Raw genomic sequence first — 72,089 nt, 5'->3', positions numbered from 1 at the left:
ACTGTGAAGATATAAAAATGCAGTTAATTATAATTTAAAGAATGTTCTGCCAAGACTGGCTTGGTTGTGGAGACCCTAACCCAGCAGTGCTAGAGGAATTAAAGACACACACGGAGAAATATAATGTGTGGAGTGGGAAATCAGGGGAATGACAGCCTTCAGAGCTGAGAGCCATGAACAGAGATTTACCCATATATTTATTGACAGCAAGCCAGTGATAAACATTGTTTCTATAGATTATAGATTAACTAAAAGTATTCCTTATGGGAAACAAAGGGATGGGCCGAAACAAAGGGATAGGCTCTGGCTAGTTATCTGCAGCAGAAACATGTCCTTAAGGCACAGATCGCTCATGCTGTTGTTTGTGGTTCAGGAAGGCCTTTAAGCGGTTTTCCACCCTGGGTGGGCCAGGTATTCTTTGCCCTCATTCTGGTAAGCCCACAGCCTTCAGTGTGGGCATCATGGCCATCATGAACATGTCACAGTACTGCAGAGATTTTGTTTATGGCCAGTTTTGGGGGCCTATCCTCAGCAGTGTTCCACATAACTTCTTAATTTCTACATTCCCTCCCTTACTTTTGGGGGTTTCTTCTTAATAAACAACTTTTCCATGCTCTTAATGTATTCTTTTTAGTAGAAATCCAGAAATATCAGATTGAATGGAAAAGCGCTTGCCATTTCTGGGTTGAGGTGTCACAAATTGAAATGTCTCCTATATCACATATTATGGAGGTCACGTGTATCTGTGGAAAGAGTAAATAAGAGTTTCCTTATTCACTCTTCCTTTGCTGCTGTTGAAGTTGGCAGCTTTCCTTCCCAATAAAAATTCATTTACACTTCCTGCCTTTATAGTTCTGGTATCTACTTTACTGTGTAATAGAAGTAGCATGTTGCTGCCAGAACACCAGCATTTCTTTTGGCAAACTGAAGTACATGTCACTTCTTAACACACTAGAAAGGGGAAACAAAGTACACAAGTCCAAGTCTAAAACATTAGTACTTTTCCATGCAGATTTGTGTATATGTAAAAGGATGTCCTGTTTGTTTAGTGATTGTTATTTAGTTGGGCAACTATTGTGTGTTGCTCATCATTGACTATAGTCCCAAAAAAGCCTTGTGAAAATGTTATGCCCTATGTAACAGCAGAGTAACGTAAAATAAAATTACATTAAAAGTAATGGCAGAACCACAATTACTATTGCACCAACCGAATATAAACCATTTACTATGGCTTTGTAACAATTGCATATTCCTATATTAAGGGACAGGTGAATTTACTACTTTCTAAAGTTTATTGATAATTCCCTTTTGTGTAAAATGTAGTAGTGATACCTATATTTCTGCATCATGATACACTTGTCTAGTGATGCCTGGACATGTACAGGATTGGTTTGCATTTCTTGGAATGTTTTACTATGTATCAGTCTCCTGGGCCATCTCTTCCTCAGATATAAATGATAACTGGTTAAGTGTTATGTGAAATAAAGTGGACATTTTAAAACTTAAAAAAAGGTTATCTGAAAAGGAATTTGGAGGAAAGTAACTTTATTCCAGTAAACAATTTCCAAGCTGGGTAGACCCAGCCTTCAGCGTAAAATGAAGGTGCATTCCAGAGAGCAAAGAGAGGTTTTGGTTTTATAGCAAAAGTTCCTTTCCAGCTTGTCAGTCAGGTCTGTTTATGCAAATGAAAGATTGAAACTTCCTTAGTTCTGACTCATTGGGGTAGCTAAGCCCTGATTGGTTGATACAGCTGAACCCTGATTGGCAGTGGCAGGTTATTGCTGACTGGTTTATTTTCAAGCCCCAAACCAGAAGTCTCTGTCAGGTGTTTCTTTAAAATGGCCGATGGGGGTGGTTGCTGGCCCCAGTTTATCTTAACAGCAACAGGAACTGGTTTAGCTTGATTATAGAAATGGAGGTCCCATGATACTTTTACAACATCTTCTGAGAACAGAGTACATGACTTTTCCCAAATCCAGCCGTGGCCACTTGGCTCTGTTTTAAATTTGAGCACCTCAGTTACCATGGGGAGTTTATTTTGTCTGTGGGCCAATGGTGTGCTTTAAGGTGGATACCTTCAATGCCAATTCAACATCTCAGGGTTCATTCCAGTTTTCTCCTGTGATATTGTGAAATATATATTTGACTTTCATCCCCATCTCCTTAAATATAGCTCCTTAAATCCTTGGAATCTCTAGAGCGATAAGAGTGTCTTTTGTATGCTAATGAGATGACTGGTGGCTGGGACCCTAGTTTCAGATGGAGGCTGGTTGCCAGGGCAACCAACCATGTAGATTAGAGGATTGGAAATTTCAGTCCATCCCCCCACCCCCTCAACCTCTGGGGAGCAGAGAGTGGATGAAGGTTGAGTTGATAATCCAATGGCCAATGATTTAATTAATTATGTCTACATAATGAGGCTTCCATTAAAAACCCAAAGAACCCAAAAGGACTGAGTTCTGGAAGCTTTCAGATAACTGAATACATGGAGTTGCCTGGAGGGAGTTCTGGGGAGGGCATGAAAGCTTTGTGTCCTTCCTACTAGCCTCATTCCATGTGCCTCTCCCATCTGGCTGTTCATGTGTATCCTTTGTCATATCCTTAATGATAAATGGTAAATTAAGTGTTTCCCTGAGTTCTGGGAGCCATCCTAGTAACTTAATCAAACAGGAGGAGGGGAGAGCGGGAAGCCCAATTTATAGCTGATCTGTCAGAATTATATATAACAACCTATTACAATTGGTGTCTGAAGTGGGAATAATCTTATGGGACTGAGCCCTCAACCTATGGAATCTGACATTATTTCCAGGTAGATAGTATTAGAATTGAATTGAATTAGAAGACACTCAGCTGTATCCTTTGGAGACTCTGCTGGAGAATTGGTTGCTGGTGGTGTGAAAGGAAAATATCTTGGATCCCCAAAATCACTAAGCTAAAGGGAAGAGTCAAGCTGGGAACTGCTTAGGGCAAACCTGCCTCCCATTCTATTCAAAGTCATCCCTCTCCTCACTGAGATAAATGTATAGCTGATTGTTGCCTTTGGAGAGGCTAATCAGAAACTCCAAAGAATGCTACCATTTGTCTTTTATCTACCTATGACCTGGAAGTCCCCTCCTGACTTTGAGTTGTCCAATCTTTCCAGGCCAAACCAATGTTCATCTTACGTGTGTTGATTGATGTTTCATATCTCCTTAAAATGTATAAAGCCAAAGTATGCTCTGACCACCTTGGGCACATGTCATCAGGACCTCCTGAGGCTGTGTCATGGGCACATGTCCTCAACCTTGGCAAAATAAACTTTCTAAATTAACTGAAACCTGTCTCACATTTTCAGGGTTCACTGTGGGAAAAATCCTCACACATCTGTGGCCACAGAAGTATTCTGTGTTAATTAAGTAGTCAGAGAGAGTGGTTGTTTCCTCTCTATATTTTTACATTTATCTTTCCATATTTCTTAATCCCTTCCCAGTGGGCACTCTAGTTTGCATTGCCCTTAGTAGATTTACTTATTGTTCAAAACTCTTGCCATTGCCCCCCCCCGCCTTTTTTTTTAGATGGAGTCTCACTCTGTCACCCAGGCTGGAGTGCAGTGGTGCAATCTTGGCTCACTGAAACCTCTGCCTCCCACATTTAAACAATTCTCCTCCCAAGCAGCTGAGAGTACAGGTGTCTGCCACCATGCCTGGCTAATTTTTGCATTTTTAGTAGAGATGGGCTTTCACAATATTGGCCAGTCTGGTCTCAAACTCCTGACCTCAAGTGATACACTTGCCTTGGCCCTCCAAAGTGCAGGAATTACAGGCATGAGCCACCATGCCTGGCCCACCATTTCCCCTCTTGTGTACATATTTCCTTCATGCCCCACTTGGGCTCCAACACTTCATCCCAACAGCTTTCCTTCATGGACTCCCTCTTCAACCTTTTTGTACTCTGACTCTTCCTTCTGGCCATTGTGGTTCCTGTCATGCACTGCCACCTCCCTTCAACATGCATGCTTACCTTGTTTTTGAATGGAACTATTCAGGAATGGACTGGTAGAGGAGAAGAAAAGAGAATCTTGCTTTTTAGAAGTTTTTTTTTAAATCACTGACTTAAAAATCACAATATTTTAAACTTATGTTTAAAATTGGAATATTACAGATAAAACCAAGGGCTCTTTTGATCATTATCCCTAATTCTGCTCTCCTTACTGTTTCTCAGGAAGTAACTCACTGTTACTAGTTTGATGTGTATCCATCTAACCTTTAAAAATATAATTTTATATTTATATGTATGTTCCCAAAGAAAAGATATACAAATTAATCTTTTAAATTTTGTTCCCCAGTTTAGGAAGAGCCATTGAGGCTAGAACATTTAGAATATGATGCAAAGTCTCTTCCTTGAACAAGGCTTACTTGGAGCATTAGTCAGGATTCTTTTGGTTGCTGGTGATAGAAATCCAACTCAAAGTGGCTTAGGCAAAAAGAGACTATTGGCTAATATAATTGGGAAGTTCAAGGTATAGGAACACTAGGAAAACAGCAAGGACACAGACCACATACTTATGTGCATCTAGGTCAGCAGTCAGTGCACCTCCATCTAGAGCAGTAGGAGTGAAAATAGCAGAAGTAGCAAGATATCCACCTCCCAACATTATGTAATACATGAAAGTAGAATGAAAGAAACATCTGTCAAGGAGAGATTTTGTAAATTCTAGCTAGTATCCCACACAGCAAGTTTAATGAATTGCACGTTGTGCAATTCTAGTTGGCAATTCAATGGACAAATCCCAGCTTTGTTCTGGGACATTTTAATACAGACAGGATGAAGAACAGTGGATGAAACTCTAAAGGTTCAACATCTTAGTATGCAGTATTCTGTTTGAAGAAAACATTCACAGAAAAAACTAACCAGATAGATTCACAGCCTTAAACTGTGTCATTAGTACACTGTCCCTCTCCATCTCATGGTTCCATTCTCATTGTGTTGATGTCATTCTCAGTTAAGTTGTCTCCTTGACATGGTCAGGATGGCCAGTAGTCAAGACTGCATTCCATCAGCATTGCAAGTTTCATAATAATTTTAGCACAAATCCCAGGATTGACTCTCATTGGCCTGGCTTGGGTCATAATATTGCAGGAATTAGGAGGACAAGAGAGACCTTGGGGTGTATACAAGAGGATCTTTTTTGAGTACACTCAGACCCAGCAGACTTAACATCCAAAAACTTGGCCTAGAACAAAGACAGCACTTGACTTTTATACACTTCAAAATGGGGACAGGCTAGCTTGAAGCAGGCTTACCATGGCACAAAAGCAAGTATACAGAGGCAGAACAAAGACAGTTAATCAAATTGTGACAGGTTCATAACTCAGGATTACACATGATCATTGCTATGCAGCCCAGATGTTTGTTATCTGGGTTTGCCATAGTGCCTAGCATGGCCTATTCCGTGACCTTCACTATGGTGCCCAGGTGACTGTATCTCAGGCCTGCTTAGGCAGTTTATCACCTTCACTATACCACTTAGATAAAACAGAATACTTGAAGTTACTAGTTACAGAGAACAGGAATCTATAAACTCATGCCTTAAGAGAAAGGAAAATGTGTTTTTCTCCTCCCTATGTTGAGGGAGTGCTGGACAGTCTTCAGGGCACATTAGATAGTATTATCAAACTTTTCCTGTGTCTGAGCTGTGCCTGTTGCTGCCCCTGGAACAAGTCAGCCTAATACAGGAAAGCTTATTTCTCTTTTTAATTTTATTTATCTTTCTTTCTTTAATTTCCCACCTCAATAATCCATTCTCAATAATCAATCACTGTGCATGGGGGTAGAAATTAATACCCATTTTCTCCTTTTTATAGTAGTAAAAGGAATTTTCAGTATTGGGCATATTAGTGCTCAGTGAAAGAAATAATTTTCTAGCCTCTCTTCCATCTGGATGTAGACTTATGACTAAAATCTGGCTAATGGTATGCTGGCAAAAAATTGTGCAGCTTATAACTCACATCCCTGAAAGAAAGGAGTATGTGCTCCTTGTTCCTATTTTTGCTGTTCTCTTGGTTGGAATTAAAACTTGGTGATGGCCGGGCGCGGTGGCTCAAGCCTGTAATCCCAGCACTTTGGGAGGCCGAGACGGGCGGATCACGAGGTCAGGAGATCGAGACCATCCTGGCTGACACGGTGAAACCTCGTCTCTACTAAAAAAATACAAAAACTAGCCAGGCGAGGTGGCGGGCGCCTATAGTGCCAGCTACTTGGGAGGCTGAGGCAGGAGAATGGCATAAATCCGGGAGGCGGAGTTTGCAGTGAGCTGAGATCCGGCCACTGCACTCCAGCCCGGGCGACAGAGCGAGACTCCGCCTCAAAAAAAACAAAAAAACAAAAAAAAAAAAAAAAAAAAAAAAACTTGGTGATGAACCATATTGGAACATGTGAATAAGGACAACACTAAAGATGGTAAAGCATGGTATAAGGAGTCAGAGCTTTAGGCAGTGGGGAGCTACCATGCCACCTTGGCCTGCTTCTGCTCAAACTCCTGCAAGAGAGATAAATAACCACTATAATTAAGCTAAAAAGAATCAGCTAAAAGAATCCAAAGTGGTATCCTCTGTGGAGTGGGAAATGGAAGGAAATAGGAGCTCCCGTGGGTTTTCATAACTGCTCTTTTAACTATTTGGTTGTCTGTGTACCCATATAATGTTTGTAAAAATAAAAGCCACAATTTGAAAAGGAATGAGATAGAGAGAAGGGTTCTCTTTTTTCTCTAAGTAGTCTTCTGTTGAGAACACCTAAGGTTGTGGTTTAGAGGAAATATCAAAAGTATAAAGAAGAAAATAAAAACCACAGGCATCTCACTACCCAAAGATAATTGCTGTTAAGATTTCAGCTAAGACTCAGTATATTTCCTCCCAGTCAAATATTTAACCCAGCACATTTCTGTTGCATCTCAAGATTCAGTTGAATGAAATAAACCCAAGCTGGTCACTGGGTGCAAATAACATAGAGATAGGACACAGTTCCTGTCCTTTAATTCTGTTATGGGTTAGACTTACACTGTTAGAAGCAAAAGCAACATGGGGCTTTGATTGCCTCAAGAAATCACCTGCCTCATTTCTTTCTTATTAAGAAATAAACACCGTACTTACTGAGTTTAATCCTTGCAGCACAGAAGTTCTAAAAAGAGAAGAAACTTTACCAGGCCAATAATGTGCCTTCAAAATTATATGCATTCCAGGCTAGGTAGGAATTTACCAAATTTAATTCTTATTGTATACCTACTACAAGAGGTCACAGGCCTTCACTTTTGCTGACCTGACTGAGAGTGACCTAGTTATCCTTGGTGTAGCTTCAGTGTAAAGCCTGGGGCACTACAGTTGCCTGATAACCCTAAGTGGTTAATTTCTTTCAACTTCATTATCCCAATAAGATCACCTGGACTCGGGAAGGGGAACATCACACACTGGGGCCTATCATGGGGAGGGGGGAGGGGGGAGGGATTGCATTGGGGAGTTATACATGATATAAATGATGAATTGATGGGTGCTGACGAGTTGATGGGTGCAGCACACCAACATGGCATAAGTATACATATGTAACAAACCTGCACGTTATGCACATGTACCCTGGAACTTAAAGTATAATTAAAAAATTAAAAAAAATAAATAAATAAAAATAAAAACTACACTGAAAAAAAAAAGAAAAATTAAATTATGTGTACATTAAGCCCAATTCAGATCATGAAAACTGTAATTTCTTTTCTTATACCAATCTGATGAAGAAAAATATTTAAACTAGAGAAACAGGTGAAAAATTGCTTTGCATCACAGCTATTTGTTGAGCTCCAGGCTCTTGAATCCACTTGCTCTGCAGTTTCAATTCTGTGTGGAGGTGGGAGATGTCATTGTCACACAGTGTTTCAGCACATGTCACTGGAGCCTGACTGCCCAGCTTAGGACCTCAGGTTTTGTCTCACTTGGTTCCTCATCTGCAGAATCGACATGTTAATAATAGCAAATGATTGTTACAGAAGATTAAATGAGTTAGTATTTGCAATGCACATATTCCAGTGTCTGGCATTTAATATCGGTTATGTAAACATTTCTTGAATAATAAAAATACATCCTGTCTGAAAGAACTCAAATAAAAGCCTTGGCCATTGCTATTCATAAAAAATTATAGACTTAAGAACTAGCTAACAAATCCTTATCTATTTACTGTATTTTTTTAGACAAGGTTTCTTGCTCTGTCACCCAGGCTGGAGTTCAGTGATGCTATCATGGCTCACTGTAGCCTCCTCCTCTTGGGCTCAAGGGATTCTTCTGCTTCAGTCTCCTAAGTAGCTGGGACTACAAGTGTGTGCCACCACATCTATCGGGGGAACCGGCCCCCAATATTTCAATGTAGGTTCTTTTCTATTTTTCCTAAGTGTTGGCCGGTCTGAGAATAAAGAGAAAGAGTACAAAGAGGGAAATTTTACAGCTCGGCCTCTGGAGGTGCCATCACATATTGGCAGGACTGTGATGGTGACCTTGAGCCACAAAACCAGCAAGTTTTTTTTTTTTTTTCCCTAACTAAAGTTATTTTTAAAAACAAGCCCAGCATAAAACTGCAAAGACATTACATATTGCTTTTAAAAATATAAACTGTTATTTGTGAATTATAGATCTCAATTACCTCAAAATAACAGTCTTCAAACATACTACATCTGATCTCAGAATATCCACATAGTCTTCCAGCTCAGCTACACATATATTCCTCTAAAGTACAGATAAACCTGATAGCTACTTTTTACAACAGCAGAATAAAGATACTGGAGGGTCATCTTCTAATCTGTATTTTCCAGAGTTGGGTAGATTCTTGCACTCTGATATAAATGTATGAAGTTCAGTCTCTGGGAAGCCATCTTGTTGGTAATGCTTAATTGTTTCACATGTATCAGTGATCAGTGCAATGAAAATCATCTCCATTCATCAGAGAGAAAAGGCACTCAGAGACCATGTTCAGAGAATGAAACTTGTCATGATAAGACCCCAGCATGATCCATCCACAGAAGCAGTAGCCTAAGTAAATCATAGCTGCACAGCAGCAGAACCTGATGACATTGGGCAGCGCTGCCTGAAGGGTCAAAATGAGGAGACTGTGCTTTGCAAAGAAACCGAGGTATTGGATGACTCCAAGCCACACAAACATGGTAGAAGTCCCAAGAAGTATGCTACAGACATTATAACTAGTTACACTCTTAGCTTGGATTTCCATTTTTAGAATTGATCCAATGACTGTTAATATGTCACTAATAATAGTCATAATGTACCATCTGTTGACAAATTCCATTTGATCAGAAACAGAAAATTCCTTCTTATAATGGAGGAGGAAAAAAATTGGCAGACTCCAGCTGAACCTGAAGTCCTCTAATCACAGATCTAATGCAGAAGATTAATGAAACCAAGCAAGTCAGAATGATAAAGGCATCAAAGATCATCATGTAATGAGTGTTCTGAATTGATCTAGATACATGCCAGTCTTTACATTCTCTGATGGAAATGTCATTATCTAAACTTATTTTAATTCTTTCACTATGGGCCTTGTTGTCAAATGTTATAGTCAGAGTAAAGTCAAAACAGTTGGGGAGCTTTTGATGATGAACTGTCTGCAGATTAATGGCTTTCAGTTTAAACTGAAGCTCCACTGTTAGGAATCTGTGGAAGTCCAGTGTTAAGTTCAGTTTATTTTCTGCTGGTGTCCCAGTGTGAAAAGGTTCATTCGGCTCTACAAAGAAACACTCAGTTTCAATTTCTGGATCGATATCAAAGGTATCATTTCCAGGGCAGATGTTTCCTCGCTTGTAGAAGTGCTGACAGATTGCCATAGTAGACTGCTCAGTATCTTTATTCTCATAAGCATGATTCCCAATGAAGACATTGTATAGATGCAAGTACTGGTTCACTGTGAAGACTATCTGATCATACACATCACTTTGTGTGTACACTGCATATGTGTCATCCATTTGGTGCATATATCCTTTTAGGAAAAGGTGTTTGAATGCTATAGTATTCTCTTCCTTGAAAGCTACCACCATCTGGTTACTTAGCCCAAATAAGACCAGCTGGATAGTCACCACAGCAATTTTTAGAATTTGTATGGAAAGTTTCCATGGTTTTCTACCTTGAGCCCAGAACTTCTCACAAGAATTCATGAAAAAAAAATTGAGTTTTTGCCTCATCTGGTCTTCTAATAGAAGCCCTCAGATGAAGATGTATGCTGGTTAAAATTGCAGTGATTTTCCTCTTCATGAGAGCTGCAGCTACTTATAACTAACTCAGGATTTGCCATCTCTGGGGACAGCTCCAGTGTCTGCAGCAAGGGCGCAGGGTGAGTCAGCAAGTGGCTCCAGCAGCCTTGAGCCCTGCTCCACCCACTGTCAGATGGGAGGCCGAGCACCCTGTGTGCTGCCTGTACATCCTTCCCCAAACCAGTAAGTTTTTATTAGGGATTTTAGAAGGGGAAGGAGTGTACAAATAGGGAGTGGGTCACAGAGATCACATGCTTCAAAAGGCAATAAAAGATCACAAGGCAAATGGCAGAGCAAGATCACAAGGCCAGGGTGAAATTAGAATTACTGATGAGGTTCCATGTCCTGCTGGGCATGCATTGTCTTGATAAAGATTTTAATAGGAAACAGAGTTCAAGAGCAGACAATTGGTCTGACTAGAATTTACCAGGCTGAAATTTCCCAATCCTAGCAAGCCTGAGGGCACTGCAGGAGACCAGGGCATAGTTCATCCCTTATCTTCAACCACATAAGACAGACACTCCCAGAGCAGCCATTTATAGACCACCCCCACCCCCACCCCGGGAATGCATTTCTTCCCCAGGGTTATTCCTTGCTGGGAAAAGAATTCAGTGATATTTCTCCTGCTCACTTTCTGCAAGAAGAGAAATATGACTCTGTTCTACCTAGCCCCACAGGCAGTCAGACCTTATGGTTATCTCCCTTGTTCCCTGAAAATCACTGTTATGCTATTCTTTCTCAGGGTGCCCAGATTTCATATTGTTCAAACACAGATGTTTTACAAACAATTTGTACAGTTAACACAATCATCACAGGGTCCTGAGGTGACATACAATCTCAGCTTATGAATATGATGGGATTAAGAAATTTAAGTAAAGACAGGCATAGGAAATCGTAAGAGTATTGACTGGGGAAGTGATAAATGTCCATGAAATCTTCACAATTTATATTCTTCTGCCATGGCTTCAGCTGGTTCCTCCGTTTGGGGTCCCTGACTTCCTGCAATATATATCCAGCTAAGTTTTTATTATTTGTTGAGATGAAGTTTTGTGATGTTGCTCAGGTTTGTCTCAAACTCCTGGGCTCAAGTGATCCTCCTACCTCAGCATCCAAAGTGCTGGGATTACAGGCATGAGCCACTGCATTTGGCCCCTTACATTCTTTATATCAGCTCCTTAACAAGCTGGTTAGTTTTCTCTTTCTCATGTAATTCATGAAAAATAAGATATTCCACAATTATTATTAGACAATAGATATTCTATCACCTATTAATAATATAATAGCAAACACTTACGTCTCACTTTCTATATATCAGACACAGTTTTAATTATGTGCATCATCTCATTTAATCTTTAAAACAACCCATTTTACAGTTAAGGAAACTAAGGCATGCAGAAGTTAATTTACTTGCCCAAGGTTACGCAGTTGGTACGTGGTAGATCTTGGGTTCAGTCCTAGGCAAGCTGGCTCCAGAGTCCATATGCTTCCCCACTCATGACACTGGGCTGCCCCCAAAGAGCATGCCCTGTCAGGAATAACATGCAACTTTGACTGCTACCAATCCTTATGTCTCTGCTCTAGCTAGAGCCCTGTTATTCCCCAAGCCTCATCAAGGCTCATTACTTTCCATATGATGGCAAACAATCACCAAATTCTTTCATATTTGAACTTTTCTTTCCACTTCCATCAAAATTTGTTTCACCCCATAGAAAAATCAGAATCTGCTGATTCTGAATTCTATATCCACCAGACCCACAGTCAAAGTTTAGCTAAAGGAAACTCAGCTGACAGTCAGAAGTTCAACTGGCCAATTTAGACCCCATCCAGGGAGCTCTACCTGGTGAAAGAGCCCACAGGCAATGTCTGTATTTCAGCTTTGCGGGTTCTCACATTCAGTTCCAGCCATTACCCCAGGAGATCAAGCTCTGAAAGGAAGTTGATTTACAAACCCAGAACCCAATTTACAAGGGAAGCTACTGCTGTGTCGAAAACCTACCTCGGGCATATTCATGGGCCACTAACTTATTCTGAGTGAGATCAAGGACACTGAGAGCACCTATTAGAGATCAGAAGGTGGTTTGGTGAGGCCAGATTTAGAGCCAGTGGAATTTGATGTTTTTAAAGAATATTTCTATCAAGTTCCTGGAATGAACTGCCTCTCTTCCTTCACTCTATTAGTATGAGGTCCTGAGAACCAGCAGCAGCCATTGAGGCCAGAATGGCCTCTCTCTTGCACAGGGCAGCAGGCCACCTGGCATGGTCCTTCTCTTTGGCTACCTTCTCCTAGGCTCCAGGAAACCCATCACCCCTGGAAGACCCTCTTCTACTCTCACTTGCTGCAGTGTATGGAGTACATGCACGAAATGTGCACACATAATATTCCAGGTCTGCTTTCTTGGAGACCTGCCTTGTCCTGATGAAATTCTGAAGTGTCCCATGACACCTTAGTGAGACATTTGCAAATCATCTCTTGGGTAGGGTTTCTTCTAAGATGACTTGCCTTGCATTTGAGTGACATTATTTCTAAAATTATTCCAAATTCTGAGCTCATCTCCTGACTTAGAGCCAGTAGCTACCTTATGCATCAACTAGAGATTTGACATTATAAGTGAAGTGATAATATATGGTTGTGGTGGTTTGCACAAGAGGGGAGAGAGTAAGGAGGGAAGGAAGGAGTGAAACCAGTTAAACCTAATTAAGTGCCGGTGATTATTTATTCAAGTAACTTTAGTACTTTGTACTTATCTTGCTATATTTGTCTTGGCCAGAAAAATAGTAAAAAATCCTCTTGTTACTAGAATGACCTTAGAATTATGACCCTAGACTCAGAGATAGACTTGACAGAATACAAAGAAATGACAGTTGAATATCTGTATATCTGTAAGAATTGTCTCATTACAGATAGAAAGAATAGGAAAACAATTCAGCTTAGAATATAACTGGAAAGGATCCATTGGATCCAGTCAGTTGGTGAAGCAACCTGAATGAGAGTTGCAGGCTTGCATCATGATATGGTTTGGATTTGTGTCCCTGCCCAAATCTCATGTCGAATTGTAATCCTCAATGTTGAAGGAGGGGCCTGGTGAGAGGTGATTGGATCACAGGGGTAGATTTCCACCTTGCTATTCTTGTAATAGTAAGTTCTCATGAGATTTAGTTGTTTAAAAGCATGTAGCACCTATGCCTTTTCCCTATTCTTCCTTCTTCAATCATGTAAGATGTGCCTGCTTCCCCTGCCATGATTATAAGTTTCCTGAGGCCTCCCCAGCCATGCTTCCTATACAGCCTGCAGAACTGTGAGTGAACTAAACCTCTTTTCTTGATAAATTATCCCTTCTCAGGTAGTTCTTTATAGCAATGTGAGAATGGACTAATATGGAAATTGGTACCAGGAGTAGGGCATTGCTATAAAGATACCTGAAAATGTGAAAGCAACTTTGGAACTAAGTAATAAGCAGAGGTTGTAACACTTTGGAGGGCTCATAAGAAAACAGGAAGATGAGGGAAAGTTTGGAACTTCCTAGAGACTTGTTAAATGGTGGTGGCCAAAATGCTGACATGAACAATGAATTCCAGGCTGAGGAGGTCTCAGATGGAGATGAGGAACTTATTGGGAACTGGAGTAAAGGTCACACTTGCTATGCTTTAGGAAAGAGACTGGCAGCCTTGTGTCCCTGATCTAAGGATCTGTGGAACTTTGAACTTGAAAGTAATAATTTAGGGTATCTGGCATAAGAAATTTCTAAGCAGCAAAGCATTTGAGATTTGGCCTAGCTGCTTCTAACAGTGTATGGTCCTCTGTGTGTGCAAAGAGATGATCTGAAACTGAAACTTATATTTAAAAGGGGACCAAAACACAAATGTTTAGAAAACTTTCAGTCTGACCATGTGGTAGAAAACAAAAAACTATTTTCTAGGGGAGGAATTCAAGTTGGCTGTAGAAATTTTTATAAGTAAAGAGGAACCAAATGTTACTAGCCAAGACAATGGGGAAAATGTATCAGAAGGCATAAGAGACTTTTGTGGTAGCCCCTTCCATCAGAGGCCTGGAAGTCTAGGAGGGAAGAATGGTTTTGTGGACTGGACCCAGGGCCGTGACGTCCTGCACAACCTTGGGACACTGCTCCCTGCATCCCAGCCACGTCAGCTCCAGCCGTGGCTAAAAGGGCCCCAGATAAGTCTCAGGCTGCTGCTCCAGAGGGTGCAAGCCATTAAGCCACAGCAGCTTCTATGTGGTGTTAAGCTTGCAGGTGTGCAGAGGGCAAAAGTTGAGGCTTGGGATCCTTTGCCTAAATTTCAGAGGATGTATGGAAACACCTGGATGTCCATGCAGAAGTCTGATGCAGGGGTGGAGCCCTCATGGAGAACCTCTACTAAGGCAGTGCAGAAGGGAAACATGGGGTTGGAACTCTCACACAGAGTCCCCACTGGGGACTGCGTAGTGGAGCTGCGAGAAGAGGGTCATCATCCTCCAGACCCTAGAATGATAGATACACTGACAGCTTGTACTGTGCACCTGGAAAAGCTGTAGGCACTCACCACCAGGCCATGAAATCAGTTAAGGGAGCTGTACCCTGCAGAGTCACAGAGGTGGCACTGCCCAATACCTTGGGAGCACATCCCTTGCATCAGTGTAGCCTACGTGTAAGACATGGAGTCAAAGGAGATTATTTTGGAGCTTTAACATTTAATGACTGCCCTTCTGGTTTTTGGACTTGCATGGGGCCTGTAGCCCCTTTGTTTTGGCTGATTTTTCCCTTTTGGAAAGAGTGTATTTACCCAATGCCTGTAGCTCCATTATATCTTGGAAGTAACTAACTTGTTTTTTATTTTACAGGCTCATAGGTGGAAGGGACTTGCCTTGTCTCATATGAGACTTTTGGTTGTGAACTTTTCAGTTAATGCTGAAATGAGTTAAGACTTCAGTGGACTGTTGAGGAGAGATGATTGTATTTTGCAATGTGAGAAAGACATGAGATTTGGGAGGGGCCAAGGGCAGAATGATATGTTTTGTATCTGTGTCCCTGCCCAAATCTCAATATTATGGATTCAATTGTAATCCATAATATTGGTGGAGGGGCCTGGTGGGAGGTGATTGAATCATGGGAACAGATTTCCCCCTTGCTGTTCTCATGAGAGTGAGTGAGTTCTCACGAGATCTGTTGTTTAAAAGTGTGTAGCACCTCCCCCTTCATCCTCTTCCTCCTTCTCTGGCCATGTAAAATGTGCCTGCTTCCCCTTCACCTTCTGCTGTGATTGTAAGTTTCCCGAGACCTCCCCAGCCATGCTTCCTGTACAGTCTGCAGAACTCTGAGTCAATTAAACATATTTTCTTTATAAATAACCCAGTCTCAGGTAGGTCTTTATAGCAATATGAGAATGGACTAATATAGATTGGAAGTGCAAATTAGGGGCATCCACAATAGTGCATGGGTAGTGGATTGTGTGAGACGCCCCCATGCACCATAGGGGCATTTAAAAGAGCTTCTAGTAAATGTTTCCCATCATTGTGAGAAAATTCTACTATATGTCTAAAGCTATAAATATTCTTATCCCAATCAAAATCTCAGGTCTATATGCAACTTCAACTGCTTTAAAAGGCAGTGTCAAATTACTTGGAATGAAATAATTTTCTCTTTATTGGGTAAATTTCTAAGGAAATGTATAATACAGTATAGAAATGGTAATGTATAGAGACAGTCAAGTAAACCAAACCCTGAATTATTATTTTGAATTAAATTTGGAAATAATTTGTATAGTATTTTAAGTATTTAAAACATAAAACAGAATGTGGCATATTATGAACAATTTCATATAATAGATTATCAAACACATTTGCTTTCTAATTCCAATTTTTAAATGTATAATTAGTATTCAATTAGATTTGTGATTTTTAAGATAAAAGAAAATTGTGCTATGTTATAAATCATATTAGAAAGTTTAAGATAACATGGCTTTGCCATATTTATATGTTGCATTACTTGATTTGTAAGGCTTATTTAAGGTTTATCAGTCATACAATTGACAGACTGTATTTGTTTATTTTCTTTTATTTACAATTCTATTGGAGACATACTTTAAAAGAAAATTAAATATGTTAAATTTATGAACACAGTTTACATTTTTAAAGTGAGTTTAATTAACAGAATGAAATACTAATTTAAGTTCCCCTTAAGAAATTGATAACGTTGGGGTGGAGTCCACCACAGCTCAACAAGGCCTGCCTGCCTCTTTAGACTCCACCCCTGGGGGCAGGGCATAGCTGAACAAAAGGCAGCAAAAAGTTCTGCAGACTTAAACATCCCTGTCTGACAGCACTGAAGAGAGAGCAGTGGTTCTCCTAGCAGTGTTTGAGCTCTGAGAATGGACAGACTGCCTCCTCAAGTGGGTCCCTGACCCCCGTGTAGCCTAATTGGAAGACACCTCCCAGTAGGGGCAGACTGACACCTCATACAGGCAGGTGCCCCTCTGAGACGAAGCTTCCAGAGGAAGGATTAGACAGCAATATTTGCTGTTCTGCAATATTTGCTGTTCTGCAGACTCTGCTGGTGATACACAGGCAAGCAGGGTCTAGAGTGGACCTCCAGCAAACTCCAACAGACCTGTAGCTGAGGGATCTGACTGTCAGAAGGAAAACTAACAAACAGAAAGGAATAGCATCAACATAAACAAAAAGGACATCTTACACCAAAACCCCATCTCTAGGTCACCATCGTCGAAGACCAAAGGTAGATAAAATCACAAATATGGAGAGAAACCAGAGCTGAAAATTCTAAAAACCAGAACACCACTTCTCCTCCAAAGTATTGCAGCTCCTCACCAGCAAGAGAACAAAGCTGGACAGAGAATGACTTTGATGAGTTGACAGAAGTAGGCTTCAGAAGGTCAGTAATAACAAACTTCTCTGAGCTAAAGGAGGGTGTTCAAATTCATCACAAGGAAGCAAAAAACATTGAAAAAAGATTAGATGAATGGTTAACGAGAATAAACACTGTAGATAAGACCTTAAATGACCTGACGGAGTTGAAAACCATCGCACAAGAACTACATGACACATGCACAAACTTCAGTAGTCAATTCAATCAAGTAGAAGAAAGGGCAATTAGTGATGGAAAATTAAATGAATGAAATGAAGCAAGAAGAGAAGCTTAGAGAAAAAAGAGTAAAAAGAAATGAACAAAGCCTCCAAGAAATATGGGACTATGTGAAAGGACTCAGAATTTCATATCCAGTAAAACTAAGCTTCGTAAGTGAAGAAGAAATAAAATTCTTTACAGACAAGTAAATGCTGAAAGATTTTGTTACCACCAAGCCTGACTTACAAGAGCTCCTGAAGGAAGCACTAAACATGGAAAGGAACAACCAGTACCAGTCACTGCAAAAACATGCCAAATTGTAAAGAACATCAATGCTAGGAGGAAACTGCATCAACTAACGGGCAAAATAACCAACTAACATCATAATAACAGGACCAAATTCACACATAACAATACTAACCTTAAATGTAAATGGGCTATGTGCTCCAAATTAAAAGACTGGCAAATTGGATAAAGAGTGAAGACCCATCAGTGTGCTGTATTCAGGAGACCCATCTCACGTGCAGAGACAACACGTAGGTTCAAAATAAAGGGATGGAGGAAGACCTACCAAGCAAATGGAAAGCAGAAAAAAAAGCAGGGATTGCAATCCTAGTCTCTATTAAAATAGACTTTAAACCAACAAAGATCAAAAGAGACAAAGAAGGCCAACACATAATGGTAAAGGGATCAATTCAACAAGAAGAGCTAACTATCCTAAATATATATGCACCCACTACAGGAGCACCCAGGTTCATAAAGTAAGTCTTTAGAGACCTACGAAGAGACTTAGACTCCTACAATTAATAATGGGAGACTTTAACACCCCACTGTCAATATTAGACAGATCAATGAGACAGAAGGTTAACAAGGATATCCAGGACTTGAACTCAGCTCTGTATCAAGCAGACCTAATAGACATCTACAAAACTATCCACCCCAAATCAACAGAATGTACATTCATCTCAGCACCACATCACACTTATTCAAAAACTGACCACATAGTTGGAAGTAAAGCACTCCTCAGCAAATGTAAAACAAACAGAAATCACAACAAACTGTCTCTCAGACCACATTGCATTAGAACTCAGGACTAAGAAATTAGAATTCAGAACTAAGAAACCCACTCAAAACTGCACAGCTATATGGAAACTGAACAACCTGATCCTGAGTGACTACTGGGTACATAATGAAATGAAGGAAGAAATAAAGATATTCTTTGAAATGAAAGAAGAAAAAGACATAACGTACAAGAATCTCTGGGCCACATTTACAGCAGTGCATAGAGGGAAATTTATAGCACTAAATGCCCACAAGAGGAAGTAGGAAAGATCTAAAATCAACACCCTAACACAGTGAAACCCCGTCTCTACTAAAAAATACAAAAAAAAAAAAAACTAGCCAGGCGAGGTGGCGGGCGCCTGTAGTCCCAGCTACATGGGAGGCTGAGGCAGAAGAATGGCCTAAACCTGGGAGGCAGAGCTTGCAGTGAGCTGAGATCCGGCCACTGCACTCCAGCCTGGGTGACAGAGCGAGACTCTGTCTCAAAAAAAAAAAAAAATAATAATAATAATAATAATTAGAGAAGTAAGAGCAAACACAATCAGAAGCTAGCAGGAGGCAAGAAATAACTAAGAGCAGAGGAGAACTGAAGGAGATAGAGACACACATATACAAAAAAGCCTTCAAAAAATCAATGATTCCAGGAGCTTATTTCTTAAAAAGGTCAACAAAATTGATAGACTGCTAGCAAGACTAATAAAGAAGAAAAGAGAGAAGAATCAAATAGATGCAATAAAAGATGATAAAGGGGATATCACCACCGACCCCACAGAAATACAAACTACCATCAGAGAATACTATAAACACCTTTACACAAATAAACTGAAAAGTCCAGAAGAAATGGATAAATTCCTGGACACATACACCCTCCCAAGACTAAACCAGGAAGAAGTTGAATTCATGAATAGAATGATAACAGGCTCTGAAATTGAGGCAATAATTAATAGCCTATCAACCAAAAAAAGTCCAGGACCAGACTGATTCACAGCCGAATTCTACCAGAGGTACAAAGAGGAACTGGTACCATTCCTTCTGAAATTATTCCAATCAATAGAAAAAGAGGGAATCCTCCCTAACTCATTTTATGAGGCTAGCATCATCCTGATACCAAACCCTAGCAGAGACACAAAAAAGATAATTTTAGACCAATATCCCTGATTAACATTGATGCGAAAATCCTCAATAAAATACTAGCAAACCAAATCCAGCAGCACATCAAAAAGCTTTTCCACCACGATCAAGTTGGTTTCATCTCTGGGATGCAAGGCTGGTTCAACATGAGCAAATCAATAGATGTAATCTATCACATAAACAGAACCAATAACAAAAACCACATGATTACTTCAATAGATGCAGAAAAGGCCTTTGACAAAATTCAACGGCCTTTCATGCAAAAACTCTCAATAAACTAGATATTGATGGAACGTATCTCAAAACAATAAGGGCTATTTATGACCAACCCACAGGCAATATCATACTGAATGGGCAAAAACTGGAAGCATTCCATTTGAAAACTAGCACAAGAAAAGGACGCCCTCTCTCACCACTCCTAGTCAACATAGTGTTGGAAGTTCTGGCCAGGGCAATCAGGCAAGAGAAAGAAATAAAGGGTATTCAATTAGGAAAAGAGGAAGTCAAATTGTGTCCCTGCTTGCAGATGACATGATTGTCTATTTAGAAAACCCCATTGTCTCAGCCCAAAATCTCCTTAAGGAGATAAGCAAATTCAGCAATGTCTCAGGATACAAAATCAATGTGCAAAAATCACAAGCATTCCTATATACCAATAACAGACAAACAGAGAGCCAAATCGAGAGTGAACTCCTATTCACAATTTCTACAAAGAGAATAAAATACCTAGGAATCCAACTTACAAGGGATATGAAGGACCTCTTAAGGAGAACTACAAACCACTGCTCAACGAAATAAAAGAGGACACAGACAAATGGAAGAACATTCCATGTTCATGGATAGGAAAAATCAATATCGTGAAAATGGCCATACTGCCTAAGGTAATTTATAGATTCAAGGCCATACGCATCAAGCTACCAATGACTTTCTTCACAGAATTGGAAAAAACTACTTTAAATTTCATATGGAACCAAAAAAGAACCCACATTGCCAAGAAAATCTTAAGCAAAAGGAACAAAGCTGGATTCATCATGCCATCTGACTTCAAACTATACTACAAGGCTACAGTAACCAAAACAGCATGGTACTGGTACCAAAACAGACATAGACCAATGGAACAGAACAGAATCCTCAGAAACAACACCACACATCTACAACTGTCTGATCTTTGACAAACCTGTTGAAAACAAGCAATGGGGAAAAGATTCCCTATTTAATAAATGGTGCTGGGAAAACTGGCTAGCCATATGTAGAAAGTTGAAACTGGATCCCTTCCTACACATTATACAAAAATTAATTCAAGATGGATTAAAGACTTAAATGTTAGACCTAAAATCATAAAAACCCTACAAGAAAACCTAGGCAATACCATTCAGGACATAGGCATGGGCAAGGATTTAATGACTAAAACACCAAAAGCAATGGCAACAAAAGCCAAAATTGACAAATGGGATCTAATTAAACTAAAGAGCTTCTGCACAGCGAAAGAAACTACCATCAGAGTGAACAGCAACCTACAGAATGGGAGAAAATTTTTACAATCTATCCATCTGACAAAGGGCTCACATCTAGAATGTACAAAAAACTTAAATTTACAAGAAAAAAATCAAACAACCCCATCAAAAAGTGGGCAAAGGATATGAGCAGATACTTCTCAAGAGAAGACATTTATGCTACCAACAGACACATGAAAAAAAAATGCTCATCCTCATGGGCCTTCAGAGAAATGCAAATCAAAACCACAATCAGATACCATCTCACACCAGTTAGAATAGTGGTCACTAAAAAGTCAGGAAACAACAGGTGCTGGAGAGGATGTGGGGAAATAGGAACACTTTTACACTGTTGGTGGGACTGTAAACTAGTTCAACTATTGGGAAGACAGTGTGGTGATTCCTCAAGGATCTAGAACTAGAAATACCATTTGACCCAGTGATCCTGTTACTGGGTATATACCCAAGAGAGTATAAATCATTCTGCTATAAAGACACATGCACATGTATGTTTACTTCTTCAGTATTCACAATAGCAAAGACTTGGAACCAACCCAAATGTCCACCAATGATAGACTGGATTAAGAAAATGTGTCACATATACACCATGGAATACTATGCAGCCATAACAAAGGATGAGTTCATGTCCTTTGTGGGGACCTGGATGAAGCTGGAAACCATCATCCTGAGCAAACTAACACAGGAACAGAAAACCAAACACTGCATGTTCTTACTCATAAATGGGAGTTGAACAATAACATATGGATACAGGGAGGGGCCTGTCATGATACCAGGGCCTGTCAGGGCATGGGGGAAAGGGGAGGGAGAGCATTAGGACAAATACCTAATGCATGCAGGGCTTAAAACCTAGATGACAGGTTGTTAGGGAGAGCAAACCACCATGGCACATGTATACCTATGTAACAAACCTGCACATTCAGCACATGTATCCCAGAACTTAAAATAAAAAAAGAAACTTGCCCAACATCACACAGTTACTCAATAGTAGACTCAGGACTAGAATTTCAGGGTTATCTAGTCCAACTCCCATTAGGTACGTCAACTCTTGTAGAGAAGCCCAGCCAATTGGCTTGACACATCATGCTCAGAAGCTTCCAGGAATTTGGGGATTTTGTTTCTCAATCATCAGGCCAAGGATCCCTTTTACTACTACACATTTACCTTTGTAGACCTATCTAGCTAAAATAAATATCAGTATGAGCTGGCATTCTGGAAGATCAAATGCCACATTACATAGGTAGGGTGAGGCAAGGAGGCAAAGTAGAGAAAGTGACCTAGAAGTAAGGTGAGTGGGTGAGAGGTTGAGTTAAACTTGCCTGGGCTTGAACATTTGTGAATAATGCATGGTGTAGGCCAACTAGCTGTCTGCCTAGTTCTGACCCTTTCCTTACTCTCAGTGTAGATATTACTTCTTCCAAGAAATCTTCTCTGACCTCCCAAGCCTAGACTAATTTCCTCTGGCTTGTATGAGTTCCTATAACAGCCTATTCTTCTCTTGCCATTATGCATATCATATGTTATTATAAATTCTTATTTACTTGTGTCTACTCCTTGACACTGAAAGTTGTTCTAGGGTGAGAACTGTGTCATGTTCACGATCATATCCCCAGGTCCTAGAACAGTGCTCGCTTACAGTAGGTGCCCCAACACAAATCAGTTGAATAAATAAATAAGCTATTGCCCTTGATTTTTGGCACTTAGAGGAGAATATCTTCAGCAGGGCCTTCACTCGGTTACCTCAGATATAGGTTACTGGTCTTATTGAAGCTGGAGTTGGATTGTTCTAGAAAGCAAATTTTCAAAGTATCTGTGTGCATATTCGAGTATGTAAGATGCAGCAGGGAAGATGAGACAATGGGAAAGCCTAACCTGCTAGGGAGAGGCAGCTGTCAAGAAATAAGACCTTAAGAAGCTGGCTCTTTTGGGATAAAGCCAACCAACTTTGAGGGACTTTTCCTTCATGGATCTGTCAAACTTAAAATAGAAATGTAGAGACATGTCTCTAAATATATTTTTTTGGGAGGGAGAAAGAATTGCAATTCTGAGCATACGTACAGACTCGGTGGTCTTTGGTATATCTGAAGGACAAAGAGAAAGTTGGAGGTTTTATAAAAAGAGAAATGCTATGTATTGCTCCTTGAAGAAGTTCCTGGGCACCTGGTAAAGGTTCTGGTGAGCTGGCAAGTTTTGATTGGTGAATGATGGCAGGTGGGGGCTGGGTGTAAAATTAATCTTAAAATTGCAGTAGGTCATTTCAGCAACTAATAGATAAAACTGACTTCAGGTTACATCAGGCAGTTTCAGCAGCCAGGCTGACAGATAATTACATTTTTTGGAGCAATGTTATGTGTGTCCTGAGTGCTTTTTCTTCCGGGCTTCTCAACTCTGTTTTTGTTAGGTATAACAAGAATGAAATTTTACGGATCGGAGCACTGTTTTAGGTTCACAATCAGTTATTATGAACCAAAAGTCAAAACTATTTGCCTGATTGCTGGCAGGAAAGGGCCTACAGTTTTCTTTTTTCTTTTAAAAATATTTATTTATTTATTTTAAGAATCATTTCAACTTTTAGGTTCAGGGGGTATATGTGCAGTTTGATACGTGGGTATATTGCATGATGCTGATGTTGAGGTTTGGGGTATGATTGAAACTGTCACCCGGGAAGTGAGACCCAGCATTTACTTTTTCAAGTATTGTCCCACTCTCACCCTCCCCACTGGATTAGCCTCCAGGGTCTATTGTTGACATACTTCATAAGCATCCAATGTTTAGCTCCCACTTATAAGTGAGAACATGCAGTATTTGATTTTCTGTTTTGTGTTAATTCACTTAGGACGATGGCCTCTAGCTGTATCCATGTTGCTGCAAAGGATATGATTTCATTCTCTTGTATGGCTGCATAGTATTTCACAGTGTATATGTACCACATTTTCTTTACAGAATAGAATCCACCATTGATGGGCACCTAGTGATGGCAGCAGCAGGCTATCTGGAGCAGCCACTGCCACTGTGTCAGCTACAGTGGGGAGGTGCAAGAAGTGGTGGCAGGAGTGGCTGCAAGTGCAGCAGTGGTGGTGGGGGGACTCTTATGCCCACATTTCCTGTGCCTCATGGGTTGCCAGTCATGCAGACCAGAGTTGGAACTTATGATCCCTTTTCTGGGCCTGCCCATGGCCACCTATGTACGAATCAGTGTGCACTTTCTCCCCTATGAGGCCCACAAAAGCCCAGGGCTCAGCCTGAGGCAGAACACACAATGGGATGACCAGTTCCAGAGAGGAGTTAACCTTTCTTTACCCTCTCTGCTGATAGCTGAACACTTGTTGGGATGAACAGTGCAGAGAGGGGCTACCCTTTCTGCTAGGAGCAGAACACTCACCAGGACACCCTGGCTGCAGAAAGGAGCTGTCCCCTGTGGGTTTACTGTGAGCTGTTCTATCGTTCAATAAAGCTCCTCTTCATCTTGCTCACCCTCCACTTGTCTGCATACCTCATTCTTCCTGGTTGCAGGACAAGAACTTGGGACCCGTTGAATGGCAAGGCTAAAAGAGCTGTAACACAAACAAGGCTGAGACATGCCTCTTGCTTGGCATATTGTGGGCACAGAGAAGGAGAGAAGAGCTGTGACCCTTTGGGGAACCCAGACCTGAGAGCTCCCTGAGCCAGGGCTGTGATTGTCTCTTTGGGTCCCTGTAGTACCTTGCATCTCCAACCTTCCAGGTGCTACCACATTCTCCAGTGCCAGCGAGAAAGCTTCTTGCAGTGTGCCTGGTCCAGCTGCAGCCTCACAGAGATCTGGTGCCCATGCCAGCACCTGGAGCTGCCCACCCTGTAGCAGCAGCCAGTATGTCTGACTGCACAGTGGCCAGAACCATCACTCACTCACACATCACTTGCCACTCCATACCTGACTCACAGTTTCCCTTGAAGGCGTGGGATCCAGGCTGGTAGCATGGGCTGAGTGTAGTCTTCCAGGTCAAGTGGGTGGAATGAGTCCAGTGGGCCTGGGCAAAACTTGGGCAAAGGTGCCACTGGCCACAGGTTTCTGGACAGAAAAGTGACCCCCCAAAGATTCTGTCACATTATGGGGGCTCATCCAGGATCCGCAGAAGGGTGAGTAAAAGCAGACCTGCTCTTTCTGTCCTTTTTCATAGTCTCTAAATTCCCCAATAGCCAAGATGAAAGAAAATACTGGGCCTCTGTCAACCAGTTAAGAGTGACTAGCATGGCTGTTGAACTTAAGACACAGAGGACAGGCTTGCTGGGGAGGACAATCAATCCCCTTTCACCCTCGAGTATTGGGAATGTTGGCTTTGTTCCAACCCAGTTTTCCTTTATGGAGGTCTAGCTGTCATGTGGGACTGGAAGGAGGCCCTGGGGAAACTGAGGGTATCTGGCTGAGGCTACACCTTGGTGTTATCCCAACACCCCTGGACTAACTCTGGTCCCTGACCACCCATTAGAGTGTTAGAACTAGGACCTCCAATCTTTTCTATTGTTCTTTCTTTCATGCCTGTCATGTTTCATATCTCTTCTTTATATACAATGTTAAATGTTAAAGATGTTGCAAACCACAGAGATAATAGTGCTGGGTAGAATGAGCATTTGACTTAGTCATCAAAAGTATAAAATGGAAGATTAAGAGTAGCACACATGAAGCAAAGTGGGCCTTGGTATCTGTACATAAATTTGTGGTGAAAATGTTCTTGTCATTTCCTTGGTTGAAAACTTACTGCCAAACATCTTGAGGCACAGAAAAGAAGTATGGCCTCAGGAAGGAAGTATTAATTTCAATACTATCCTGCATCTGGACTTTTTCTGTAAATGCAAGGGCAAATGATCTGAGGTCCCATATGTTCAGGCCTTCTTTGCCTTGCAGGATAACCTGAACCTTTGCCAATGTTGTAGGACTGATTCAGCCCTCCTAGCAGTTATCTCAGGAGAGGCTACAATGAGCAATCCCAGGGAAATAGGGAAGAAAATTCCAGAGGTACCTTCATCGGGGGAATCACCTCCTCCACTCCTCTCTATCCAGGTTCTCTCTCAAGCTTGCCCCAGCCTAGAAATCCTTGTTCTAGGCAGGTCTTAGTCTCACTCTTGTCCCTACAACAGATGCCTTGTGGATATGGCCCCATTAAGATCAAGGTCCCCTTTTCTCTATGGGACTTCAGGCAAATTAAGGGGGATCTTGGTAAGTTTTCTGATGGCCCTTACAGGCATGTAGAGGTTTTCCAGAACTTAACCCAAGTATTTGAGCTCTCCAGGAAGGATATCATGTTACTTTTAAATCAAAACCTGACCACCACTGAAAATCAAGCCATCCTGCAAGCAGCAGAGAATTTTGGGGATGAACTTTATCTTTTATATAGGGTCAGGAAGGGGGAGGAGACTTATCTGATTGCAAGAATAGCAGTGCCATTGAAGGATCCTAAATGGTATCTCAATGATGAAATGAGAGAATGGAGGAGAAAACACTTTCAGGTGTGCATACTGGAGTGCTTGTGAGGGACTGGAGCCAGGCCTTTTGATTTCACTGGGCTATCCATGGTAGACCAGAGATTGGGTGGGAGTCCCTTGGAGTGTTGGGAGAGGCCTTGTTAAAGCATATCTCTCTGTCTCCTGATTCAGTCAAGGGACAGCTTGTCCTAGGGGTGAATTTATCACAGAGGCAGCCCTTGATGTTAGGAGTGGACTGTGGAAACGAACTGTTGGACCAGATGGTACTTTGGAGGGCTTCCTGGGAGTGGTCACCTTGGTCTTTGCAGTGGGAACCAGGAGGAAGTCCAGAAAAGTGAGGGGAGATACAGGAAAAAGGCAGAGGTTCTAATAACAGCCTTGTGGGCTCATTGACCCCAGAGTCCCTGAGATACACCTGTTGACTGCTGCAGATGTGACAGACCTAAGCACTTTAGGAGGAACTGTCTGGACATCAGGGGGAGGTCACCTCAACCCTGTCCTGTTTGCGATGGGGACCATGGGAGGGTGGACTGCCCCTTTAAATACCAGTCACCAGGTCCAAGGATGGTCTCCCAAATGGTCCAGCAGGACTGATGGGTCCTGGGACTCCTGTCTCTGGCTCCAGGGGTTCAGACTGCCATTGCCATCCTCAGATGACTCTTGGGGTCAAGGGAAGGAGGATGGACCTCCTCCTGGAATCTGGAACAGGCCTTTCAGTTCTCCTTTCCAATCTAGGCCCCACTCCTCTCTTGGCATGACTGTGAGGGGCATCTCAGGTTTCCTTCCTCTACAATGTCAGAAGTCAACGTAGTCCTGTGAATACAGGGAGCTTTTCTATGTGAGGGGTTAGCTTTTTTTCCTTTTGGGAAGCACCTTATTAGGTCAGTTCCTGGGACTCCCTTTCTCCCCCTTGTTTGAGGAAGACCTGGTCTCACAGCTTCACCTCCTTGTGATAGGGAAGCAACAGAGGAGCAGCCCCAGCCAGTTGTGGGCTACAATTTGGTGAGGGCCACCTGGGACTAATTTAATGGATCCATACACTCTCCTGAGGCATTTTTTTGTCCCATGCTTCAGTTTGAAACCCTGGAATGGAACACTAGACCTGAGGCAGATGACAGCAGGAGTCAAGGGGCACAGTGAAGGTGAGCATGACTAATTCCAGGTGATCATGCCCTCCTGCTTTGTGGATGTAGGTCATGCTCACATCCATGGCATATATAAGGTCTAGGGAACACAAATGTTAGTGGCAGCAGGAGGATAGGGTGGCACATAGGAAAGTGTGAATATTCCTACCCACTAGGCCTCCCTGCTGCATGGGTGAAGGTTGCGCTTGCACCCGTGGGATGACACCTGCAAAGGCTGCTGGGACTCAGGGATAGAAGGTCAGAAGAAGAAAAATGGACACCTTTTTTCTCTCCATCATGTACCCTGGGTATTCGCTGGAAAGAGAGAGGAACAAATGGATGCCATTTCCCCTCTTTCTAGATGGGTAACAAACCATTTTCAGCCTGCATTCCTCTTGAGTGCATCCTAAATCACTGGAACTCCTTTGAACCTCAGACTATGGAGAAAGAAAAATATCTTTTTTATTTTTTCTTCCTCTGTCTTCTCTTCACAGGTGGGTAATTGCATCTCTGTACTAAAAGACACTCCCTTTGGATGCACCCCCTAAACTGGCAAGAGTTTAATTTCCCCAAACCTTAAACTGCTTGACAATCTCTTGAGGAGGGACAACTTTCCTTTATCTGTTACCCTTCATGAAACTCCAGGGTAAATAGGGCTCCATGGCTCAGGGGAAGGCAACCCAGAAGTCTGACATGCTGGCAAAAGGGTAAAAGTTCTTACCAGTTGGACTTCTGGCTGCTCTCTTTTTGTGCAAACTGGTTGCAGGAATGGTAAAAATCACTGTATTCTCTGCCTTTCCATGAGTTCAAAACCCAGAAGTATTGGCCATTTGGCATGGTTAAGGTCAGGTAGTAAGATATTTAAAAGGACTTCTTTAAAAAAGCAATGCTACGGTTAAAAGACAGCTTAATTAAAAATGGATATCCAAGGTATAGGCATATTTAAAAGGACTTTATGTCTTTTTTCTTCATGGATCTTGTTTTTCTGGAAAAGGTTTTTTCTTCTTAGTTGACTGAATTATTTTTCTCCATTTTTGTCTGGCCACTCTTAATGCACATATGAGGGTCTCCAAGATAGCTTCTGGTGGCCTGTGACTCCTTGGGGAAAGCAGATGAGGTGCCACTGACCTGTTTTGGGGAAAACTCTCTTTACCTCATGGAACCCCAGGGATTAAGGGTGGATAAATCCCTCTCAAAATCTGTTTTTGGCATCTTAATATACCTATTTATTAGGCCTTAGAAATTACATGTTTTCACCCCATCAAAAAGTGGGCAAGGGATATGAACAGACACTTCTCAAAAGAAGATATTTACGTGGCCAAAAACATATGAAAAAAAGCTCAACATCACTGATCATCAGAGAATCACAAATCAAAACCACAGTGAGATACCATCTCACACCAGTTAGAAGAGTGATTATTAAAATGTCAGGAGGCTGGGTGTGGTGGTTCATGCCTGTAATCCCAGCACTTTGGGAGGCCTAGGTGGGCAGATCACCTGAGGTCAGAAGTTTGAGACCAGCCTGGCCAACATGACAAAGCCCCATCGCTACTAAAAATACAAAGATTAGCTAGGCATGGTGGTGGGCACCTGTAATCCCAGCTACTTGGGAGGCTGAGGCAGGAGAATCACTTGAACAGGAGGCAGAGGCAGTGAGCTGAGATCACACCACTGCACAGGTGACAGAGCAAGACTTCATGTCAAAAAAAAAAAGTTCAGGAAACAATAGATATTGGCAAGGCTGTAGAGAAATAGGGAGTCTAAATTAGTTCAACCATTGCACAAGACAGTCTGGTGATTCCTCAAGGATCTGGCTGAAGGATCTAGAGCCAGAAATACCATTTGACCTAGCAATTCCATTACTGGGTATAACCAAAGAATTATAAATCATGCTACTATAAAGACACATGTACACGTATGTGTATTGCAGCACTATTTACAATAGCAAAGACATAGAACCAACCCAAATGCCCATCAATGATAGACTGGATAAAGAAAATGTGGTATATATATACCACGGAATACTATGCAGCCATAAAGAGGAATGAGATCATGTTCTTTCAGGGACATGGGTGAAGCTGGAAGCCATCATCCTGAGCAAATTAACACAGGAACAGAAAACCAAACACTGCATGTTCTCACTCATCTGTGGGAGTTGAACATTCAGAACACATGGACACAGAGAGGAGAACAACACACACCAGGGCCATTGTGGGGGTCAGGGATGAGGGGAGGGAACTTAGAGTACAGGTCAATAGGTGCAATAACCACCATGGCACATGTATACCTATGTAACAAACCTGCATATTCTGCACATGTATCCTTTTTTTTTAAAGAAGAAATAAAGAAAAGGAAAAAAATTAGTAAGGAGAAATCTTCAAAGCCAATAGTATTAAGGTATGACTTTTTGATAAGGAAAGTCATGAATAAAAAAAAAGAAATTGCATGTTTTCCTAGCCCTGGTTCTTGAAGGGCTCCACCCTGAGGCCAGTAATCCAGTTAGAAGATTGGCAAATGAAAAGTTTTACAAATACCGGATCTCTGTCTGTCTGTGTAATTATACACCTGCTATGTGTGTGATATTTACATAAAAGAGCACTAATTTATTGGCTTAGGGAAAAATAAGTGCTTAGATAAAATATTCTTAAGAAAAATAGAAGCCTTAATGCCTTAAATTCACATGACTTTAATCTTTGAGAAATATAGTTTTAAAGATTATTGGTAAAATAAAAATGTCTTCAAAATGTAGACAGGTGGCTCAAATTATGCAGGTCAGATATTAGGTTTGCTAAATGCTTTCAGGTCATAAACTGCTTCTTTGGCTTTTGAAAACTGTTCTACTTGCCTGCTTTATAATTTGTTAAGGCCTAGGGACATGTGGAGTTAATCATGCCCGTAACTATGCTGGAAAAGAGTCAGATCAAAAGAGTCAGATCTCATCTGCACCTAATACATATTTTAAATAATTTACCAGATTTTACAACAAAATTAAAATAGCTGAGAGTTAACATTGCAACATGTAAGTGAGACTACTGAAAATAGATTTAGATGTGAGATATATAGGAAGAGTAAAATGTGGTTTTGGTAAAAGAAACCACATGACATGGGAATGTAAATCTATACCTAAGTTTAGAAAGTTAAAGAATTGTTTAAAAGCTAAAGGTTTGAACAAATTATGGAAGGTTTATAAAAATTAATCTTGTAAAAAATTCATATTGACCAAACTCCAAAAGGATGTAATATGGTTTTTCCATAAAGTGAACATTGGAATAAAAGCACAACAAGGTTTTCTTGAGGCACTGACCTGCTCTTTAACAAAAATTTGTAAAGGATTATTAAAGGTTTATAAGAATCTTGGCTGGGTGCAGTGGCTCACGCCTGTAATCCCAGTACTTTGGGAGGCCAAGGCAGGTGGATCACCTGAGGTTAGGAGGTCAGGAGTTTGAGACCAGCCTGGCCACCATAGCAAAACCCTGTCTTTACTAAAAATACAAAAATTAGCCAGGCATGGTGGCACATACCTGTAATCCCAGCTACTCAGGAGGCTGAAGCAGGAGAATCACTTGAACCCAGGAGGCAGAGGTTGTAGTGAGCTGAGATCAAGATCTCACCACTGCACTCTAGCCTGGGTGACAGAGGAAGACTCTATCTCAAAACAAAAACAAAAACAAAAACAAACAAACAAAAACCAAACAAGGTTTATAAGAATCTCAACTCATGGTCAAACTGATTAAGATTGGATGGATTTGTCTGTAAGGTTTCATTAAAAAATTGAGGTTGACTAATGCAAGGGTAAAATTTGGTTTTCTCTCTCTTGAACAAGATTTTCATGTTATGAAAAATTTTGGTTTGTCTTGTGAATAAACTACTGAAAAAAGAAGGGAAGGACAAGAGACTGGTTGTTTGGAAAACTAGGTCTTCCCCCTTAATGAGTAAAGGTTTTTTCCTTTTTAAAATGTGAGTCATCATCTTGAATAAATGGATGACTTATGGTAATCTGAAATTCTATTAAGCATTTTAAGCCTTTAACATATATTTGATAGGCTTCCCAAAATAAAATTTCAGCTTCAAACTTGTCTTTTCTTTTTTTTTTTTTTTTTTTTTTTGAGGCGGAGTCTCGCTCTGTCGCCCGGACTGGAGTGCAGTGGCCAGATCTCAGCTCACTGCAAGCTCCGCCTCCCGGGTTCACGCCATTCTCCTGCCTCAGCCTCCCGAGTAGCTGGGACTACAGGCGCCCGCCACCTCGCCCGGCTAGTTTTTGTATTTTTAGTAGAGACGGGGTTTCACCGTGTTAGCCAGGATGGTCTCAATCTCCTGACCTCGTGATCCGCCCGTCTCGGCCTCCCAAAGTGCTGGGATTACAGGCTTGAGCCACCGCGCCCGGCCTCAAACTTGTCTTTTCTAACCCCAACTTTTGAATGCTGCAGAGGTCCCCTGGAGCATCCAAAGGAGAGGTAAATGGGATTCTTTGACATATTTAGTTACATAAGATTGTCAAAATAAACTGGTGTTTGATCTTCAGGTTATATTTTAGTGAATAATGTTAATCTATGTTTGAAAATTATATGGGATTTCTAAAATTCTGATGTCTGAGTATGTGTTGTCAATCATCATTAGGGTTTTTGTGTTGGGTTATTGTAAACCACAGATGTGACCAAATTTCTTTTTCAATTGTATTTTTGACTGTAAGTACCCTAGGACGTTTTGACATTCACAGACATTTGTTGTCTTGTTTTGATCCTCTTCAAAGACGGATTATAGTCCTCCAGTGCAGGTTTCTGATAACTTTGGAGATTGTAAACAAGAATTGACTGGGTGGACTGAATTAGTAGAAGACTAAGGTAATCTTTCTTGGCTTTTTGTTTGGAACATTGCTGATACTTAATTTTGTTGTTCAGTTAGGGAAGCTTTTCTTTTGAGTTATTTGAAGCTTTTGAAAATTGTGGAGGTGAACTGCCCAGTGATTTCTGACTGAAGAGACAAAAGGGATGGGCCATCAAACTCCAAGTGATAACAGAACTGGAGCCTCAGATGATGGCTCCCTTTTTCACCAGGGACCCTTAGATAGGCCTCTGAGAGAGATCTGGCTGCTGTTTTTCCCCAGCAATGTCCCCTGTCAGCATGAAGCAGTTGAGATCAGTCATCATCCTTATCCTAATGGCAGCTAGTTGTACCTTTTCAAAGGGGGGATTGATGGCAGTGGCAGGTTGTCTGGAGCGGCCACTGCTGCTGCACTGGCTACAGTGGGGAGGTGGGAGCATGGCAGCAGGAGCAGCTTTGGCAGCAGCAGTGGTGGTGAGGGGACCCCTGTGGCCCACATCCCCTGTTGCCCACATCCCTGAGGCAACCGACTATACCACCCCCACTCTCACATGGCCAAGTGGGATCTGCTCCCAGCCCAGAGCCTCTGCTGCTCCAGACCCTGGCCCCATGTTGCCACTCTCACCTGCTGCTGCCATGAGGAGGGCATGGGGAGGAGTTGGACATTCCCTGGAGCCCACCACCCTGGGGCCAGGAAGAGTCACTTGCTGGTGGGGGAGCAGTATGCTCAGGTAGAGAGGGTCCCTGAAGCAGAGCTGGGCTTGGGATGGTGCCACACTTGCAAATGAAGTGCAGGGGCCTGGTCCAGGGCATGGAGCTGGGCCTCGCTTTAGGGGCCTATGGCAGTATGTGGGTGTGGTGCCCACTTCAGGAACCCAGCCAGTGGCACAACCACTGTCTGAGGGTGCTGTGTTCCTGAGCCTTGGGAGGATGCTTTGCATGGAACTGCCCAGGACCATATCCCTGGGGCGACTCCTGGGCAGGGCTGCAAGCCAGACAAGGGGGAGCCCTGGGCTGCCCCTGAGTGCTGGGGACAAGTGGGAGCCCCTCTCCTTCTCAGGTGGTGGGGCAGGAGCTCTCCAGGTGCAACTGCAACTGTCCTGTCACCACTGTGGAACCAGGCATTTTTGTACTCTTGGGGCCCAGGAAGGAGGCTCCGCTACCCCTGCAGGCTCAGGGGTGGCTGCTCCTGCTGCTTGGCCTCTCCCTGCTCCCTGTGCTTGCTCCAATCTTGGAGCAAGGTTGGGGCTGAGCCTGGGTGCTGTGTCCCTGCCTTAGAGATCAGTGAAATTTGGAACATGAGAGAGATGATTTAGGGTATCTGGTAGAAGAAATTTCTAAGCAGTGAAGCATTCAAGAGGAAGCAGAGCATAAAAGTTTGAGAAATGTTCAGACTGATGATGCAGTAGAAAATAAAAACCAATTTTTGGGGGAGAAATTCTAGCTAGTAGCAGATATTTGCATAAACAACGAGGAGCCAAATGCTAATCACCAAGACAATGGGGAAAATGTCTCCAGGGCATGTCAGAGAACTTCATGGCAGCCCCTCCTATCCTAGGCTCAGAGGCCTAGGAAGGAAAAATGGTTTCCTGGGCCAGGTCCAGGGCCCCCCTGATGTGTATAACCTCAGAACTGATGCCCTGCATCCTAGCCACTCCAGCTGTGGCTAAAAGGGGCCAAGGTACAGCTTAGGCCATGGCTTCAGAGGGTGCAAGCCCCAAGCCCTGGCAGCTTCCATGTGATGTTAGTCCTGAAGATGCACAAAAGTCAAGAAACGAGGTTTGGGAACCTCCACCTAGATTTCAGAGGATGTATGGAAATGCCTGGATGTCCAGGCAGAAGTTTGTGGCAAAGGTGGAGAACTCATGGAGAACCTCTGCTAATTCAGTGTGGAAGGGAAATGTGGGGTTGAAGCCCCCACATAGAGCACTGCCTAGTGGAGCTGTGAGAAGAGGGCCACCATCCTCCAGACCCCAGAATGGTAGATTCACCAACAGCTTGTACCATGTGCCTGGAAAAGCTGCAGACACTCAATGACAGTGATGAAAGCAGTAGGTAAGGGGGCTATACTCTGCAAAGCCACAGGGTCAGAGCTGCCTAAGGCTGTGGAAGCCCACCTCTTGCATTAGCATGACCTGTATTTGAGACATGGAGTCAAAGGAGATCATTTTGGCACTTTAAGGCTCATAGGTAGAAGGGACTTGCCTTGTCTCAGATGAAACTTTGGACTTGAACTTTTGGGTTAGTACTGGAATGAGTTAAGACTTTGGGGGACTGTTGGGAAGGCATGACTGTATTTGGAAATGTGAAGACATGAGAGTTGGAAGAGACCAGCGGCAGAATGATATAGTTTGGCTGGGTCCCCCCACCCAAATCTCATCTTGAATTGTAATCCCATAATCCCTATATGTCATGGGAGGGATCAAGTGAGAGTTAATTTAATCGTTGGGGTGGTTTTCCCCATGCTGTTTAATATGGTTTGGCTGTGTCCCCACCCAAATCTCATTTTGAACTATAACTCCCACAATTCCCATGTGTCATGGGAGGGACCCAGTGGAAGGTAATTGAATCATGGGGGGCAGATCTTTATCATGCTATTCTCATAATAGTGACTAGCCTCATGAGATATGATGATTTTAAAAAGAGGACTTCCGGCCGGGCGCGGTGGCTCAAGCCTGTAATCCCAGCACTTTGGGAGGCTGAGATGGGCGGATCACGAGGTCAGGAGATCAAGACCATCCTGGCTAACACGGTGAAACCCCGTCTGTACTAAAAAAAAAAAATACAAAAAGCTAGCCGGGCGAGGTGGCGGCGCCTGTAGTCCCAGCTGCCTGGGAGGCTGAGGCAGGAGAATGGCGTGAACCCGGGAGGCAGAGCTTGCAGTGAGATGAGATCCGGCCACAGCACTCCAGCCTGGGTGACAGAGCGAGACTCCGTCTCACACAAAAAAAAAAAAAAAAAAAAAAAAAAAAAGAGGACTTCCCCTGCCCAAGCTCTCTCTCTTTACCTGCTGCCAACCATGTAAGATGTGACTTGCTTCTCCTTGCCTTCTGCCATGATTGTGAGGCCTCCCCAACCATGTGGAAATGTAAGTACATTAGGCCGTTTTTCCTGTATAAATTACCCAGTCTCTGGTATGTCCTTTTCAGCAGCATGAAAATGGACTAATACAGTAAATTGGCACCAGTAGAGTTGGGTGCTACTGAAAAGATACTTGAAAATGTGGAAGTGACTTTGGAACTGGGTAGCACATTGGATGAAAAAAATATTTTATTATGGGATTGTGTGATAGCTGCACAATTGTATAAATTTAGTAAAAATTATCAAACTGCATACTTACATAAAATTCAATGAATGAATTTAATAAATTATACTTCAATAAAAAAAGCAAGCACAAACAAACAGGAAGGATCTGTCACCTACAAAGGAAGCAATGCAAAGACCAAAACTGATCATAAAAATGTCTCCAAACTCTCCTCAATTCTCTGCTGTTAAGAGAGTCCCAGGTACATTTAGAAGAGAATTACTAGAGTCTGAAAGTTTAATCTATTCCTCCTAGCAAAATTCCAACTACTTGACCCATCCGTTCAGAAATTCAGTCATTAAACCTGTCTAACACCAAAGAAAGAAGATCCTGTTGTTGAAGATCCACCAAAAGAAGTGATTTACTCTGTGTGGCGCAGACTGCCAGCTGTCTCACAACATATAATTCTCTTCTTCTTTCATATTAATAAAATTTTTAGCTGAACGTATGGCTGCTCAGAATGAGAAACAGAGTTTCAGCCTTTCTTGCAGCTAGGTGTGACAACGTGACTAAATTCTGGCCAATGTATGTGACCACAATGAGGTATGCAAAACATCCATGTTATGCTCTTAAAGGGTAGAGGTCTGTCCTCCCCTTCCCCATTCCTGCTGGCTAGAACCATCTTGGATGATAAGATGGCAGAGCAAAAAGACAGAAGTAGTCTGGGCCCCTGACAATAGAGAGCAAATACCATATCATTCCAGGTTTTTCTATGAAAAAGAAAGAAAAGTCTGTTGTGTGTAATCTATGTTAGTTTTGTTGTCTGTGACATGCAGCAGAGGCAATATCTTACAATAAGAATACAATCTCCTGAGACTAATTGTCAATCCAGGTGTCATTGAGTGTCAGAAAGTGTGGTCTGAATAACTGCCCACACTTAATGGCAGAGAGATTAACCATTCAGAAAGATCGCAAGAATAGGAACGAAGATGCAAAGGAGAGAGAAAGGAAGGCAGAAAGGGGAGAGCGAGAAAGAGAGAGACTGACTGACATTTCTATTTAAACCTGATAGCTGTATCATTTTTCTGCTGAGCAACAAGGAGCCCAGTATCAACCTAGAGAAGATGACTGTGATTGGCAAACCTCTCTTTCTTCATATGGATAACAGAAGCCAGTGTGAGAAATGCCAGGAACTACTGAAACTATTCTGCTAGTGGGATGGGGAGGCTCCTTTGAGTTCCTGGTTCTAGATATGAGCCCAAAGCTCATGAAAAATGTCCTGTGAAGAGGGTGTGAAGAATTACAGGACAGGCCACTGGGGTGTCAAAGGATGACCCTAAGAGACTGTCTGGAGAGGAGAGGAAGAAAGTTTCTTACAGATGGAAAATGCAAAAGGCAGGAAATCATTCTGAAATTAGTTTGCTCCAAACTATGCCAGTGGTGGAGAAGAAAGGGTGTAAACATACATGGACAAAGTCAAATCAACAGAGAGGAAGATGGGAGCTAGGCATGGTGGCTCAGGTTTATAATCCCAGCACTTTGGGAGGCCACAGCAGGAGATTTGCTTTAGCCCAGAAGTTCAAGGCCAGCCTGGATGATATAGTGAGACCTCATCTCTACCATAAAAGTGTAAAAATTAGCCAGGTGTGGTGGTGTGTGCCTGTAGTTCCAGCTACTTGGGAGGCTGAGGTGGGAGGATCATTTGAGCCTGGGAGGCAGAGGTTGTAGTGAGCTGAGATGGTGCCACTGCAGCAGAACAGAATCCTGTCTCAAAAATAAATAAATACACAAATAAATAAAGTAATAGAGACAAAGATTGTAGTGGGTAGTCCCTGGGACTCAGACAAACCCTTACCCTGTGAAAATGCAGTGAAAGATTGAAAAAGGGCTTAGAAACTGGAAGATAAGGAACTACCCATTCCCACAGGTTTATAGTAGAGGACATCTGCAGGAACCAAGCAGGCTGAAAAACACTTTTCATCAGGGACAGGTATCTAGAAGCACACATTGGAAATCTATGATGAGACTTTCCAAGTAAAATAAAGGCACAGAGAAGTGTCATAAATTGAAGATGAAGAAGAAACTGATCAAATATACTCCCTCTAAATGCTGTTAACAGCAAACAAAGGTCCTATACTCTTGCTTGAGCAAATTTCTAGAAGGGTTCAAAACAGCTACAACTCTAGAAGAATTCTAGAAGTAGTTCTTCCCTTCTAAAACAGTTGCTGCCTCCAAGAATTTAAAGAGTGTCAGCCTTGGAGGGGCCCACAGCCTTGGTGAGCTTGAAATGCAGCCTTTTACTTACTTAAAACCACTAATACATGTTAATTGTAGAAATATTGGAAATAAAATTTTAAAATAAGAATGTTTCTCATTTTTATTGTTAAAGAAAACCACTTAGTGGTGAGTTTTGTTATATAACCTTCTAGTTTTTTTTGTTTTGTTTTGTTTGAGATACAGTCTCGCTTTGTTGGCCAGGCTGGAGTGCAGTGGCACAATCTCGGCTCACTGCAACCTCCACCTCCCAGACTCAAGCAATTCTCCTGCCTCAGCCTCCTGAGCAGCTGGGATCTTAGGCGTGTGCCACCATGCATGGCTAATTTTTGTATTTTTAGTAGAGATGGGGTTTCACCATGTTGGCCAGGCTGGTCTCAAACTCCTGATCTCAGGTAATCTGCCCACCTTGGCCTCCCAAAGTGCTGGGGTTACAGGTGTGAGCCACCACACCTGGCCCCTTCTAGTTTTATAAATTATGTATGTATAATTATATTATTAATATATTTATATTATAGAAACAATATATTATAAATATTATTTAAATACAATAATGTGAATATTAAATACAATATTTATAATATAATTATTATTTAAATTATATCTAATAATCAACAATAAAAAGTAATATTTAAAATTCAATAATATTTATATTTAATATTTACTTAAATATAAATATTTAAATATCATATTTGTAATACGATATTTAAATACAATATTTATAATATAAAATGATAATATAATCAACTGACCTTTATCTTGCTGGTCTATAGTAGCATCCATGTACTTATCTACTTCTGTCTCTGAGAAATATGCTTACTATGTGTTTTAAATAGAAGATGTCATCATCTTAGAGATCCCACGTACCTCAGCCTCCATTAGTTGATCAAGGAATGAGTCTCTGACCAAAGCTAGGCTGTTAATAGAACCTTGGACTCCTGGCTACAGTCAGTTGATTCAGGGACTTGTTATAGGCCAGGTCGGGTTCATTCTGCCCATGTATGGTGAATCAGTCTCCGTGACACAGGTTTCGCAAAAGAGAAAAGATTCGTTCACAAGGCCACCGAGTGAGGAGGCAAGAGAACAGCTCTCAAATCTGCCTCCTTGAAGATAATGCTTGGGGATATTTATGTGTTAGGGAAATGGGGTGGTCTAATTATGGAGAAAGATGATTGGCAGTAAGGAAAAATGAAGCAACAGATCCATTCTGCACAGGCGTAGTCAGAATTCATGGCATTTCATAGAATATATGTACAGAAAATGACAACATTAGCATGATCTGAGGGTGAGTTTTGGGCCCCCAATGTCAAAAGGCCACCTGTGCAGGCCCAGTTGAGGGACAGTAGTCTCAACCACTTTGAACTGGACAAGAGCTGACCCAGGTTCCTGAAAAACAACAAAAGTGACTATTACTGTGGTGACCTATGAATGCTATCTATCAAATAGTCAGTAAAGGTTAAGTTTCAGCGCCCAGCAACAGCCTTCGGCTATACTGGGGCCTTCAGGTTCATGGGTAAAGGAAGAAAGAATAACAAAAAGCAAGGGACCAAAAGTGAGCAGGGCAGGCAGACCTGATCAAATTGCAAACTAAGTCCTTGGTTTCAGATTGTCACCTGCCAAGTTTTTTGTTTGTTTTTTGTTTTTGAGACAGGGTCTCACTCTGTTGCTGAGGCTGGAATGCAGTGATGTGATCTTGGCTCACTGCAGCCTCAAACTCCTGGGCTCAGGTGATCCTCCCTGCTCAGCCTCCTGAGTAGCTGGAACTACATGTGCATGCCACCACTATACCCAGTTAATTTTTTTTTTTTTTTTTTTTTTTGAGGCGGAGTCTCGCTCTGTCGCCCGGACTAGAGTGCAGTGGCCAGATCTCAGCTCACTGCAAGCTCCGCCTCCCGGGTTTACGCCATTCTCCTGCCTCAGCCTCCCGAGTAGCTGGGACTACAGGCGCCCGCCACCTCGCCCGGCTAGTTTTTGTATTTTTAGTAGAGACGGGGTTTCACCGTGTTAGCCAGGATGGTCTCGATCTCCTGACCTCGTGATCCGCCCGTCTCGGCCTCCCAAAGTGCTGGGATTACAGGCTTGAGCCACCGCGCCCGGCCTTACCCAGTTAATTTTTATATTTTTTATAGATTAGGGATTTCGCCATGTTGCCCAGGCTGGTCTTGAACTCCTGAACTCAAGTGATCTGTCTGCCTCAGTCTCCCAAAGTGCTGGTATTACAGGTGTGAGCCACCTGTAATCCCACCTGCACTTGGCCACCTATAATCCCACTTGCACCTGGCCACCTGCCAAGTATTTTTGAAGGTTAACTCCAATGAGAGCCAGTTCTAACTTCAGTCTGATGAGAAAGCTAGGAGATGTGTGGCTGGGAACCACCCAAGGCTGTGTCACTATGAAGAGGAAACTAACCTTAGATCCCTAATCAGGGCCCATAATTAGGGCCAAATTATGGGGCTAGCTAGGGCTCACCCATCACCTGCCTCTCAAGAGAGAAGGTAACAGAGCCACATGCAGGGATTTCTCCTTCACTTCAGTAAAAAGAGAAATTCAGATCTTTCCTTACCTGGCAAAATTAGAGAGAAGAGTTGGCATTTCTGTCTTTATACACAATGCCCTCTCATAGTTCACCTAAGTAAAGTCTCAATTCTGCCTTCAAAATTGTCTACTTGTAGTTCATTTTCATCTCCTGGTTGAAACATGTCCTTGCACACCCAATTTTTTCAATCCTCACCCCTCATGTTCCACGTCAGAAAATCTAAAAGGAACTTTTTTTTTTTTTTTTTTTGACATGAAGTCTGGCTCTGTTGTCCAGGCTGGAGGCAGTGATGTAATCATAGCTCATTGCAGCCTTGACCTCCTGGCCTAAAGTGACCCGCCCACCTCAACCTCCTGAGTAACTAGGACTACAAGTTTGTGCCGCTATGCCCAGCTAATTAAAAAAAAATTTACTTTTTGTAGAGACATGGATCTCACTATGTTGCCCAGGCTGATCTCAAACTCCTGGCCTCAAGTACTACTCCTGTCTCAACCTCCCAAAGCACTAGGTTTACAGGTGTGAATCATCATGCTTGGCCTCAGAGGAACACTTCATTGTTCTGTTAAATTAAGTTTAGCCTAAAGCTCCTCCCTATATATATTAAGTTTGGGGTAAAGTTTTCCCTGTATAATGAACTGTAACCTAATTTTCCGTGAAAACAGACTATAACCTACTCTTGTACCAATCACTGAGTTTCAGTCAATCAAAGGTGGCCAACTGTTCAAATTGTGTTCAAATAAGACAAATGCCCACTGAACTATTACCATTCTGGCTGTTTCTGTACGTCACTTCATTTTCTATACATCACTTTCCTTTTCCTCTCCGTAACTTTTCTTCCACCACGTGGTAGGGTTGAAGACTCTCTGAACCTATTTTGGTTCCAGGGCTGCCTGATTCTCAAATTGTTCTTTGCTCAATCAAACTCTATTCAATTTAAATTGTCTCAGATTTTTCTTCTAACGCTTCCAAGTTTGGCATTAAAATCCTCTGTTTCCATTTGCTCTGGTATAGAGGCAGTATTTACGCTGCTCCTGTATAAGAACATGCCAAACATGATAGCCAGGCAGGAGCTCAATGATCCCCATGTTCCTCTGAATTCCTCTCTTTTCTCTCACTTCCCCAAACTGTTTCTTTTCTTTTCTTTTCTCTTTTGAGACACGGTCTTACCCTCTTGCCCAAGCTAGAGTGCAGTGGCACGATCACAGCTCACTGTAGTCTCAACCTCCTGGGCTCAAGCAATGCTCCCACCTCAGTCTGCCAGGTAGCTGGGACTACAGATGCTCGCCACTATGCCTGGATAACTTTTTATATTTTTTGTAGAGATGGAGGTCTTGCCATGTTGCCCAGGCTGGTCTGGCACTCCTGGGCTCAAGTGATCCATCCACATTCAGGCGTGAGTCACTGCACCTGGCTCTCCTCACCTTTTGATTGAGGTTCATTGGAGATCAGGGAACTTTCTGAGATTCTGAAATGTCTGAGAAAGGCAGGCAAGTCCCGCAAGAAAGGAAGAAGCCCCTGGAGGACAGAGGCCCCTGTCTTCAAGGGGAACAAATTGGAAAAGAGGCCCCCAAACAAGGCAAGTTAGGAGAGGTTTCAGAAGGTTCTTGGAAACAGAAGCAAGCCACATTACAGATGCTGGCCAGAAAACCCTGCTGTAAATGCATGTGTACAGACATGCTCCCCAGAATGAAATAAAGCAATGACAATTAAAGAATAGCATTCCAGAACTCAAAGGATCCGCTCTGCCAGATGCTTATAGGCTATGTATTATAGTCATCCTCTCTGGGCCTCCGTTTCTTCCTCATTAAAACTGGAGTGATAACACCTATCTTTCAGGATTGCCATGAAAATTAAAGTGCTGAAACAACAGATGCTGGTAAGTCTGTGGAGAAATAGGAACAATTTTACATTGTTGGTAAGAGTGTAAATTAGTTCAACTATTGTGGAAGACAGTGTGGTGATTCCTCAAGGATCCAGAACCAGAAATACCATTTGACCCAGCAATCCCATTCCTGAGTATATACCCAAAGGATTATAAATCATTCTACTATAAAGACACATGCACACATGTTTGTTGTGCCACTAATTAAAATAGCAAAGACTTGGAACCAATCCAAATGTCCATCAGTGATAGACTGAATAAAGAAAATGTGGCACGTATACGCAATGGAATACTATGCAGCCATAAAAAATGAGATCATGTCCTTTGCAGGGACATGGATGAGTCTGGAAGCCATCATTATCAGCAAACTAACATAGGAAGAGAAAACAAAACACTGCATGTTCTCACTCATAAGTGGGAGCTGAACAATGAGAACACATGGACACAGGAGGGGAACATCACACACCGGGGCCTGTTGGAAGGTAGGGGGCAAGGGGAGGGAGAGCATTAGGACAAATACCTAATGCATGCAGGGCTTAAAAGCTAGATGATGGGTTGATAGGTGCAGCAAACCACCATGGCACATGTATACTTATGTAACAAACCTGCATGTTCTGCACATGTATCACAGAACTTAAATAAAAAATAAAAAAAAAAGAAAATTAAAGTGCTTAGAACAGTATCTAGCATGTGGTGAGCACTCTGGAAGTGCTTGCTATCGTAACATGTGGCAAACCGCACTCTGACTCTGCCATTTATTAGCAGTGTAGTCTTGTGCAAATTGCTTTACCTCTCTGAGCCTCAGTTTCCTCCTCTATAACATAGGAGTAACCCCACAGGACTTGTTGCAGAGATTGAATAAAATTGAATGGAAAATGTGTGGGAAATACTAAGCACAGTGCTTGGACTGAATAAATGTCCAATAAATGCCAATTATTTTTATTTCTAATACTTTATTGTCACATTTCTCTTATCAGGTCTAGACTTGCACCTCTTCAATCCAGTTCATTCCAATTCATTCCTCAATGGCAGCAAAAGTGGTCTTTTTGAAAAGTAAGCAGCCTCAAAATGAATCTATAGTGACAGAAACACATCAGTGGTTGTCTGGAGCCAGGGTGGAGAGGAGGGATTATTAACTGCAAACAGGTACAAGGGAACTTTCTAGGATGAGAAAAACATTTTATATTTTGACTGATGGTGGTTGTACAGGTGTATTCATATGACAAGACTCATCAGACTGTATACTTAGTTGGATGTATTTCTTTTTATGCAAACTTTACCTCAATAATGTTGATTAGAAAAAATGGTAAGCAGCCTCCCTGATCATCTATTACATTATTATATTTTCTGTTCTCCACAACATTTATCAGTATATAAAATTATTTCATTCACTTTTTATATGTCTATTGGCCAATCCCTCCCTCCATTAGAATATAAACTCTTTGAGGGCAAGGACTCTGTCTTATACCCCACTATAACTCTAGAATCTGGAACCACGTTTAGCACTTAGTAGGAGCCTGATAAACTCTTCTTGACAGACTGACTAATTACTAAAGTCCATTAATGGTTCTACCTCCAAATTATATATTGATTTCATCTATTATCATCATTCCTGCTAACACCATTTCAGCTTAGGGCACTATCATCTCTTGCCTGGATTATGCAATGGTCTTCTTGCTTCCACCATTGCTCTTTCATTTCAGTCTCCACAGAGCCCCCCAGTGATCTTTTAAAATTATAAATCAGATCACATTACTCCCCTACTTTAAAAATGGAGATAAAAATGATTAAGAAGCTGAATAAATGAACAAGAAAAGGCAATTCAAAACTCCAGGAAAATACAAAAGTTATGTAAGAAAGGTCGTGGTCCTAACATGAAATCAACCAAAATGTAACTGTGGAGCATATATGAATCTCAGCTCATAAGTTCAAAAAATACCTCAACTACTAATGATGAGGTGGAGAGATGGCCCTCAGACCAAAAAATTAAGACTTTTGTCTTCTAAAGGTTGCCACTTTAGTGTCTGCTGTTCTAGTCTACATGCCCTTCATATCTAGCAAATTTCTACTACCTTCCTGCCATGGTGGGACACATGAGTCTCCTGTGAGGTCATCCGGAGCCTCAGCTGCCTAAACATACAATGTAGCTGTAACTCTTGAGTCTTGTCACCTCCCCATGGTGTGCCCCCACGGTGCTTCCAGAAAGTGAGCCCTGGTCCCTCTTTTTCTGGGAACCCCAAACATCACCTTCTTCTCTAATCAGAGTGAATCTCTTTTTGTCATAGGGGAAAGTCTCTGTTTCTCTGAGTCATTTGGTACACCCATAAGTCACATTCTGTTTTACTTCTTTCCCCAAACTCTATAATTTTTCTAAATATGTTAGGGTTGGGGGAGACTACAGCTGGAGAAAGTGCAGGAAATTTATGTGTTTTATCTCATCAAACATCTCACCCTAGGTAAAGAAGTACCAAATTGGCTATCCATTTGAATGGAAGAAGGGGACATAAAAAAACAGGGAGGAATGAAAAAGTGTAAATTATCATCTCAAAATATTACCTAGCCAGTTTCCCCTTAGTAAATTTTTGTGTCTTCATAAAATTTATTTTTGACCTTTGTTCAACCCTCTCAAGAGCACAATGTCTGAGTTTTGCATTTTCCAAGGTAGTAGGCATTGTGACTGATTTCCCAACATCCCATCTGTCCCGTGATTAATCTAAGCAATTCATGGCAATTTACCTCTTTGTCAGGGGTGGACAAGCTTAAACCAATTTGGGCCAATGAGATTCAAGGAGACGCGTGATGAGGGCTCTAGGAAAGAAACTTCTTCAATCTTGAATGCTGTGGAAAGGCAGGGTTTTCCTTATTCTATAAGTTGTGAATGAGGAAATGTAGAGTTCCCTTTGCCTGGCAGTCACACCACAATAACAAAGGGTAAAGCTAAAACTGTGGGCAGCAGAGCAAAGAAGTAGAAAATGCCTACAGCCTCAATGCCATCATTCAGCCACTGGGCCCTGCCCTCACTCTTCATTGTTTAAGCCAGTTGGTTTTTCTGTGACTTGTGAGTTGGCTTTTCTGTTACCTGTTGTTGAGTGCATTCTATCTGATTTAGAATTTGGTGCCAGGAATAGAAGTGCTAAAACTATAGTGAGTTGCATGGTAGCTCCCCAAAGATATATCTATAAGCTAACCCCTGGAGCCTGTGAGTCTTACCTTATTTGGAAAGAGTCTTTGCAGATATACCTGGATTATATTTTATTATTTTCAGATGTTGAAGAGACCCAAATTAAAGATATTTTAGTTAAAAAAATAACATTTGACCTTTATTACATGACCATTTATCAAGATCAAAAAAAGTCTTTTCAACAGAACTCCCTATGACCCAGGAGTTTAAGTCTTTTTTAAAAAAATTAGTTCAATGACTTATTTGACAGTGTTACTAACTTCAGAAATGGATTTTCCTATAACTGAAAAAGAATCCTGGTCTGGGAGTCTGAACGCCTCATTTCTATCCTTGTCTTAGTTACTAAGCTGGGGGCTTAAGTAGGTCACTTCCCCCTCTGAGTGTTAAGTTACTTAGTCTATGGAATAAGTGGCTCCCAATTGCTCAGGTGCATCAGAATCTTCTAGGTCCTTGTTACAAACACATACTTCTGGGCCTTGTCTCAGTCCTACTGAATCAGATTTTTTAATATTGGTGCAGGAGTCTGTATTTTTTAATTAACTGGGTGATTACAAGGTACAGTCAAGTTTTTGAAGTATTGGATGAACACCTCCAGGGTCCTTCATAGCTCTAAAAATTTGTATTCTGATTTCTATTCCTTCTATCATCATTTGTCCTAACTAAGCTACTAGATATTGTGCTAAAACAAAGTAAAGCAAAACACAAAATAAACAATAAATAACCAAGACCATGGTTTAATCATCTTTATATTCCCCCAGCACCTGCAAAGTGCCTGGTAGGTAGTAGGTGCTCAATAAATATTTGAAAAATTACTCAATGGTGATTAAATAAATGAATGTTATTTCATGTGGATCCCAATCACCTATAGATAGAAGAATCTAAAAAGAGAAAATATTTTAAACTTTTGTCTGATGTAATCTTGCACTCCCTATCTGCCCTACTACGTACTTCAGTGATGGGTTATGTGAATGAAGTCATGCATATTGAGGCACCCAGTAGGAAGGTGGTTAGATTCTCCTGGAGGCAAGATTATCCCACAGTATTTCTCAGTGGCAGTGATAACTGAAAGGGGCTCATGATTCCTCAGGAGCTGGTTTTCTTCTCCATGACTTTTCCAGGACCAGAAAAAGCCATATCCTGACTGGGTGCCAGATGTCCTTGGAGCCATTGCTGCATATCGCTGAACTTGCAAATACCACCTCAGGTTTCTGTGTGGTCCCAGAGGGTGGGAAGAGGCATTCATCTTCTGTTAGAAGTTACTGGTAAATTCGACAGCAGTGGGTGTCAGCTGAGCCAAGCGTCCTTTGCGGCCAGTGCCCCCAGGATATCTGATACCACCTTTTGTGACCCCACAGTCCTTCCTTCCACCCCCACTTCTAGGCTCCACTGACCCATTGAGCCTCCCCAGTTTAGACACTGTCCGCTGGCCTTGGAAGGTACCGGCTCAGGATGAAATCTGTCACAGGAGTGGGCAACTTAGCCAGGGGGATGTAGAGGAGTTTGGCATCCAGGCCAGGGTTGTAGCGGATGCGAGGGCTCCGGGAAACAATAGCATGCTCCATGCTGTTGATGACATCTCTGACTCTGGGCTCTGCCACCTGCATTATGTTTTTTAACTTGTCAGTATCTGTTTGAGGGCAGAGAGGGGAAAAAGGCTCTGTTATTCTTCATAAAAGATGATTTCTTCTGAATTCTGTCCAACTACCTTTTCCACGAGATCCCTGATCTAACATTTCAGGCAGGTCTGCCACACCCTCCAGGTGGTCCCTTATACAAACACACATTTATAAGACTATTGTAAATAATCTTAGCCTGGCCAACATGGTGAAACCCCATCTCTACTAAAAATATGAAAATTAGCCGGGCATGGTGGCACATGCCTGTAATCCCAGCTACTCAGGAGGCTGAGATACGGAATCACTTGAACCCAGGAGGCGGAGGTTTTAGTGAGCCGAGATCGCACCATTGCACTCAAGCCTGGGCAACAGAATGATACGCTGTCTCAAAATAAATAAATAAATAAATAAATAAATAATCAATCTTATTTATCTTCCTGAATTCAACAATTGTGCATTGAATTCCTACTATTGCATTAGACTGGTGATGAGAAGAACTGTGAGCATTCTTAAAACTGTGCCACTTATTAGTTATATTACCTTGAGCTTAAACTTTTATTATCTGTAAAATGGAGATAATACTATCTTTCCTGAAGGTTGGGCATAGTGGCTCGGGCCTGTAACCTCAGTACTTTGGGAGACCGAGCCAGGTCGATCACCTGAGGTCAGGAGTTTGAGACCAACCTGGCCAATGTGGTGACATCTCCTCTCTACTAAAAATACAAAAATTAGCCAGGCATGGTGGCGCATGCCTGTAACCGCAGCTACTAGGGAGGCTGAGGCATGAGAATCACTTGAACTCGGGAGGAGGAGGTTGCAGTGACCCAAGATCGCACCACTGCATTCCAGCCTGGGCAAGAGTGAGACTCCGTCTCAAAAAAAAAAAAAAAAGAAAAAAGTCTCTCCTGGAGAATAACAAAGATGATTAATAGCAGGGTAGACACTGGGGGAGTACAGAATAGCAAACATGATGGGAAGACAGCCTTTTTTTTTTTTTTTCTTCTATGTACTTCCTAGAGTTCCCACATTTAAACAAAAACATACAGGAGAAAATATTATTTAAAAATAGTAATACTGCCCCTACCTTGGTCGTAAGGCCATTGGCCATTGTGGACTCAAATAATTTAAGGAATAGACAAGCACCTCGTGGGGCCCTCACAAATGTGAGGGGCTGTTCTATTTGCATTGGCACACAGGAGTGGAGATGGGGACAGAGCCCCCAGGTGGTACAAGTCTGCCAAAGCTCATGACATAAATAAGAGAAAGGCCACACCACACACCCACCAGGCCCTCATGTGCATCCTCACCCCAGGACAGAGGGATTCATGCTTCACTGAGAGCCCTGAGGACTCCAGAGAAAATGGTGCTTTAAAGTCAGACTGCCCTGATGAGGGATGAAAACTTGAAAATGGAGAGGAAGCCAAAGCTGCCCTGACTTTGAGAATGGTCCAGGCAGGCAAGGAATTCACCCGCTCGGGGCCAGTATCCTTCTGGGTGGTTGGTGAGAATGGGGCAGTGTCACTTCAGTCCCCTTCACCCCAGACTCCCAGAAACTCCATTTTCTGTTTCCTGGAAAGAAAACTGATGCAGGGAAAAAGCCAAACTACATTTTGGGATCTCAACAAGAGCCACAATAACTTAAAGCCAGACTGTCCATAAGGCAGTAATGTCTTGGGAAACCACACCCTGACCTCTGACCATAGAGCTGGCACAGAGGCCACCAGCAGCAGGGCTGAGGGCCAAAGGAATCGTTCAGGATGCCCAAGGGGCTGTCTCTGCCCCCTCAGAGCCAGGGAAACCTTTGTGGGCTGAGGAGGTGGAGCAAGCTGACATGGTGAGATGGGCTGGGGACTGGGTTCTGAGAAGTGGGGAGGGCTTACACAGGCAGTGGGGTGGAAGAAGGTACCCCACACATGGGAAAGGGTATAAGGCACCTGCTTTCATTGTTTTCTCAAATAGATATTAGCTGCCATTCAGTGCTGGGCACCCTGCTAGGCATGGAGTGGGAAGGGAGACTGAAGGACCCATCCAGCCTTGTCACTCTCCTTCACAGTGAGGAATGACATAGGCTTTGGAGTTGGGCACCTGGGAAAACGTTTTTGTTATTGGGAGAATTAAGCAAGATAAAGTCTATAAAGTATCAGGCCTGCTCCTAGGGGTTACAAGCCAGGGGCCTGTTTGGTCAGCCACAGCAACTTGCTGAGTTTGTACCCAGTGATGCTCTAGGACTACTCCTAAATCTCTCTTCTGTCTCTCACACAGCCACCCCCCACCACCAGAACCACCATGACTTAGAACTTCATGTCTTTATCACTCCTTCGCTGGGTTTCTACAGTAGTCTCCCAGGTGGCCTGTTTGTCCTTCCCACAGTGACACAAATCTGATCCGCCATTTCAGAGCCATTTACAAGGCTCTCTAATGCCTTTAGGATAAGAGCCATGCTCCTTAGTATAGCAATCAAAGCATTTTATGATCTGACTCCTAATCTCTCCCCTTCTCAATCACCACCCACAGCACTTCTGCCAGACTATAATGGCAATGGCAAAGGTTTGTTCAGCTCTTACTGTGGCAGAGCTGAGTATTTTGCATTTCTGTTTAAATCTCCTAACAATCCATGAGAGAGGAATTGTACTTTATAAATGGATAAACAAGTTTGGAGAGCTGTACAACATGATTAGGGGGACTGCTGGAATACAAGCCTGAATCTGCACTGCCTCCAAAAGCATACAATGCTACGTCAGGTCACCAAAATGTTGCTCACACCTTTCCTCTTGTGTAAAACATCCACCATCTCTTTCCCTGTTGGTATACTCCTATTCACCCTTCAAAACTCACTAAGGCATTAACTGTCACCTCTGTAAGGCTTCTGTGACAGCAGAATGAAGTCTGCACTGCTGCTTTGTTTTGTACACATGTCCATTATTGCAAGATTCTTCATGTGGTGGTGTATTTACTTTCACATCTTCCCTGCTAGTTTCCCGGAGACTGTCTCGTCTCTGTATCCCAATAAACACTGGGCAACTGAAGCGAAAATTCTAGTATAACCACTTGGGAAAATGTTTATCTAAATGTAGCTGACCACTGCCTGAAAATTTTCCTCTGAAATTATGGTGTGGACTACAGGTGAATTGGCCTAACATATTTAATAGGCCCAATCCTTACTATTCTTTAACAATACCAGTTTTTGGACAAGGTTTTCAGAGGAGTTTGCCTTTATACATATTCTTCCATGGACCACACTAAAGACGCTACAAGCACTCTTCACCCTGAGTGCTTACTTAGAAAACGACTTTGTGAGGTCTCCAGACACGCTGAATCCACTTTGCCCCAGCTTCAGAGCAGCTCCACAAATAATTTGAACTACTCTTTGCTAAGAATGATCACACAGAGGATAAATATATTTCCCCCCACACACTAACATCTACTCTCCTTGCTCCCAACGGCAGCACATTTCCCTCTGGGGACCTGTGCCTCCCCAACACCGTGTCCATTGGTCTGGGCAGAGCACACGGCCCAGCCTGAGCCAATCACACCTTCACATTCCCCTGGGCACAGTGACTGGTTTAGGGTTGGGTGCATCTTGTGGTCCCCTATGATGTGGCCACCATAGGTCCTCCAAGTCAGAGTGTACATTAGGACTTTTGGGAGAGGTACTGGAAAGAACTCTCCTATTTTCCCAGCAGACCTCACCCTAGGTGGAGGTGAAGAGATGCTGCAGTTATGCGGCTCCCACAGGGGAGACAGCTTAGAGATTGGAGTCAACGCAAAAGAAGCAGAGCCAAGAAATGGGTGAAACCAGGTCCTAGCAACATCATTTGCAGTCTGGGTCAGGTTGTACCTGAAGTTTATCTTGCTCAACTTTTTAGTCAGGTGAGGCAAGAAATTCCTTTTCTGCTTAAATAATTAGCACTGGATCTGCTGTCACTGATTAAGTCCCAACTAATGTAAATCCTTAGACATTTTCTTCTCACAGAATCCTAACATGTCTAGCACTAAAAGATGAATTTATCTAAGGGGTACCCCAAACATTTTTCCCTGAGGCTTCCCTAAATCAAAGAATGAATGACACCTCCATCCACCAAATTCTTCAAGCTGTAAAGCTAGCACTCACCCTTGATGGCTTCCTGTCCCTCACCCCTTAATCCTCAGTGTGCTTTGATGCTCTAACTTATTCTGTATACTCCAGCTACCTCCCATTGCTTCCCACCTGCTGGTTTCTTTAAAGTTCCTCAAATGGAGTTTTCTGCCTCAGAGCCTTCCTGCAGAAAAAAAGTCCTTTCTTTCCCCTTCCCAGCAACACCTAACTCTTATTCCTCCTCAAAGTCAACTCAGAGAAGCTCTCCCCTTCACCATAACCTGAATTGGGACCCCAACTTCCCGCTCCATTCTTCTTTCACAACCCTGTTTCTCCTCTGTTGCACTTATCCACATCTGTCATAAACACATGTGTTTTTATTAATGTTTGTCTCCCCTACTGGGCCATAAGCTACAGGCAGTGAGGGGCAGGCACACCGCTATGTCTGCTCCAGCTCTCCAGCCCCACACATGCTTGGGACATGGCAGCCTTGCATGTTTTGTATTACTGATTCAAAACAAAAATAAAAAACAAAAATGCAATAAAGTGTGTATGCATTAAGTGAAAAAAATGGCTGTCTTGGCTTTGTGCTCTGTTGACGTATGATGTCCAGCAGACAACTTTTGCAGCACAAAGTTTTGGGGCAGCAGGGTAAACAGCTGCCATGTCCCACCTTTACCCTCCAAAAACACCAATGATTCACAGGAGACCCTCAGCTCAGGGAGAGAAAGAGAGGTGCCTAGAGATCATCTCTTTTAAATCCCCATGTGCTCATTTTCTTCTTTATTAACAAGCACTCGGAATGTGCAAAACACTTCACACATACTAACCCTCATAGCAACCCCATGAAGGAGGCACTATCTTTAGCTCCATTTTGTAAATGAGAAAACTCAGGCATGGGAAAACTAGGTAATAGGCCCAAAGTCTCCTAGCTGGTAAGTAGTAGAGCCAGGATTTGAACCCAGGCAGTCTGGCTCCAGCAGCCATGCTCTTGATCTCTTCGCTGTATTTATCTCAGTACATTTTCACCTGATTCCCCTGCATCATGATGCTGTGGGGGCAGGTGCCAGGAGTGGGCCGAATTGCCCTTAACTCCCTGCACTGCTCCAGCAGTGATGATTCTGCCACTTGCTCTCTATTCTCAAACCCCAGCTCTGCCACTGTGTGACCTTGGGTCCTGAACTCCTCTGCATTTTGTCTCACCATCTGTAAACGGAAAGCCAGCTAATGATCCCAAGACCCACTCGCCCCCCCCTTAGTGACCCCTCTCCTGCCCCAGGAACTTACAGTTACGGAAATACTCCTCTCCATAGCTGTCCCGGGTCTCCTGAGGCAGCCTCTCCCAAAGCTTTCGCATGCGTGACTCCAGGTTCTCTTTGCCCAGAATGGCTGTCCGGTAGTTCCCTGGCTCAATGATGCAGACCTTTACCCCAAAGTAGTGGAGCTCACGCCTGGGAAAGAAGAGTTGCATTCAGTCTGGGTCTCAAGATGACAATCATCAGGGAGAGTCACCTCTGGATGGGCTTGTCTTTCAGGAAACTAGAAATGCCTCCCCCACCCCCTGTACATGGCCCTGGCATTGCCTTTGTGCAAATAAGCCCTTTCTTAGGTACTCAGCCTTTTCCCAGACTGGCCCAGCAGTCTCTGGGCAATTTGCATTAGGCATAACTGGCGGGAAGAAGTCAACAGAGAATCCAGGCCAAGCCTTGCCTCCCACCAGGTCCCTCCCATTAGCAACTCCTCACTCAACACCCACGTGGTGAAGGGTGTGGGTCTACACAAGACCTGCATGCTCCTCTAAGGACCTCCAGAGAGGACCTCTGCCTCCAGGCCTGTCTGTCTGTTTGGGGGACTCTCCCTCCTCCTCTCACAGGCCCAAACAGGGTTTCACTCACCCTGGTGCTGCTCAAGGGAAGGCCCACCCGATGCCTTGTATTTCCACCCTACCTCTTCTCCTCATACCTTCTCTTGGTCCTTGGAGAAAGCACCTTGAGGTCTAACCTTCCTTATGCTATTGTGTTAGCTTCCTGTCTGCAGAATTCCCCTGCCCACAAGCTGTCACACCCAACCCTCTCTAACCCCAGGGATTTCCACCTGGAGTGGTTTAGTACCAGGGCCCAGTTACCTGATGCTGTCAGAGAAGGCCTCAACGCCAAACTTGGAGACACAGTAGCCACCGCCAATGACGGCCACAAGACCACCACAGCTGGACATGTTGATAACCCTGCCCCGGGCTCTCTTGACCATGGGCAGCATGTGAAGGGTCACTTCGATCAGTCCCACCAGGTTCACATTAATCACCTTCACAAAATCCTCCTTGGTCAGCCATTCATTGGGACCACTGGGCAGGCCCACACCAGCATTGTTCACCAGGGCCCAGAGGCCTGGGGGCGAGATGGAGAACCACATAGAAATCATCAGTGGGCCTGGGAAAGAACCAAGGTTTGCTCCCCACTGGCTCAGTGCCTTCAAGGATGGTTGAGCAGGTGCACAAGACACAACCCGGTCAGGCTATAACATAAAAGGAAGGTGTATCTTTTACTAATTCATTTTCCCTGAAGGGACACTTTTTCCCAATTCAAGTGAAGTCTGCCGACTAGCTGGCACTCTGTGCCAGCTACAATCAAGGTGTTAGCTAACAGCATTTCAGCTATAAGCGTTGGGATAAGAGTTTCATTTTCATACCAATGAATTAGTGTTTAGATCCCTTCCCCATCATGCTTCTCCCTCTCTATTCACTTAAGTATAACCAACTGCATTTCACATACTACCAAAATCAATCCATTTATTCATTCATCCATCTTCACACATTTATTCATGCATGTGTCTAGTCTGTGACAATTGTAGGGTGAAGGAGGCCAGGTGCAGTGATCCACACCTGTAATCACAACCCTTTGGGAGGCTGAGGTGGGAGGATCACTTGAGGCCAGGAGTTTGAGACCAGCCTGAGCAACAGAGTGAGACTCCCGTCTCTACAAAAAAGAAAAAAATTAGTCAGGCGTGGTGGTATGCACCTGTAGTTCTAGCTACCGGGAGGCTGAGGTGGGAGAATCACTTGAGCCCAGGTTACAGGTTACCTTGTTCAAGGTTACAGTGAGCTATAATAGCGCCATTACACTCCAGCCTGGGTGACAGAGTGAGACCCTGTCTCTAAAAATAAAATGAAATAAAATAAGATAAAGTAAAATACGGGGCAAAGGAGACATAAAATGAACAACACAGCATCCTATCCCTCCAGGAACTCACAAGCCTGGAAGGAAACAATAATATTTATAAATAAATATATAAATGATTTAAATAAAATAATTATGGAAAATGTGATGAGGACTGTCTTTGAGATATTTCAATTAGTTTGGTACAAATGGAAAGAAATAATGCTAAGTGTGGTCATTCAACTCTGCAGGGGCCCAGGGTTGAAGAACGTCAGGTCCAGTCCTGGTTTTACCTCCAGCCTTGAACAAGTCACTTCCCTCTCTGGGCCTCAGACACTTCATCAGATCAGACTAAAACAGTTGCTTCCAGACTGTATTTTGCAAGCCTTCTAGTGGGAGGAAAATGCAGGAGAAGCTCTCCTTTCATTTGTTTTACATATTGGAGTTCAAAGAAAATTCCACCAGAGGGAGGGTGATGCTAAAGACACACTGGAAACCCCTCTAAGCACTGCTCAAGGACCCCTTCCAGCTCCTTCATGCAAGGATTCCCCAAGCCCTACTGCCCTGGTGATTCCCCTGACGGCCCCAGCCTCAGCAGCCCCAAGATACTCTGCAGGCGCATCCCACTGTCTCCTGAGGGCAGGTCTCAACACAAACATAAATCCTAGTCCACCCCTCCCTCTAGGGCCGGGGTCCCCACCGAAGCCATGCCCCTACCCAATCTCCCTGCCTTTCTGCATTCAGGAGCAATGAGAAAGCACACAAGAACTTCCTCTCCCACCCCCCTACCCACCCCAGTTCCCAGTGCTTCTTAGACAAGGATATTGCCCAGTGGCTTAGGCAAAATAATGGTCCCCCAAAGATGTCCCCAGCCTCATTATCTCTGGAACCTGTGAATCTGCTGGATTACATGGGAAAGGGGAATTAAGGTTGCAGGTGGAATGGAGGTTACTAATCAATTGTCCTTAAAGTTACGGAGGAAGTTAACACAGGGAAATTATCCTGGATTAAACTGGTGAGCCCAATATAATCATGAGTCCTTCTAAGAGGAAGGAGGCAGAAACCGGAGAATCAGAGAGATTGAGAAAAGTGTGAAAAAGACTGGGCTCAACCTTGCAGGCCTTGAAGATGGAGGTAGCAGGCCAGGAGCCAGGGGATGTCAGCTGCCTCTGGAAGCTGGAAAAGGCAGAGACGGATTCTCCTCTACAGCCTTCAGAAGGAACACAGTTCTGCTGACTTTGATTTTAGATCAGTGAGGCCCATTTTGGACATCACTCCTCCGGAACTACAAGATAATGTGTTTGGGCCGGGCGCGGTGGCTCAAGCCTGTAATCCCAGCACTTTGGGAGGCCGAGACGGGCGGATCACGAGGTCAGGAGATCGAGACCATCCTGGCTAACACGGTGAAACCCCGTCTCTACTAAAAATACAAAAACTAGCCGGGCGAAGTGGCGGGCGCCTGTAGTCCCAGCTACTCGGGAGGCTGAGGCAGGAGAATGGTGTAAACTCGGGAGGTGGAGCTTGCAGTGAGCTGAGATCTGGCCACTGCACTCCAGTCCGGGCGACAGAGCGAGACTCCGCCTCAAAAAAAAAAAAAAAAAAAAAAAAAAAAAGATAATGTGTTTGTATTGTCTTCAGACCGTACAGTTGTGTTGTTACAACAGCAACAGGAAACTAACATGCTAAGTGAGGTATTAAGGCAAGTGGCTCAAGGCTGAATGTAGGGAACTGGCTGAGACAGCCTGCTGAAGACAGAGGCTCACTCTTGCTGAATTACTAATTAATTAGCTCACTCAAAAACTATTTATTGAGTACCTTACTGGGTGCCAGACATCATTGTAGGTACTAAGGATGCACAGTAAATAAAAGGAACAAAAATCTTTGTCCCCAGGAAGCTTTATTCTAGCAGAGGAAACAGACAATAAATAAGTAAAATCTATTGTACATTGACTAGTGATAAGTGCTAAGGAGAGGAATCAAGCAGGGAGTTACTGTCTGGATCCCCCTGGCTCCAGGGCTTTGTTGCCCTGACCTGTGCATGGGCTCCAGACTAGTTCCTTTAGGAGGGAGGACTTCCTTTAGTCTGCTGCTTCTGCAACCCAGCCATCCTGTTCCTCCTGTTCCTAGGCCCACACCCTGTGTGCTGGAAGTGCATGAGGCAGGTCCCCACGCAGTCTTGGGCCAGCCCCAGTCCACAGCTTCCTTTCCCAATAGGAACAGCCACTCTGACGTACATACTTGCCCTGAAGTCAAACCAACACCCACCATGATGTCAAGAAGAGACCAGATCTCTTTCTCCCCTGCCTGACATAGTCAAGGAGAGAAACTGCACCCCCCATGGGATCCAACCTCCTGTCTCATTCCCCCTTCCCCTTATCCTGATCCCAATGAGAAATGTGCTTGTATTTCCCCAGGAGCTGATGGTTAGGACTGCTGAAACCTCAGAGAGGCACATCCTATTTTTTTTTTTTTTTTTTTTTTTTTGAGATGGAGTCTCGTTGTCACCAGGCTGGAGTGCAGTGGCACAATCTTGGCTTACTGCAACCTCCGCCTCCAGGGTTCAAGTGACGCTCCTGCCTCGGCCTCCCGAGTAGCTGGGACCACAAGCACATGCCACCACACCCAGGTAATTTTTGTATTTTTTAGCAGAAATGGGTTTCACTGTGTTGGCCGGGATGGTCTCCATCTCTTGACCTCACGATCTTCCCGCCTCGGCCTTCCAAAGTGCTGGATTTATAGGCATGAGCCACCATGCCCGGCCAGGCATGTCCATTTTTAGAGATTTGGACACACAGAACACATCTTCCCCCCTCACTTCCTATTGAGACCTCTTTCCTGTCTCTCTGAGTTTCCAGGACAGAAAACTTCCTTGGGAAATTACCCCTTCATGTGAACAGGCCAAACCATGCAGTGGCTTCCAACCAGATTGAGGCAGGAGCCTTTCCTATGTCACCCCTCCCCCCCCATCTGGACATCAGGGTCTCTGATACTGTCAGATGCTTCGGGAGAGAGGAAGAGGAAGAAGGAGAAACCAAGAAAGTCAAAGAATGTAATTCGCCCCACCTTGCTCGCCCACTTGGTCCCTCAACCACTGGGCCGCCGTCTTGATGCTTTCACTCTTGGTGACATCCAGTAGGGTGGTCTGCAGCCGATAGGAGGTATCCTGCTGAAGTTTCTGGGCTCCCTCCTCAGTGAAGCAAGCAGCCAGCACCCGCATGCCCCGATCAACTAGCTGTTTGGCCAGCAGGTTCCCGAAGCCGGAGTCACAGCCTGTGATAAAGACGTACTTCTCCGAGAGGTTGCCAACCAGATTGCAGTTCTTGAACCAGCGGTACATAAATGAGAGGTCTGTGAGGGCCGCCATAGGGCAGGGGGAATGTGATGGCCAAGAGGGAGTGGGCTCAGGAGACAGCAGGGAAGAAGCTGGTCCTCTGAGCCCTAGCAGGCAGTCTGTAGGAAACCACCTGGAAGAAGAACTCTCCTCCCTCCCACAGCTTGCAACAAATCTAGGTCCCTGAGTGAGCCACACTGTAATTTTTATAGGTGGATGCATCACCACAGCAATTAGCTGAGATGCAAGAAATTCAAGTCCAACCTGAAGTCTTGTCACCTCTGACAGCCTGGTGGCTGCCTCCTTCTCTCCCCCTGCCCTGATGGGTAAAGCTGCCAAGAATGGGAAAGAATCCACTGGCAATGTTGGTGATGAGTGGTGGCTCACCCAGGTGGTGTAAGGGAGGCAAATGAAAAAGGAGGACTCACCCCAGACAGCTCCCCTAGAAATCCTGTCGCCACTCTACCCCCAACCCAGCCTGGGGATTTTGGTCTCCAGAGATCAAAATCTTTTGTAATGAGTGCAGGTATGTAAATAAGTTTAAGTTTTATTTTCAGGGAAAATACTCAAGACAAATTTATTAATGTAAAACAAACAACATTAGTTCTGTACCTTCCAAACCCAAGAGAAACAAGTTGCAGGTCATCAGCTCTCTGAAATTCTTAGGTAAGTCTCCATCAGGAGAGAGGATGAAAAGCAATGGATTTCTCCTAAGGTGGATGTACCTCCATTGTCCTGAGGCTAGAGGCAGCAGGGCCCTCCTATAGGGGAGGCTGGTGATGTGAAACTTAGCCACCAGAAAGCAGAAAGACCTGGGGGACTCAGGCCTGACACCCCATGGGGATGATACTCAGGTCAACAGTGACTGGCCCTGGGCAAGATGATGAGGTGGGATCATGAGTTCACTGGGCAGCTGAGGGAATTGTCTGGGCAGAGGCCTTGACTGTAAGAGAGGATGAGATATAGGAGGAGCAGAGAACTGGGGCCAGAGACATAGAAAATTCTCAGGGTCGGGACTTGGAGGAGAAGAAGAGATTCTAGGCAATTTAGCAAATAATTTACAGAAAGCTAAGAGGGAAGGTGGTAAAAGAAAGGAAATAAGGAAACCAGAGGTGTGAGTAGTGAGGGGCCACACCCAGAATTTCGTAAGATACAGGGGAATGATGCTGGAGCCTCCTGTGATTCTTTGGATCAACATCTAGGGTCACCATCCCTTGGGATGAGCCTGGTCCCAGCTCACACCTTCATGACTTAGAGAGTCTGATACAGAAATGGGACCACAAAGTTCTCTAGTGTGAAGGAACAAAGGATGTATCTCTGTGATCCACCATTTGCCAAGTCTGACGAGCGTAGAATCACATAAAGCGGGTGTCACCTTGGGAAAGCCTTGGAGGGTTTGTCCATTCCTTAGCAAAGTAGTGGGAGGGCAGATTATGAAGCCACCCTTGAAGAGCAGACCCAAAACTTATAGGGGATGGAAGTGGAAAATGGTAGAAAGCAAACCGCACCTACTTCATAACCACCCCGAGGCAGAGCACCTCCTATGTGGGATCTGGGAACCATCTCCCAGTGTCTGCCTGCCTCCTGGGTGAATGAACAGAGAAGTCTTGGCTGGGAGAGGTCGGACCATGTCACTCAAGAACTGAGCAGACCTGGGGCAGTGGGTATCCCAGTTCTTGAGGACACAAGTGAGGTCCAGGAGTTGGTTCTGAACCTAGAATAAGGATAACTCAGAACTGCTCCAGCGCAGGCCTGGGCCTGACTCAGCACCTCCTGGGCCTCTGTGCTGGCAGTGTTCCCCTGGTCTCAAACTAAACACACAGTCCATGAGGGTGTGGGGTGTGAGGGCTGTAGGACCATATAGAAGGCTCTTCCTCCCAGAGCTAGAAATGCCTCCCTCTCTCAGATGACAGGACTCCTTGCTGAGCTGGCCCTAAGGTCTGGTAGGTCTGGCCCTAAGGTCAGGTTGGTAGCTGCACTCCCCATCCCCACCCCATGCACAGAGGTATCTCAGAGGAGAGGAACTGTCTCCTCTGTCAGGCCATTTCCCTCCAGTGGGAGAGCATAGACTGCTGAGGGCCAAGACACACCCTGATGAGGTAGACAGGAGGAAGAGCAGGTGTGGGCTCACCTACCCCCAGTTGCTCAAGACCTTCCACAAATGTGGATTCTTCAGGGTGACAGGTGGACCATGAGGCTCAGGGCCCAAGGAAGTGGGATGCCATTATGCATCCCATGCCAAGATGCAAGAAATCTTGGAGAGTTGGGAAGGGCAGCAGATAGCAGATGAAAGTTATGATGGTGGCCTTGTCTCTCTCTGGGGTTTCCACATTTTACATACCAAAGCTTACTAGCCCTAAGTCCTACCAATTCAAGAGCAAGGCAGCACCTCAGTGCTATCAGTTCCTATGCCCCTCACATCCAATGGATCACCAGAATTCCCATATTCTACCTCCTCTGCAGTCCTCAGTCCCCTCCCTTCTCCTGCCCCGGGAATCTCCCTGGCGTCTGAGCTGGGCGATGGCAGCTGTCCTCTACGGAGCATCCCTCTGCCTTCAGTCTGACTCCCACACTCACAGCCACTGGGCTCTCTGCAGTCAGTGGGTGTCTAGAAGCCTATTAGAACAAGGAGTTTTCCTGTGCAAATCCCTTTTTTTGGGGGGGTTCCACTAACAACAGCATAAGGCACAGCTCCTGCCCAGGGCCTCCATGAGCCCACATGCACCCACCTGCCCAACCTCCCCCAAGGCCTGGCCCTGTGCTTCACCCTATAAGGCCACCACAGCACAGGCAGATGGTTGAGGCTCGCCCTGGGCCTGGGCTGAAGACAAAAGTCATTTCCCCATTTCTGTTCAAGGCTGCCAGGTGGGGATCCTCAATCTTCAGCTCAGACCCCACTGCCAGGACCCTCCCCAGCGTAGGAGGCTGCCATAATCAGCAGGACTGACTGGGTCACAACCCCTATAAGAACTGGCAACAATGATTCTGGCTCTCTTGCCCCTCTCTCAGGTGTCAGAGCTTTTAGGTCAGAGCTAAAACCTTGTTGTTGTCCTAAGATGAGTTTATTGGGTACTCATCCAAGGGCCCAAACAATATGTTGCATGGACTCAGATGCTTTCCCCATGCCTCCAGGGCCCAACAAATATCTCCCCAGGGGAGAGAGACAGAGACAGGAAAACAGGAAGACAGGAATGGGGTAAGAGAGAGAAACCAAGGGGAAAGGACAGAAGAGAAAGGAAAATGGAAGGAAAGAATAAGAAAAACACATGAGTAATTACTTTCTGCATCCTGGTTAGGAGAGATATGCCTAAATCCTAAGACTGGGGAAAGTTAGAGAATAGGCCTGCACTGGGCATCAGGGGACAAGCTATGCTACAACCTGCATCAATGCCAAGGCAATATCTGTCCTGGAAGAAAAGGTCACCCTGTGTACCTGAGAATCCCAAAGCTCACTGTGGACTGAATGACCAGAGCACACAGGGGAGGAGGGAAGGAGGTCTTATGCCACACAGGTGTCCAGACTACTCTCTGCCCCAGGAAGTACCACTCTTTCCTCCCACCATCTCATAAGGCCACCTCTGCCCTATCCCCATAGTGCCCAGCCCATTTAGCTTTGGGGAAGACTCTACAGAAGACACAGGGGAGCAAACTAATAGCATGAAAGATCTGGAGTAGTCGGAGCTACAGAGCTACGGATTCCAGGCCAGCAGGGGCAGGGGTGTGAGTGGATGGCGGCTGGGGGGTACGGGAGACAGAGCTTGACCCTAGGAATATTGGAAAAACGATAAGGCCTGCAATGGTAGCCCTTCCCCCACTCAGAAACCTTTCCTGGACTTGAAGGAATGAGGATTCTTTGATTCAATAGTTTTACTTTACTTGAATAGCACTGCTAAGCCTGTCAACAAACCTTGGTAGAGAATCATTACTGAGATGTTACTTATGCCAGGAAAAGTAGGTAACAAACTTCAGCATTCAACGACATAGAATCCCTTTAATAAATTATGGTCTCTCCACATGCTGGAATATGGAGACCTTGATTGTTATGTTGTGGAAGAAATTTGATGATGAAAATGCTGACCCCAGAATGCGTAAAGTAGAGGGAGATTAACCCTGGAGGCTGGGATTATGGTGAATGTTGTTTCACTCCCATCCTCTTCTATCATTTCTCCAATGAGAAATCCTCTCTTATCGTCCTATCTATCCAGTCTTATCCTCTTCTATAATTTCTCCATGTTTTCCATTTACAATCAGAACAAAGCAATCAATGATCTCCCTTTCCCCAAAAGGAACAGGATTCATCACTCGGTGTTTGATGTGAAGTCCCTTCAGCTCTCCAAGCCCCAGTGTCCTGGTGAGCCAAGTGGGGATCATCTTAAAGCCCTCAACAGGGACAACTGTGAAGGAACCAGTAAGAGAATGCTGAGATCAGAAGCCTGGATCCTGCCCGGCCCCATCCCCGATGGTCTCATGCCAACTGTCAGGACCCCACATTCTCCAGAGACTGGGCTCTAACCACAGGCTGGACTCCTCTAACCCTGGGCCCAGCCACAACCACTCTAGGACTTCTGCTCTGGAAAATGGAAAGCTCAAGCCCCTGAAAATAAAAGTCTTGGGAATGTTCCCAGTTAGCAGATACTAGGTCTCCCCTAGTGACACACAGAGAGAAGAAACAAACAGGCATGAGGAGGGATTTTGGTGGTACCTCTATCCCCCACACGCTCCTTCGCCCACTGGGCAGCTGCAGCAATGCTCTCTGTCTTGGTGATGTCTATGGTCACCATCTCCAGCCTGTCTGAAGTCTGGCCTCTCAGCTGCTTGGCCCCCTTCTCTGTCCTACACGCAGCTCCTGCAAGCCTCGTACATCCAGCTGTCTGGCCGGCAGGTTCCTGAAGCGTGAGTCACAGCTCATGATGAACACGTACTTGTCTCTCAGCTAGCTCACCACCTGTCTCTCCTGGTACGAGCACAGAAGGTAGTACAGGCCCAGGAGGGCCGCCAGGTAGAGCCACATGGCTTTGCAGAGGACAGGTAGGCTGGGGTGAAATAAGAGTCTGGCCTCTGTTGAGACAGGAGGATTTAAGAACAGAGGGCTGTGGTAGGCAGGGAAGCCCTCAGGCATTTTGGCAGAAAGTCCTCACTTTCCTCCCTTATAACTGTCTTTCTGCAACATTTTTTTAAAACCTGGTTTCATCTCTCTACTATTTGAACTGCCTTTGCAAGTAGTCACGCCTGCAATTGCAAACACCAAGTTCTGCCCAGTAGGAAACTATTATGACTCAGCAATGCTTCCCTAGTCTGCAAATTTCTCTCTGTGACCACACAGATGTTTATGTGGGTGCAAACATGTGTATTCACATAGGCTCACACACAGCTGCCCGCACACCCTCTCCATGGCAAACATACCCCTCTGCTCTAAGTACAAGGGTCTGAACTGTCCCTACAAAGCTGCTATACTGACACTCCTGGTCCATGGTCTTCTGAACACAGAAACACTTTATTGGGAAGCTACACATGCTTTCCAGGCACGTTAGGTGGAAATCCCTCTTTGAGCCTGAGTTTCCTTATCCCGCTCAGCAACCAGACTCAATCACTCCTCAGAAAACTGGGTCATGGTCAGGCTCTCTAGGATGAGAAGGAGAAGCCAAAAGAGTGGACAGGAAGAAATCTTCTCCTGCCATAATAGTTTTCTGGGCCAGAGAAGTGCAGGATCCCATGGTGGGAGTCTGACATCTGAGGTAAAGAAAGTGGAAAGAAGGGAATGGAGACTTGGAACCCACAGGAAGGAAACACCCAGGGATACTGGGAGAGGAAATGGAAGGACTTCCACATGCAGATGTCCCAGGGCTCACCCGCTCACCTCCAGATATGACCTGTGCCGAGCCCTGGGTGCTGGCTACACTGCCCTCTGCCCTCCCCTGCCAGGGCTCACATCCAGAATCTTCTCAGTGACCAGGGTTTCCTTCAACTGTACATTGTCAAGGGCTATGCACAGGGACATTTCCCAACCTTCACACCCATGGCTCCACTCATTCATCCTGAGAGTAACAGGACCCCTGCTTGGGGTGACAGCTGCTCCCCAGACACTCCAGTTGGGAGCAATCCCAGGAAGTCCCAGAGGGGGCATTCAGAGGGAAGAGGTGTCTGGGAGACACCCCCTCACCCCAAATGTGAAATCCCTCAGATTTGCCTCTGGTTTGCAGATTTCCTCCCCACTACCTAAGTCCTTTGACAACCAAAATGAGTGACTGAGGCTTAAGTCTGAATCATCCAGGGTTACTAAGGCTGCATCAGGGTGTCTTGGAACTGCACTGAGGTTCTCTCGCCCTGCACAGCAAAGCCAAACACTGACATCGGGATAGCAGCAAGGGAAAGTGAGATATTTATTGCAGGGTACCAATCAAGGAGAATTGGGCAGCTCAAGCATAAGACCCTATGTCCCCTATGGGGCACAGGTAAGGGCCAAGATCAGGGGCCAGAAGGGAAGACTCTTGATGTTGGGACTCAAAGACCCCATGCTCCTGAGAGAGGACCAGGACAGCAAAGAGGAGTGAGGCAGCTTCTGTGGCTCCCCTGGCCTCTGTGGGATTGGGCCCCAGTCCCTGCACAGGTCCCTCAGACTGGACCTGGCTCCCTGTCTGAGGAAAGAGGCCTGGAAGGAGGAGAAAAGGAGAGACCCTTATTTTGCTAAGGGTCAAAAATAGGGGCCTTGGACTGGTTTTCACTGGACTTTTCATGGCCATTATTGCTCTGTGGTGACAATGCTCTACTATGGCTCACAGGAGATGATGTGGGCCGTGGGTCCAGTTTCGGTGCAGCTTCACCTTCAAGGGAGCCCAGGCCAGGGTTTGTGCCCTCACCATGATCTGCCTCTTGGGAAGGACTGGGGTGAGTCACACCTCCTGCACGCCTACCCAGTGAGTGATGAATTAAATCAGCAATTATTTATTCATTTTTGTTTTGTGTGTGTGGTTGGCTTTGTGTATGTGTGTCTGCGCACAGGCAAGTGTATGTCAAGAGGGTAAAATAATCAAAGCCTCCACACTATGGTGGCTTCAGATTAAATATCAAGCTTTTACTTTGCTTTGGGGGAGACAACATAGATTGACCTTGAGTGAGCTGGCACAAGAGCATTCAGGGACTTGGAGCCTCCTGAGGACTCTCCCTGGTCATATTTGTATTGTTGCCAGAAAAGACGGTGCTGATCCAGACCCCAGGAGCAGGTTCTTGGATCTCACATAGGAATGAATTCAAGGCAAGTCACAGAGCACAGTGACATAAGCAAATTTATTGGAAACTACTCTATTAGAGAGTAGGGCATCCTCAGAAAGCAGGAGGAGGAGGGTGCTGGCCTTTGTTAGTACCTTCCTTAAGACTGGGCACTAGCAAACCAGCAGGAGCTATGATTAAACTTAGAATTGTGCAGATGTGCTAACTAACGATAGGGGCTATTGATGTTATCAATGACCATTAGTCCTTTAAGGAAACTGTTCTCATTAATGTTATCTTTAAGCAAAGTGAGCAGCACTCTTAGGACACCTGGATATTCCACAGGCCAGGTGAAATATGTTCTGTATAGCCATACATATTCTGTAATTATAATTAGTGGTCAACTAGAAATATGCCTATTTTCAGACTATAAGTATTAACCTTAGAGGTGCCTTGTGAGTGCCAAGCTATTCGCTTCAAGATGGAGTCATGCTATCATGTTTTATTAAGCCAGAGACCTGGCAAACAGGTGTTCCTCTAACAGTATCTTCAACATTCACATGTCTGACACCAACGTTCATTACATGTTCTATATTGAATGGCCCTGCAACATCTGACCTCACTCTCGGTTTTACAATGAACACCAATTTGTTCAACAACATAGGGTTCCCTAAAGGCTCCATAGGCTGGATTTTCATCCTGAAGAAAGAAAACTGAGATGCCTGGGAAGGTACCTACCAAATAAAATTTATACTGAGACCAGGAATCTGTACCCCTCTCTCCTAATGCTTTCTGTGTTGAGTCCACACTTGCAAGATCATCAGAACACTGAAGACATTGACAGCTGGGGTCCCTGGAAACAATGGCAATTCAAGGAAATTTCTGTCCAGCACACAGCAGGGACTCAACAAAGGGTAGCATAAAGTAAAAGATGAGCCCAGAAGTGACTCTCATTCCCTGCCACTGGAGGAGTGGGTGTGTTGGGATATGGTGGAGGACCTGAGAGATGGCACAGGGAAAGTGCAATGACTTTAAAGTGAGGGCCAGTCACTGAAGGCCACAGAAGGCACAGGTGAGGAGCAGAGCCCTCAGTTGCCCCAGGGAAGGGACCTGGGACCTGCGAGTGCCTATTGACATCTCCTTGCTGGCTCACCCTTAGGTCTATTTCTGTGACCTGAGGATATTCCAACATCCATGGAAAGAAAACAATTGCTCCTCACCTCAGTGGCAAGAATGGCTGGGAGAGGGCGGGGTAACTTTCCTCTTCAAATCCACTCTCAGGTCATGCCTCTCATCCCTGGCCTCCAGGAAGGCACCTGCCTCTTCCTGCCACTGTTCTCTAAGGCCACCCAAAATGTGGAAGCCACTTTGGAACTGGGAAACAGGCAGAGGTTGGAACAATTTGGAGGGCTCAGAAGAAGACAAGAAAATGTGGGAAAGTTTGGTACTTTCTAGAGACTTGTTGAATGGCTTTGATCAAAATGCTGATAAGGACATGGGCAATGAAATCCAGGCTGAGGTTCTCTCAGATGGAGATGAGGAACTTGTTGGGAACAGGAGGAAAGTGATTCATTACATTTTAGCAAAGAGACTGGCGGGATTTTGCCCCTGCCCTAGAGATTTATGGAACTCTGAACTTGAGAGAGATGATTTAGAGTATCTGGCAGAAGAAATTTCTAAGCAGCAAAGCATTCAAGAGGTGATTTGGGTGCTGTTAAAGGCATTCAGTTTTAAAAGCAAAAAAGATGATAAAAGTTCAGAAAATGTGCAGCCTGACAATGTAATAGAAAAGAAAATCTCATTTTCTGAGGAGAAATCCAAGCTGGCTACATAAATTTGCATAAGGAACAAGAAGCGAAATGTTAATCCCCAAGACAAGGGGCAAAATGTCCTCAGCGCATGTCAGAGGTCTTCACGGAAGTCCCTCCCATCATAGGCCAGGAAGCCTAGGAGGACAAAGTGGTCTCATGGGCCAGGCCCAGGGTCTCCATGCTGTATGTAGCCTGGGGACTTGGTGCCCTGCATTTCAGCTGCTCCAGCCATGGCTGAAATGGGCCAATGTAGAGTTTGGGCCATGGCTTCAGAGAGTGCAAACCTCAAGCGTTGGCAGCTTCCACATGGTGTTGAGCCTGCCAGTGCACAGAAGTGAAGAATTAGGGTTTGGCAAATGTCCATCAATGACAGACCGGATTAAGAAAATGTGGCATATATACACCGTGGAATACTATGCAGCCATAAAAAAGGATGAGTTCGTATCCTTTGTAGGGACATGGATGCAGCTGGAAACCATCCTTCTCAGCAAACTATCATAAGAACAGAAAACCAAACACTGCATGTTCTCACTCATAGGTGGGAATTGAACAATGAGATCACTTGGACACAGGAAGGGGAATATCACACACCGGGGCCAGTTGTGAGGTGGGGAGAAGGGGGAGGGATAGTATTAGGAGATAACCCAATGTAAATGATGAGTTAATTGGTGCAGGACACCAACATGGCACATGTATACATATGTAACAAACCTGTACATTGTGCACATGTACCCTAGAACATAAAGTATAATTTTAAAAAATTGGGGTTTGGGAACCTCTGGCTAGATTTCAGAGCATGTATGCAAATGCCTGGATGTCCAGGCAGAAGTTTGTTGCACAGGCGAGTCTCTCATGGAGAACCTCTGCTAGGACAGTGTGGAAGGGAAATGTGGGGTGCTGGGGCACTGCCTAGCAGAGCTATGAGAAGAGGGCCACCATGCTGCTTTTAGGGTCCCTTCTCTACCCTTGGCCTTTGGGAGTTTGATTATTATCTTCTTTGGGTTAAATCTACTTGGTGTTCTATTACCTTCCTGTACTCGCATATTGATATCTTTCTCTACGTGTGGGAAGTCCTCTGTTATTATCCCTTTGAATAAACTTTCTACCCCTATTCTCTTTCTCTACCTCCTCGTTAAGGCCAATAACTCTTAGAATTGCCCTTTTAAGTCTATTTTCTAGATCCTGAAGGCATGCTTCATTGCTTTTTATTATTTTTTTCTTTTATGTCCTCTATGTGTTTTCAACTGGCCTGTCTTCAAGTTCACTAATTCTTTCTTCTGCTTTATCAATTCTGCTGTTAAGGGAATTCTGATGCATTTTTGAGTATGCCAATTGCATTTTTCAGCTCCAGAATTTCTGCATGATTCTTTCTAATTATTTCAATCTCTTTGTTAATTTTTTCTGATAGAATTCTTAATTTCTTCTCTATATTACCTTGAATTTCCATGAGTTTCCTCAACACAGCTATTTAAAATTTTCTGTTTGAAAGGTCACATATCTGTTTCTCCAGGTTTGGTCTCTGGTCCCTTATTTAGTTCATCTGGAGAGGTCATGTTTTCCGGTATGGTGTTGATGCTAGTAGATGTTCTTTGGTGTCTGGGCATTGAAGAGTTATGTATTTATTGTAGTCTTCACTTTCCGGGCTTATTTGTTAGCCATCCTTCTTGTAAGGCTTACCAAATATTTGGAAAGACTTGAGTGTTGTGATCTAAGCTGTATCTGCTCTAGGGAGCACCCCACACCCAGTAATGCTATGGTTCTTGCAGAACCTCATAGAGGTACCACCCTGATGTTTGGGACAAGATCTGAGAGAATTCTCTGGATTATCATGCAGAGACTCTTGTTCTCTTCCCTTACTTTCTTCCATACATACAGAGTAACTCTGTGTGTTTGTTCTGAGATGTCTAAAGCTGGGGGTGGAGTGACACAAGCACCCATGTGGCACCACCACTATGACTGCATTGGGTCAGACTTGAAGCCACCACAGTGCTGGGTCTCACCCAAGGCCTGTTGTAGCCAGTCCCTGGCTACTGCCTATGTTTGCTCAAGACCCAAGGGATCTACAATCAGCAGGTAGCAAAGATAGTTATGCCTGTGTCCTTCTGTCAGAGCAGTGAGTTCCCCCAGTCTCCGTGTGGTTCCAGAAGTGCTGTGCAGGAATCAAGGGCTAGAGTTAAAAACCTTAGAAATGTACCTGGTATTCTACTGGATTGCAGCTGAGCTGGCACTCACACCACACAACAAATCCTTCTCACTCTTCTCTTCCTCATCAAAAGACAGAGGAGCCTGACCTCACAGTCACCACCACCCCAGGCCACATGGAGTACCACTAGACTCCCATCTATATTCCCTTAAAGCCCAAGGTCTCTTAAGTCAGCTTGTGGTGAATGCTGCCTGGCCTGGGACACACCATTCATATTAGTGGGCTCCCTATTGGACCAGGGCAGGTCCAGAAAATGCCATCCAAGAGTCAAGTCCTAGAATCACAAACCGCAATAGTCCACTTGGTGCTCCACTCCACTGTGGTCGTGCTGGCACCTAACATGCAAGACAAAGTCTCCATTACTTTTCCTTTCACTTATCTCAAACAGAAGGCATCTCTCTCCATAGCCACCAGAGCTGGGAATGTCCCAAATCTCACCTGAAATCAGCAAGTCTCAGAGGCTCACCCAAGGCCCTTGATGTAGTACCTGGCTATCAATGCTAGTTATTTGGGGCCCAAGGTCTCTTCAGATGGCAGGTATTGAATGCTACCAGCACTGGGTCCTTTCTTTGAAAGCACTGGGTGGTATTCTTGCCCAGGGTCTGTTTAGAAATGTCATATGGGAGCTAGGAATTGAAATGGGGGCCTCCTGATTCTGATCATTGCCCTATCGTGCTGTGGCTGAGCTGGTATCCAAGATACATGATGAAATCCTTCCCACTCTTCTTCCCTCTCCTCTTCTCAAGTGGAAGAAAGGGGTCTTCTTTGGAACCTCAAGCTGTGCAGCCTGGGGTCAGGGGAGGGGTGATGTCAATATTCCCCTTTGCTGCCCCAGCTTGTGTCTCAGTATGTCACTTGTCCTCCTAATCCAGTGCCTCTGGGCCTATTACTGCACTTCCCATAGCCTATGAGGGGCAGTCCTTATGGCCTAGACTTCCTTTTCAAGTTTACTTGGAGACACAGAGCATGGTAGCCCTTGGTGGCAAGGTTTGCAGGCACTCAAGTCAGGTCTGCTGTGATCAGAGATTCCCCTGTGGCACTAGGCCTCACCTACAAGTTACAGCTCTTATGGTCTAGACTGCCATTTAAGTTTATTTGGAGACATGGAGTGTTGTAGCCCTTAGTATTGAGGTTTGCTGGCACTCAAGTCAGGACTGCTGGGATCGGTGATTCCCCTGTGGCTAGGGCTGGTTTAAATGCTCCCTCCATGCATGGGCACCAGTTGAGTCTGGTCTGGTTTTTCTTTCTGCTCTGACAGGATAGCACTGAGTTCAGTGCCTCACAATTGCTGTGTTCTCCCTCCCACAGCATCCGGAGACACTCTCAGCACCATGCCTCCACTGCCAGGGTTTGGAGAGCAGTACTGTCTGTGATTCACAACTGTTTTTTTTTTCTATCTCTTCAGTGCCTCTTTCAGCAACATGAGGTTGAAAGCAGGTTAAAGAGTTTTCACCTGATTGTTGGTTCTTATGAACATGTTTTTTGATGCAGAGATAGTTGTTAACTTGGTATCCTGGTGTGAGGTGGGGAAGAGAGAATGATCCGTGAAGCCTTCTACTTCACCATTTATCTCCAACCGCTCCTCACTGTGTGTGTTTCGTTTGTGTGTTTGTTCGTTGTTTTTTGTTTTGTTTTGTTTTGTTTTTTGAGATGGGGTCTCACTCTATCAACCAGGTTGGAGTGCAGTGGCACAATCTCAGCTCACTGCAAGCTTTGTCTCCCAGGCTCAAGCGATTCACCTACCTCAGCCTCCCAAGTAGCTGTACCACAGGCATACACCAACACACTCAGGTAATTTTTTGTATTTTTAATAGAGATCAGGTTTCCCCATGTTGCCCAGGCTGGTCCCTAACTCCTGAGCTCAGGTGATCCACCCCCCTCAGCCTACAAAGTGCTAGGTTTATGGGCATGAATCACTGTGCCAGGTTTCATTGCGTGTTTTAAATTCAGTGGCCCAGCAACATCTGACCTCAATCTCTGTTTCTACAATAAACACTGGTTTGTTAAACAACTTGGGGCTTCCTAGAGGCGCCATATCCTAGACTTTTACCCTGAAGAAAGAAAAATGAGAAACCTGGGGAGTTACCTCATCTACCATTTGTGCTGAGTCCAGGAATCTGCACCCCTTTCCCCTAATGCTTTCTGTGTTGAGGCCACACTTGCGACATCATCAGAAAACTGAAGACACTGAGGATGAGGACCAGGTCATTCAAGGGAGTTTCTGTCCAGCACACAGCAGGGGCTCAACAAAGGGAGGGAAAATATGAAAGATGAGTCCAGCAGTGACTCTCACTCCCTGTCACTGGAGGAGTGTGTGTGATGGGACATGGTGGGGGACCTGAGGGATGGCACAGGGAAAGTGCAATGACTTTAAAGTGAGGGTCAGTCACTAAGGGCCACAGAGAGGCCACAGGTGAGGGGAGGAGGCTTCAGTTGCCCCAGGGAGGGGATCTGGGGCCTGTCTTTCAATATAGCTGTTGAGGTCACCTTGCTGGCTTGTCCTTGGATCTATTTCTGTTACCCAAGTCTACTCCAGGACCCTTGGAAAGACAACTGCCCCTCACCTTGGTGGCAAGAAGGGATGGGAGAGGGCAGGGATAGTCCAATTTCTCTCTTCAAATCCATTCTTAGACCATGCCTCTCATCCCCTGATATTCAGAAAGGCACACGCCTCTTCCTCCCACTGCTCCCCAAGGCCACCCAAATCTAGGGAAAGGGCATCTTCAGGAGTGAAAGGGTAAAAACTCTGACACCCACTGTGTAAGTCACTCCATTCCTCCCTCCCAGCAGCTTAGGAGTTCCCATCCCCATTTCCCTCTTTCCCCTTTCTTTGTCTCTAAGATCAGACTTCCCTTTTGGGATCTTGTTCTCCTTCTAGCAGAAAATTCCAATATTAGGAGGAGATCTAATCCTGCTCACTCTTTTCTGCCTTTGACTTATAGTCCTAGAGATGCTGACAGCGACCTAGTTTTCTGGATGGAGTGATTCTGGGTACTGAGCAAAGGAGGGAACGCAGGCTCAGAGAGGGATTGCAATCTCGTGTGTCTGGTATCCAAGTGGAGCTTCATAAGAACATTCAAATCGCTGCACTTGGGTGAAACTATCAACTTTTTCAACATCAAA

General features: G+C 44.0%; 1 protein-coding gene and 1 pseudogene across 1 annotated transcript; both read right to left on the bottom strand.

Annotated features, from left to right (window-relative positions):
- Positions 1-8,762: 8,762 nt before the first annotated feature.
- LOC104673658 lies at positions 8,763-10,311 on the bottom strand (annotated as a pseudogene).
- Positions 10,312-45,728: 35,417 nt separating this feature from the next.
- SDR9C7 (short chain dehydrogenase/reductase family 9C member 7) lies at positions 45,729-57,920 on the bottom strand. The gene is made up of 4 exons (XM_010377761.2): positions 57,479-57,920; positions 53,389-53,647; positions 52,551-52,714; positions 45,729-47,199 (listed from the first exon to the last, which is right to left on the bottom strand). The coding sequence occupies exons 1-4, from the start codon at positions 57,777-57,779 to the stop codon at positions 46,982-46,984; spliced, it is 942 nt and encodes a 313-aa protein (XP_010376063.1). The 5' UTR covers positions 57,780-57,920; the 3' UTR covers positions 45,729-46,981.
- Positions 57,921-72,089: the final 14,169 nt, after the last annotated feature.

The sequence above is a fragment of the Rhinopithecus roxellana genome, chromosome 10 (genome assembly GCF_007565055.1).
Source record: "Rhinopithecus roxellana isolate Shanxi Qingling chromosome 10, ASM756505v1, whole genome shotgun sequence".
Lineage (NCBI taxonomy): Eukaryota > Metazoa > Chordata > Mammalia > Primates > Cercopithecidae > Rhinopithecus > Rhinopithecus roxellana.
The sequence above is the reverse complement of the archived record's forward strand: the minus strand, read 5'-3'. Positions and strand labels throughout refer to the sequence as shown.

Bases quoted from the DNA above. Each gene is read 5' to 3' on its own strand.
- SDR9C7 (XM_010377761.2), bottom strand. From the start codon at position 57,779: ATGGCGGCCCTCACAGACCTCTCATTTATGTACCGCTGGTTCAAGAAC. The intron at 53,648-57,478 runs GTGGGGCGAATT...TCTCGCCCCCAG, and splicing joins GGACCAAGTGGGCGAGCAAG to GCCTCTGGGCCCTGGTGAAC. The intron at 52,715-53,388 runs GTAACTGGGCCC...CTTCTTTCCCAG, and splicing joins GCCTTCTCTGACAGCATCAG to GCGTGAGCTCCACTACTTTG.